This window comes from Carassius auratus, chromosome 34 (assembly GCF_003368295.1).
Source record: "Carassius auratus strain Wakin chromosome 34, ASM336829v1, whole genome shotgun sequence".
Lineage (NCBI taxonomy): Eukaryota > Metazoa > Chordata > Actinopteri > Cypriniformes > Cyprinidae > Carassius > Carassius auratus.
In genome coordinates, this window is record NC_039276.1 from 20722452 (window position 1) to 20794540 (window position 72089).

General features: G+C 39.4%; 1 protein-coding gene across 1 annotated transcript; it reads right to left on the reverse strand.

Annotated features, from left to right (window-relative positions):
* Window positions 1–627: 627 nt before the first annotated feature.
* LOC113053501 (G protein-activated inward rectifier potassium channel 1-like) lies at window positions 628–57282 on the reverse strand. Its single transcript, XM_026218592.1, has 4 exons — window positions 56575–57282; window positions 55130–55798; window positions 53850–54066; window positions 628–2015 (listed from the first exon to the last, which is right to left on the reverse strand). The coding sequence occupies exons 2-4, from the start codon at window positions 55790–55792 to the stop codon at window positions 1423–1425; spliced, it is 1473 nt and encodes a 490-aa protein (XP_026074377.1). The 5' UTR covers window positions 55793–55798; window positions 56575–57282; the 3' UTR covers window positions 628–1422.
* Window positions 57283–72089: the final 14807 nt, after the last annotated feature.

The window sequence follows — 72089 nt, forward strand, 5'->3', positions numbered from 1 at the left end:
AAGGCCTTCTTAGCAGGTGTATCCATGCTGGACATCTACAATGCTGCAGGATGGTCCACGCCCTCCACGTTTGTCAAATTCTATGGCCTAGACATGCCAGTCACTCCAGGCGCTTCAGTCCTCCTGACCTAAGCTGTGCTCTTCGGATACACACTAGGCAGGGGTTTGGTAGTCTGGCGACGTTGGTACTCGTTCCCCAAAGCGCATTGACGCAGCTCAAGTTCCTGAAGAGGAACGTCTCTAGGTTACGCATGTAACCCTAGTTCCTCGAGGGAACGAGACGCTGCGTCTCGGAGCCATAGCCCCGGCACCCCTGCCGGCGTTTGCTGGTACTCGAAGCTGACGCCAGCTGCGTGGCACGTGCTTTTTATAGCTTCCTGGTCGCTTACGTCACTCCGCCGGTGACGTCACGCTCTTCCATTGCTCTGATTTCACACGATATTCAGAGTCACGCACGCTGGGCGCGTTCCCCAAAGCGCATTGACGCAGCGTCTCGTTCCCTCGAGGAACTAGGGTTACATACGTAACCTAGAGACGTTTTTATTTATTTTGATAATTTATTTATTTCTGCATTCATTTGTTTAAAAAGTACAGCATCAACTTTTTTGCAAAGCATCTTCTTCATCAAAATAAAGCAAGACAGCATTCAAATCACTTGAGGGAGATAAAAAACCAAACAAAAAATGGGTGAATTATTATGAAGGAGATACCAGCTTTTCCAAACTACACCCCCCCCCTCTATTGTTCTCAGTAAATATAAAAATCTTACCACAGAAAAAGCTTACCACAGCCATGTATTCATTGATAATGTTGTTTGTTCTGTGTTTAATAGCTTTACTATTCTAAATAATTGATAAACTATGTTTTTATGCTGTAAGAAGATTATTGGCATTACTGTTCTAGCAGTTAACAACCATGTACGGGAGAAATCCAAATAAAGCATGCATAAAACAATGAATTAGTGTACGTATGTCTGAACATATTTTTAACCTTTGTTAAGTTAAACATGCATTGTAACATAAGCTAGGTAAACTATGGTAAACAATTTAACTGTGTGACTTGAATAGCTCTTAAGTAGCCACATACTGTATGAGGAACTGTCCGCTATATCGCCATATGACTTGAAGAAATTAATATTTGATTACAGTACATTTCCATGGTAAATAAATATGTACAGCTTATTATGATATCAGAGGGAGAAGGTTTTTTTTTTTTTTTTCATGCACTTGAGGGAGTCATCCATACCAGATTGTGCTAACAACAACCCGAATAAGTCTGTTCACTGTATATGAAGCCACCACAGGAACATACATTTTAAATTACGTTAACCTACTTCATTAGTACAGCATATATGGTTTATCTGTCTATACTGTATATACACGCTGAACCTCTCAGGTTAAATGAGGACCCTTTTGACAGCAGCTATGTGAAACGATCAGAGTTCATCTTTCGGAGTTTGGGGGGCAGGTGTCCGTCCATGCGGCCTCCTCCCCCAGCCATTCTTTGCAGTTTTGGTGGCAATTCTGCAACCGATTTGCTGATAGACTCTGTAGCAATCTTAGTTGTCACAGTAACCTGCTTTTCCTCGGAGACCCCAGGCACTGAACTGATGCGTTGGAGCTTCATGGGCAGTTCGCCCAGGCTGTATGCCATTTCTGATGTGGTGGAGCTCATTCTCAGGAGCTTCCTGGGAAGCCCGTCTCTACCTGTCATCTTTTGCAGCTTGGTTGGTAATTTGTTCGTGCTCTCCTGATCCTCCAGCAGTTCCAGGCAGTCAAGGGAGCTGTTCTTCTCTCCGCTGTTGCACAGAGACGGTGCCATGAGCGGCGACGACATAAGCAATGCCTCATCCTGCTCTTTGACACTGTAAGGAGGTGTGGGAACCTCAAATGTGGCGTGGAACTGAGAGTAATCCACTTTAAAGAAGCCCTCCTCCAGAGAGATGACCGGGAAGAATCTGTGGCCCCACAGCACCTCGTCCTCTGTGTACGACGTCCGTGCTTGACAAGTCATGCCTATCAGAGAAAATACATGAAGGGAACCGATGGAGTAATGAACAAAGTCGTCAAAGTTTAATCAGTCGATCTCAGTTTGGAAAAGCATTGCTGCACTCTGAAGTGTATCACATTCAATTCTTTGTTAGTACAGTACAGCACAGTAATGATGTTCCTCAAACATTCTGGATCAGACTTTTCTTTTAAACTTGTAGCCCTTCATATTAAACATTAATTCAGTCTAAACATTATTGTCCTTTAAACCAGAACAACAGCATTGTTTTAAGTAGTCTTAGACATAGTCTAGTGCAGAATTCAATATGCTGATTACCAGTGTTGGGAAAGTTCACTTTCTACATGAACTAGTTCAAAGTTCAATTAACAAATTTTAAAATGAACTAGTTCAGTTCATAGTTCAAAGTACAAAATTTTGAACTAAGTTCACTAAGTTCCAAAAATGAACTATCATAGTTCTTTTTTCCATATGTTGCTGCGAGCTATTATTTTTCAAAATTATTGCCACAGCCCATATAGAATCACAGACAGCAATTATTTTATCAGTTTTAACAACGTTAAGATGTGCAGTGCAGAGATCGTTTCCGCACCGTGTCTATTTCTGATGTGCTGCACGATCTGAATTAAAGTGACAGGCTGACATTGCATCGTTCGTGGTCAAAATGAACACAGATTGACATGAAAATATAATAATCTCACTATAAATGCGTTTAATTAAAAAAAATGTAGTAATCTCAACATAAATGCATTTAATTTAATTATACTCTTTTACACATTCATCTTTTTTTTACTTTAGGACCGGGGTAAAGCAAGGAAAAATAAAATTTACTTCAACAAGGCGACATAATGAACAACTTTCGTCTCAATTAAATGTCTTAATTTGAAATGTTTGCGATTTTAAAATAAGTACTACTACATGGTTAAATATTTTACCACTTGTTTGAGCAACTTAATATATAAATCTATATAAGTAGCGCTGAATAATACGTTGTTTAAATTGTGTTAGAACGTCTGTTAAAGAGTGTATATTTACAAAGAGAATCGCTATGTTGACAAACCTTTTTTTTTTTTTTTTTTTTTTTTAATTCCTGATGACTTCTGGATTTGAAATACAAATAGTGAGTATGTGTTTGTGGTAGCCTCCAGTCGTGGATCAGTCCCGCACTGCACACACGGAGTATGTGTGTTTCACAAGTCAGTGCGCGCACGGACAGCGTGTGGCCGGCCCGTGCAGAAAAAAAAAAATTCACAAGAGAACGAGCTGATTCAGTGTTTTAAAAAGAATCATGACAGAAGAAAACAGGTATGCTATGTGTTATATATTCACAATCTGATTTTGTGGGCCACCAGTCCCACACAATCAGACACTGGTGGTGTTGCCAGATTGGGTGTCTTTCAGCTATATATTAATACCCGTTTACGGTGTGTTTTAGCCGGGTTTTCGCCTGGAAGGCTCTATGGAAATCTGGCACCCGATTGAACGAAGTTAACCTGAGAAAGCGTGCCGTTTTCAGACACCAGAATGAACGAGTTGACAGTAACGTTCATCAGGCATTAATACAGCAGGTTCAGTTCACGTTCGCCCAAAATATGAACGAGTTCAATGAACGCGTTAAGGCACAACACTGCTGATTACCTGGAAAAAGACTAGAGCTACTTCAGGATTCATTTGAGCCTTTAATTAAACCTACCAGGAGTTCTGGTTTAACTTCAGATCAATGTTGCGGGAATTGGGATGGCCATGGCAGAACCTTTGTTTTGTGCTCAGTGACCCATTTTTCTGTTGATTTTTAATGGGCTTTTAAGATCATTGTTCTGTTGGAAGATCCAACCACGGCCCATTATAAGGCTTTCTGACTCCAAGACTCAACTACTTTCTGCAAAAAAAAAACAAAAACAAAAAAAACATATCCAGCTGTGATCCTTGGAGAGTCTTTGGCCACTCAAGACAAATACAGAATATGTACTGAAGGCAGATTTGTAACATTTTCTGTTGAATGGAACTCCTTAGTTATTGTCATAAAGGTAGAAATGGTTCTTAAAATTTTTTGATTTTCAATTTTGTTTTTGTTTTTTGCTTTAAATTTTGATTGTCAATTTTAGTTTTCTTGACTTCATATTTTGAAGTCATTGTGATGAATGATAAAGGAAATTTGACCGTTGTATTCTCTCAAATTTATATTCCTATGAAACAGGAAATCATGGCTGGGTAATTCTATGTTCGTAGTCACCCTGGTGTGCTAACAAATGTAAATATGAACCGGAATGCTTCAGAGATTTTACTCATAACAGTTTCTAGGATAACATATAATTGTGGCCAAGTGCATTAGAGAGAGAAAAAAATTATAATAACGTGAAGTTGGTGAAATTAGGTTTTTGTGTGATTTTTATTAATTAATTAATTAATTAATTACTTTGTTTATTTGTTTATTAATTTATTTATTGAAAGATCAAAATAATAAACAATACAGATTTCCTTTGATAAAATTATTTGATCATGTTTTCTTAGGATGACAACTAGGGGTGTACAATTAATCAAATCTTGTCAATAAAGCCGGTTCTGTAGTCAGTAGTAGGCTACAGTATATCTCCATCATGTGCTTTCAGATGGAGTAGCATTTACTACTGACCAGCTACGCAAAATCACGTTCATAATCACAGACAATTAAATTGTGTGATAATGAAATCAAATAAATCGTTCTGCCATTATAAAAGCTGTTTGTGTAGCTTATCAGTGAACTATGGCTCTGTGTATTAAATGCTGCTCCATCTGAAAGCACGTGAAAATACCACATTTAATAGCATGTTTTACTTGTACATGTTATGTTGAATCAATGAGATCAGTTAAAACTTCTGTTTATTCAGCAACCGCTATAGGAATTTCCTGAATTTCTTTTACGGGGTATATTTGGAGTTCCCGCATAAGAGCGCCTTCTGGCCCTTGGATGGAGATTTACTACTGATCACAGAATCATGATTTATAGCCTTTGCTATTTAATTTTAATTAATCTCTCTCTCTCTCTCTCTGAACAAAATAATAACAACAGCTGATCTTTCAAATTTATGCAAATATTTATAACAAATAGATTTCTAGGATACCTTTTATTTTATTTGACACATGATGAGTGCTCTATTTGTGTTTGCGTAAAAAAAATGAAATAATAATAATAATAATAATAATAATAATAATAATAATAATAATAATGTTCAGTAGGCTAAAGTTTTCTTTTCTTTTTTTTTTTTTTTTCTTGGATTTGCTTTTCATTTCCATACAATTTAAAGCTTTGTTTGGTTCATTCCATGTTTTATAGGCAATCTATGTTGTTTTTAATTCAGATTAGCACAGTTGGATTGAAATTAACATACAGTAGTTCAGGACCCCATAGTCCAGGAGTTAGGAATTTTTTACTTAATATATATATATATATATATATATATATATATATATATATATATATATATATATATATATATATATATATATATATATATATATATATATGTATGTATTTTCTTCGAAGTTGAATGTAAGGGAAATGTAATTTTGGATTTTCTGTTGTCTAATGTTATGTTGTTCACATTTTTGTTCATGATGAAATGTTCTTTTATTGTTGTAGGCTAATTAATTTAGCATTAACAAGATGACCTGCAGAATTCATGTTAGGAAGTGATTACTGCTGAATGTATTTTTAGTCCAGTGCCTGTATATAAAATTTGTATTGACCCAGTTCAGAGGCTGTCATATGTGGATCAACCTATTATGATGTGGATTTTTATCAGTTTCAATATGAAAAATAACTTTCATATTGATTCAATTGATTTATTGCATTTTGAGAAAGAAAGAAAAAAAATGTGTCATGGATTTATTGCATTTTTTTTTTTATGTTATTACAACCCAAAGATGCCATGTGGAAGTTTGAAACAGAAAATAGTGCTTTTCATCTTGCCACTTTTTTTCAGTAACTAGTTTATCCTTAACATTAATCTTTAACCTTCTGACTTAAAGTAAATGCTATAGAAAGTTCACAATATAAATCACTGTTTCTAATCTTTCTGTTTGTGCTGTTGAATATTTTTTTCACAGACTGAACTTCAGTGGTTCTGTATGGTCAGCTATTTCATTGGTCATAATAAATTCAGTAATAATTTGCTTATCATAAGAAGATTTTTTTTTTAAATCTGTTTGCATACTGAACTGTGATTTGTTGTGTCATCCAAATGATGTTGCTTTCATAATTAGAAAAGCATTAGTCAAACAATCACAAGTTAGAGAGCTTCCACATCCAGTTTAACAGCTATGAAACTGCCATACAAAGTTAAACAAAGGAACAAGAAAACTAAAAATCCATACACTGTTAAATTACTAGATAACATTTTCATGACATATATTATCTTCTACACCAGAGTTTGAGTTACAAACAGATAATGTGAGATCTGTGCTTAGACCCGAGTTCTGGTATTGCAATACTGCGATGAAAACTTTAGTCCAGCCACCATCTCGGGCCACAGGCTGGGGAAAGTCCATCACAGGGCTCACACCCAAACACACACACAGTTGCACTCTCAATTACACCTATAAAATTGTGTGTTTACAATTTATTGCTGCATGTATTGGGATTGTGCAGGGAACCGAAGCAAGAATATTTTGAATAATATTAAATTTCCAGTTAACTTTATATGATTTAGCATATGTTGCGGAGCAACAGTAATTCCTCTTTTGGGGGAAAAATAAGTTAAGAAACAGTTGCACCAAGCCATGAATGTAAATCTTGCCTCTTGCCAGCCTTATTTTCTATCGTCTCACAAATGTTTAAACATTCAGGCACCATCTTAACTTTGTCAAGCCAGATTACAAATATAACCAGATTACGAAAATCATATTAATTCAATTTTGTTCTGTCTCTCTGGAATTTATAAAAGTGGTGAAGAGCCTTTGCTTTTAGAGATTAATTGTCATATCTTGACACAATTTACATGCAAAGCTTGTAAAGAATAGCTTTAGTGCTTTATGCATGCATTCACATATTATAAAGCATGCAATACAAATCTGCTAACAAAACCATGAAAAATTATCCTACATGAAAAGTTTGAAAATACTTTCTTTGATTTGTTGTCTTATGTATTATCTATGTTCTTCTACACTATCTATGGCAGTGTAAAAAAATAAGTTAAAATGATGTAAGAGATATATTGAATGTATTACTGATATACCCTGATGTGACTAACACAATGAGGGTCATATGAAATTAGATCAATGTTTGTGTCCTTCCAGTCAACAGAATCTTTTTCAAGCTTGCTTATATCCAACCGCCAAAAAAAAAAAAAAAAATGTACAATGTCGGTGATGAAAGGCAAATTTCCTCAATACAAAAAGTAATAAAACTCTCACAAGAACAGAAGCAAAAAGCCCATGTTATCAGCACAGCCCAGGCTGCCTTTAACCAGCTGATTTATATGCTAAGTATTGTAGTCTTCTTTCAAGTATAAAATGACTTCCTGAGCAGACAAACCTGATCTCATCAAGACTACTTTCATAGCACCTTTTTTTGAACATTAGAAATATTTCAAATGAGGATTATAGAAAAATACTATGCACTTTATGCTCCGTTCATTTGCCTGTTCATGAGAGTAACTCAGACACTATATTGGTATAGTTTGTATGTGTGTGTATTGTACTGCATAAAGGGTACATTGTAATAATAATATATATATATATATATATATATATATATATATATATATATATATTAGAAATAGCTTTTAAATGTTGCTTTCTCAAGGTGCTTTACATTTATATATATATATATATATATATATATATATATATATATATATATATATATATATATATATATATATATATAATGGCTTACACATAACACACTAATATGCATTTAATATCCAAATCCGTTAAATTATTTTTAGGCTGCATTAATTAGGTAAACCGGAACCGGGAACACTTCCCATAACACCCTATGTACTTGCTACATCATTAGAAGAATGGCATCTACACTAATATTAGTCTGTTTCTCTCTTTTTCCGATGTCACCGTAGCCACCAGATCCAGTCTGTATCCAGATCAGAGGGTCACTGCAGTCAGAGGTGGAAAGTAACGAATTACATTTACTCGCGTTACTGTAATTGAGTAGCTTTTTTGTGTACTTCTACTTTTTAAAGTAATTTTTAAAATCTGTAATTGTACTTTTACTTAAGTATATTTTGTTTGAAGTATTACCGTTTAAATGATTCGGTTCAATCGCAGTGACTCACTTATTAACAGTGACTTGCTGACACATACTGCCCATTTTAATTTCACATTTAAAGTACATAGATTTTTTTTTTAAATAATTAATTTATTTTCATTTCAAATGAGTATTCAACATTTTATGCCTTGTATATCAAAACATTATTCATGCATTTGTAACTGCAGGTTAAATGCATTCTTGTCCTGCACTAAACAGTGTGTAAGTACATCTAAATGCCACTTCCGATGAAGCTTCTGCATTTCGTCTGCATTGAAAAGATGAGTTTGTTGATACTGATTTGCCTGGTAACAGCCCAAATGTCTTACTATTCTAAATAACTGATTTCTTTAATTAAAAACAACTAGTTTGAGATTAATAGGCCTGTGCCAGGGGTGTCAAACTCAGTTCCTGGAGGGCCGTAGCCCTGCAGAGTTTAGTTCTAACCCTGCTCCAGCACACATATCATGTAGTTTTCAAATAAGCCTAAATGATTAAATTAGCTGGATTAGGTTTGTTTAATTAGGGTTATATCTAAACTGTGCAGGACTGTGGCCCTCCAGGAACTAAGTCTAACACCCTTGGTCGCATTTTTGCCTCCCCACCACTCTTAAAATGTAACTAAGTAATTTTTACTCTGAGTAAATTTTAAACAAACTACTTTTTACTTTTACTTGAGTAGATTTTTAGACTGGTACTTTTACTTGTACTTAAGTAAAATTCCATTCATGTAATGGTACTTTTACTTGAGTAGAATATTTTTGTACTCTTTCCACCTCTGACTGCAGTCACCCGGAACCAGTACGTATCCAGACCAGATGGTGGATCAGCACCTAGAAAGGACCTCTACTGCCCAGAAAGACAGCGGAGACCAGGACAACTAGAGCCCCAGATACAGATCCCCTGTAAATACCTTGTCTCAGAGGACCACCAGGACAAGGCCACAGGAAACAGATGATTCTTCTGCACAATCTGACTTTGCTGCAGCCTGGAATTGAACTACTGGTTTCGTCTGGTCAGAGGAGAACTGGCCCCCCAACTGAGCCTGGTTTCTCCTAAGGTTTTTTCTCCATTCTGTCACCGATGGAGTTTCGGTTCCTTGCCGCTGTCGACTCTGGCTTGCCTAGTTGGGGTCACTTCATCTACAGTGATATCATTGACTTGATTGCAAATAAATGCACAGACACTATTTAAACTGAACAGAGATGACATCACTGAATTCAATGAAGAACTGCTTTTAACTATCATTTTGCATTATTGACATACTGTTTTCCTAATGAATGTTAAGTTGCTTTGATGCAATGTATTTTGTTTAAAGCGCTACATAAATAAAGGTGACTTGACTTGACATGAAAGATTACAGAAAGGAAAAGAAAAAATATAAGACATTATACTATAAATTCAACAAGAAATAAATCACAAAACAATACATTAAAAAATAATAAAAGAAAAGAAAAAAAAATTCAGATTCCAGAAAAAAATAATGTTTTGAGAAAAGTTTTAAAAACAGCTAAAGGACTAGCATCCCTAATGTCATTTGGGAGAGAGTTCCACAGTTTGGGAGTTTATACGTCGAAAAGGCCCTCTCACCCCTGTTTTGCAACCATGTTTTGGGAACAACTAAGAGACCATGCTGAGAAGATCGTAATTTGCGAATTGGTATACTGTATATAAAAGATCTGGCAGTTACTATAGAGTGAGACCATGCAGAGCCTTGAATGTAAGCATTAGGAATTTAAAATCAACATGGCATTTAACAGGGAGCCGTTGGGCATTGCCACCTCACCAGCACTATCCGGCCCCCTCAGATCAACATTAATGTTTAATTTAAATTTAATGATAAAATGTGTTATTTAAAAATCACATTTACCAAGTGTATTCCTAGAGTAAATAATAAGCTAAAATGGCAATATTTTAGTTAAGGACATTGTGTTAGGCAAGGTCGAATTTTGATTGGTCACTTGAAGTGTGCTCCCCCACCCTAATAACATTATGTAAAATTCCTTGCACGGAAAGCAAACATGAAGGCTACGAACATTCCATAATTTCACCGTGGACATTCGAAAATGGATTATAAAGAAAAAAACTAGCAACTGATACTGCCTCTGGGTCTGAGCTCCAAATAATCAGTGTGGACACTGACAGTAAAGGCCCACTTACACCACTGACAAACACTCAGCACGCCAAAAGCAAGGACTCAACATCAACGTCTAGTATTCCAAAGGACCTTAGTAAAGACAAGCCAGTCCTGGGTTGTCTCAAGCAGTTTCCAAAGAAACAACAACTGTAAGCAGTCACTTTTGCAAAATTGGTACAATGAGAGAGTAAGCAGATTCTGCGCTTTATTTCCCCTGTCAGAAATTTGGTGGGAGTGACTCTGTGTTTGCAAGTACTGGTTTTAGCAATATGGAAGCATGTGACAGACAAAGCAAAGGGATTTTAAAGACATGTTAACTGTAAAGAGCATCTGACATGCATGGCTATTTGGAAATAGCAGCAATTGTGATTTTCCACAGGAAAGGAGATTTCAACCCTAGTTAATTCTGATCAGCTTTCTTGAAACTGCCTTTATGTTTCTTAATTAATATACATAATTATAATTATAGACATTATTGAATTCCTGGTCTCGAATGAAATGCAACTGAGGGGTCACTCACTAATATGGTGCTTGAAGAGCTGTCAGATGTTGGTCTCAACACAAATAAAATACTAAGTCAGTGTTATGACAGTGCCAGCGTCAAGTCTGGAAAAGAAGGGAGCATGCAGAAACATATTTAAAACAAATTAAACAGAGAAGTGCCTTTTTATGTTTGCAATGCGCAATGTTTTTAGAAAGCCCACTGTAGCTGCACAGTATAGGGAAGAGAAGCTTAAAAGGCTGCTGGATCAACAATGGACTGGCCACTTTGATACAGTGTCCATTGTGCTAAAATCACACAACACGTTTGTGGATTTTCTGAATGAAATCGCAACCAAAGGAAAACTGCAACTGGCTGTTTTTTAACATTATTGACTACATTCTCCGTTAAATGTTTGTGCATTTCAGCAAATTTAATTGCAAGTATATGACAGCTTTGGATGCACTTGACCCTGGAAGTGAGAACTTTTTGGATGCAGGAAAAGTGAAACCACTACTGGATTTACTGAACACCGAAATGGTATGTCGTGTTGGAGTGTCAGTTTACCATTGCACGTCAGTTTTGGCAATGATTTTGCACAGCCCAGGACAAGAAAATAACTTAGGTCAAACTTCTTTCAGATTACTCCAGCATTTTCAGAGCCATACGTTGAAGAATGTATTTTCTGAGCACAGATGCAACATGTTGCATAGAAGAAAGGCACATCTGATCAAGCTGGAATGTGAAAATGACCTTGAAACACATTCAGAGTAGAATGGAAAGAGATATTGCTGAGGAAGTTTCACTCATCGAAGAGACGATTGCAGCTCTACTGAGGCTAGTTATGATTAAACATTTTGTACATGTTAAAAAAAGGTTTGATGATTAGTCACAGTTGTCAGTGTTGTCAGGTTGTTTTAATATTCCTTTAAATTAACATGTAGTGTTAATTGAGGCATAAATTGATTTTGGTGTTGCTTTTGTTGTGATAACATGCCTGCATTCGCAGTAAAACTTCTGAAATGGTGTATATACACATCTTTTGATCTAAGACATGTGTAAAAGCCTGTCTTTTAAGCCTGAGTTTTTTAATATGTAGGTCTGGGGATTTTTCTTTTTTTTTTTGCGTCCATTCATTTTTTTTTTTTTTTCGTTTTTAGTTTGTTTTGCTGCTTGATATTGACAATTGGTGTGTCCTATCATATTATTTTAATCTGTTATCTTAATTAAGAACACACTGGTTTGTACTGCAAATAGTTTTACCGTTTACTGCACATTGTTATTCTTCTCGTTATTTACCTATAGGGCCCTATCTTGCACCCAGCGCAATTGACTTTGTACACCGACGCATGTGTCATTCCTATTTTGCACCCGCGCAAAGCACTCTTTTCCCTCCACAGAAGCACGTCGCTAAACTAGTGAATGAACTTGCGCTTCCTGGGCGGTTCAGCTCAAAAAAGGAGGCGTATTCCGGCGCAAACAATCCCTGGTGCTATTTTGCTGTTCCATTAAACAATTGCGCCACTGACCAGAAAAAACCTAGTCTAAAGTCAGTGGCGCGTTGCGCGTTGTTCATTATGCTATTTTAAGGGCGCATGCTTGACCATAATGTATTGCGTGCACAACGGGCATACACTTTGCTCATGTAATCTACACAGATGCAACAGTTATTTTTGCAAATCATAAATTGTTACACTAAAAACAATATTAACACATGAGATGACGGAAATCATTGTGGTGTGCCACGAAGATGTGAAAAAAATAGGCAAATCTAGCTTACAAATTATTCAGGCTATTTGTAGTAATTAAGGAGCAGACCTCTTTGCCCAATAGTGGCAAGACATATATGTATATAAGGACATCTGACAAATTGTGGCTATTTCCTCCCACGCCTGTTTAACCGACGCTATTTTGGGTGGGTTTCTCCCATCCCCATACAACACAACTTCTCTGTCTTTCACTGCTCTTACAAGAACATCAGTCTCCTCGGCTGGGAATCGCTCCTGGCGTGCGCCTGGTAAATACGCCATAATAATAGCAATCCATAATGGAACTTGCGCACCTGCTTTTAAAGGGAATGTTGGATGACGCTCTGATTGGTTTATTTCATGTTACGCCCAAACCACACCTATGAATAATTAAGCTACTTCAGACCAACCCATTTTAGATTTGCGCCGGGCGCAAGAGCCATTTATCCCGCCGGGAAAATAGCAACAGCGTCGAGACCCGCCCACAAAGTTACTTGCGCTTCGCGCTTTGACACTTGCGTTTCAGATCGTTAAAATAGGGCCCATAGTGGCTAATGAAACAGAAGTCTCACCCATAGGCTTACTTCCGTGTTGAGGAAAAAGGTGGATATGTTGTTCAGAGCTCAGTACGTTACTCACTAGCTGCAGTTTTTTGTGGTTATAGCACCAAGATGTCTGTTTATAAGGTGTTACAACTTAAGGACCATACAGTTGCGATCAAAATTACTCAACCCCTTAGAGACTGCATGCAGTACTTTACAAATGCAAGCTTTTCTGAAGATCCAGGATAAAATAAAAATTGCATTTATAAAAGTTCACTGGCATATTAAAAGTGATATTGTCAATATATAATGTCATATTTTTGAGTTTTTTTATTTTTTTATAATATAACTATGTCATAATTATTCAACCCCTATTCAACATTGCTGTTTTTAAATCACTTATTTGCATGGTGGGGAATAAAACAGTCTCAAAACACAATTAAGTCTTTAGAAACTGTATTAAAAACAGAATTAGCTTGAAGTTGAGTAGCAAAAATGTCAACAGTGAACTCACAAAAGCTAAAGAGAATAAATATTGTATTAATTTAGAAAGGCTAAGGCTATATTAAGATTTCTAAGACATTTAAAATTCCTAGAGACACAGTTCTCAGCCTTATTTCTTAGCTTAAAGTGTGTTGTACCAGAAAAACTTTGAGGGTGGTGAAGAAAAAGCACAATATCATAAAACGTTTAATCAGAGCAAATGAAGAAAATCTGCAGTGTTAAGCCAAAGACTTGCAAGATGACCCTATGAAAGGAGGAAAACCATTTCAATGCAGCGTGTAAGAAGAACACTAGACAAGTATGGCCTATATATTGAGACATCTTGATGAATACCACTCTTGATCAAGAAGAACAAAAGACAGACTTTAACTTGATAAAATGCATTTGTGTAGACGTGTGAAGCTCTGGAGGAATGTTTTATGGAGTGATGTGACCATACTGGAACTTTTTGGACCCATGGATCAGCTGGATGTCTGCTGCAAAACAGGCAAGCTTATAAGCAGAAGAACACCATCCCCATCATCAAACTTGGATGTGGATCAGTCCTGTTATAGGGTTTCTTAACTGTAGCAGGAAGTGGAAATCATGACTGTATGAAGGACATCATGGATTCTTTGAAGTATTAGGCCATTTTGAAAATAATTGTGATGCCTTTGGTGCAAAGACTGAACCTGATGATCAATGGACTGTTGCCCAGTGGTCCAAAGTCCTCTTTTCAGATTAGAGCAAGTTTTTTATTTCATTTGGAAATCAAGGTCTTAGAGTCTGGAGGAAGGGTGGAGAAGCTCATAGCCCAAGTTGATTGAAGTCCAGTGTTAAGTTTCCACAGTCTGTGATTATTTGGGGTGCAATGTCATCTGCTGGTGTTGGACCACTGTGTTTTTTGGAAACCACTTCATGCTTCCTTCTGCTGACCAGATTTTTGAAGATGCTGCTTTCATTTTCCAGCAGGATTTGGCACCTGCCCACACTCCCAAAAGAACCAAAAGTTGGTTTAATGACCATGATGCTACCTCGACGACTGGCTGATTCTAGTTCACTATCGAGCACGTTTGTGCGAGCACAGGGATCTGGTGCTCGGACACCTTGCCCGGCTGGGCATTCAGGTCAACTGGCAAAAGAGCAAACTCTCCCTTGTGCAGAGGATCTCTTTTCTCAGTATGGAAATAGACTCGGTCGCCATGTTTGCATGGCTTACGAACGAGCACGTGCAGTCACTGCTGAATTGCCTGAGACAATTCGAGGGCAAGAGAGTGGTTCCACTGAAACTGTTTCAGAGGCTCCTGGGACATATGGCATCCGTGGCGGCAGTCATACCGCTGGGGTTACTACACATGAGACCGCTTCAGTACTAGCTTCACGACCGAGTCCCGAGATGGGTATAGCAACTGGGCACGCTCCTAGTGACCGTCACTCCATCCTGCCTCCGAACCCTCACCCCATGGTTGGACCCTTCATTTCTATGGGCTGGCATTCCCCTAGAACCTGTGTCCAGATATGTTGTAGTGTCAACAGATGCATCTGCCACGGGCTGGGGTGCCACGTGCAACGGGCAGCTGTGTCAGGCTCCTGGACGGGACCCCGACTTCATTGGCATGTCAATTGCCTCGAGTTGCTTGCAGTACGGCTTGCTCTGCACCGCTTCAAGGCCCTACTGAAGGACAAGCACGTTCTGGTCCGTACGGACAACACTGCAACCGTAGCATACATCAACTGTCAGGGTGGTCTACGCTCCCGCTGCATGTCACAACTTGCTCGCCATCTCCTCTTGTGGAGTCAGAAGCATCTGAGGTTGTGTCGTGCCATTCACATCCCCGGCAGGGTCAATAGTGCAGCCGACGAGCTTTCACTGCAGCAGTCTCGCCCCGGGAAATGGAGACTCCACCCCCAGTCAGTTTAGCTGATTTGGAAACACTTTGCATAAGTTCAGGTAGACCTTTTTGCCTCTCCAGAAAATTTCCACTGCCAGTTGTTTTACTCCCTGACCGAGGGCACCCTTGTCACGGACGCTCTGGCACACAGCTGGCTGCTGGGTCTGTGCAAGTATGCATTTCCCTCAGTGAGCCTTCTTGCACAGATGTTGTGCAAGATCAGTGAGGATGAGGATTAGGTCCTCATGGTTGCACCTTTTTGGACCAGCCAGTCCTGGTTCCCTGAACTTGTACTCCTCGTGACAGCCCCTCCATGGCCAATTCCTCTGAGGAAAGACCTTCTTTCTCAGAGACAGGGCACCCTCTGGCACCCACATCCTGATCTTTGGAACCTACATGTGTGGGTTCTGGATGGGTCACTGAAGGTTTAGGTACCTTGCCACCTCAGGTGGTAGCTACCATCACTTCAGCTAGAGCCGTGTCCACCAGACACACATATGCTTTGAAGTGGAACCTCTTCATCACTTGATGTTCTTCACGGCGTGAGGACTCTTGGAAATGCCCGATCGGGTCAGTGCTTTTTTTTCATCAGGAGGGGTTGGAACGAAGGCTTTCCTTTCACCCTCAAGGTCTATTTGGCAGCCATTTCGGCTCACCATGACCCTGTTGAAGGTAAGTCTCTTGAGAAGCACAATCTGATCATCAGGTTCCTGAGAGGAGCAAGGACCTGTCATGCCCCCTAAGGGTGAGAGCTCACTCAACTAGGAGTTTAGCTTTCTCCTGGATGCTGGCGCATAGTGCCTCGGTAACAGACATCTGTAGAGCTGTGAGCTGGGCGACACCTAACACTTTTGCAAGATTTTATAATCTCTGTGAGCTATTCCCCTCAGGTGAGTTCCTCAGTTCAGAACCCTGGGTCCTCCAGCACTGTTGCTGTCCAGCACTTGTGTACATGCCCTTTTGGTCAGCCCTGTGTGGGACTAGGTGCCTTCATGTGTTGTGATTCCCCTTTCTAGGCAATACTATGTGTGTATGTCGACAGTAAGTCTCTTCGTAGCATATGTCTTTCCCTTGGCAAGCCCCTTTCCAGCTCTGTCGTTGAAACTTCCACTCTGCGGGCTGGGTACCTCAGAGTTCATGTGTATCACCACCTTGGTTGATACCTGCCTTTGTAAGTCCTCCTAGAAGCAGGCAGCCTGCTAGCATAAGTCCAGCTGGAATATGCTACCTAGGGGTGCTCCGATCATGATCGGCCGATCGTTATGTGCATCTTGTCAGTAAAGCCGGTTCTCTAATCAGTGGTTAATTCCATCAGGTGCGTGATTTCACATAGAACAGCTGTTACTACACAGAGCCATTGTTAATAGAGAAGATGTGCAAATCCACTTCTTTTTCAGCGTTTTTTGGTGCATCTTCTCAGTTAACAACGGCTCTGTGTAGTAACAGCTGCTCTATGTGAAATCAGGCACCTGATGGAATTAAACGCTGATTAGAGAACCGGCTTTACTGATGAGATGCGCATTAACGATCGGCCGATCGTGATCGGAGCACCCCTAATGCTACCCAGTGTATTCTGTGTTAGCTTTAGGCTCTTACTCGTGCTGGCCTCACGACAGGGTGCTATCACTCACACGGGTCACTGGAAGACAGCCATGTGGCGTTTTGTAATGGACCCCATTCGTCAGTCTCTTTCTGACGCAAAACGTAGAATGTGACCGACTGAAAGGGAATATCTCGGTTACGTATGTAACCCTCGTTCCCTGAAGGAGGGAACGGAGATGTTACGTCCTCTTGCCACATCGCTGTTCCGCTGAACGGCCGGGTCACTGCCTCGGCTCCTCAGCGAAGACTTGAATGCGAGTTGCTCACGCTGAAAATTACGCAGACCAAGGTACTCTGCGTACCATTGGCTCGTTTTGTAACCCCTCGAAGGTGATTGGGCTCTCGGGCGAGATCCTCATTCGTCAGTCTCTTTCTGACGTAATGTCTCCGTTCCCTTCTTCAGGAAATGAGGGTTACATACGTAACTGAGATGATACATATGTAACCTAAGGACATTCCCCTAAATCTCCCCTACAAGCCAAATGATCTGAGGTATCATTTAGATTCATAATTTAAGTCAACAAGAATGTAGTGGCTTTGTTCAAATCACTAAACCTATGTGAAATGAATAGTAACAGCAATGCTTGCAACCACCACTAGTAAAGTCAAACATAAGCAATGGAGTTTATGTAATCAAAACTACAATTCTGCATTTCTATAGTCCCTTTCACACTGCGATTCTGGCAAATACACGGGTAAAGTGTCCCTGCAATTGTTCCCGGGTCGCTGGATTTTGGACTTTCACACTGCCAGTCATTACCCGGAATATTTGCGTGCTTTCACATACAACCCATAAAGGTCCCATAACGACACGTGACATCAGGGCGTGATGTGTAATGTACGAGTCGAAAACGCTAGGCACTTTATACTTTCACTGAAGCTGAGATCGTTCACTAGCTTCAGTGAAAGCAAGGAACTAACTGATCTCTGCTTCATTAAAGTTTGCACATATTTTTTGCCACGATCGTTGATCTTCTTTCAAAACAGCCGGTAAAAGAGTTGTGCATCACTACAACACGGCATTAGATCTGGCTTTGGTATACCACTCTCAGTCACCAGTATTTCCCCAAGTCACAAAGAGTGTTGGTTGTAAAAACGCACTCTGGATGCCAGTGGCATCCTATAAAACACATGTTTGATTGTGTTCAGCTTGATGCAGGGCTGCCTTGCAGTGATGTAGAGATATCATTTAAATGGCCCTGTTAGCTCTGTGGGTGACAGCAGAAAGAAAGGTAATCAAGCAATCTGAAGCCCTGTGCCTTGAGTTCTCCTCTGATCATTTAAATATGCATACATTTATTTCATTTTTAAACTGAGTGTGAATCTCAGTAAAAACACAGTATATACAGGTAGCACATAAATATCTATATATATTTCCTTGAAGAAGAAAGGTACTTTATAAATGTAACTATAATTGAGATGGCAGAGAAAGGAGAGTTCCCATGTGCTGATTTGATTAAACATCAAATGATGCTAAAAAGCAAAGCAGTGTCTTTATGTTTATAAGGTTCAAAGCAAATAACGTTAACACTTTAGAATAACTTTCATTATTAAAGCATTAACAAACATGTTATAAACAATTAATGAATGATTAACAAACATGTTATAATGCTTAATGGATCATTAGTTAATGTTTAAAAATGTCATCAAGCTTTTAATGTGTTTTAAAAATCTACAAAAGATTTTAACAGACATCATATAATGATTGTTTATTTGTTAATGTAGTTTTGAATGCTTACAAGTGCGATTAAACTTCAGTTCACATATTAGCTAATGCTCATATTTACATTTACAAATGTTGTGAAAATATAGCTTGATTAGTTATTTGGAGCACTTCATAAACTACTCATGTTAATATATTCATTAACTCATATACAGGATGTAAAAGTCATATATATGGCATTTGTTTGTTGTGTAGACTTCTATTATTTGCACATCTGAAATCATTTATTAATTATTTGTTAATGTTTATGCAGTATCCAATCTAAAATAGAATCTAAAGTAAAATATATTAATCAATTGTAAATGATTATAAACATTTGCTAATCATTAGTACCTTTATGAGCAGTCATTTTGATGTCAAAATTAAATGATTTGCTCCCGTTTTTGTACTACCCAATCAGGAGTGGAGAATATTCATCATTTCTAAATGTTCAAATGTATCAATGTTTATCAATTACAACACACACACACACACACACACACACACACACACACACACACACACACACACACACACACACACACACACATATATATATATATATATATTAATTTAAACAACATTTAAATTATTAAGTAATATTTAATACATTTCTTAGTAAACATTAATAAGCACATTCTTTCACATTTCTAGATGTGTATTTACTAATGATCTGTTAAGCATCACATAATGTTTGCTATTGATTTATTAATGAAAGTTATTACAAAGTGTTACCGATTTAGAAGTAAAATCAGTCAGCAGAGGGCACCCTTGCCTTCAATCATTGATAAACTATGGACTAAGGTAATTACTACCTATCTACAGATAGTGGCCCTCCATTATCATGTATCATATCCGAATAGTGTCTGGATATTATTAAACGGTATTACATTTAAATGTAACATTTTCATGATTCATGAGATGTTAGATATATTGCTTGCATTACAATGCTTTGGAGATATTGAATCATAGAGTATGTTTATTATTATTATTATTATTATTATTATTATTATTATTATTATTATTGGGATCAGAAGTAAATTAAAAAAGCCTTTGTTAATATCACAGAAAATCCTATATACCTACATTCAAATCATATGTAGAGTCATTTTTGAAAACCAGAATGGAATAGAAATGGGGTGGTGGGCTTTTTTTTTTTTTTTTTTTCTTGACTTCAGTCAGTAACCAACCTCCTATTAACCACACAGAAAACTATACTGTAACAACACCCTAGCATCAACCCAAAGCATGTCCAACACCAAGATAACTAACTTTCTCAGCTGTCTTGGTGGTCCATCTCATCAATGTCAAAATGACTGATATAGTCAGCCAAATCAAAGAGGGCAGTATGTACTGTTCACTAAAGTTAAGCATGAAGTCCAGTGTAGCGGTTCAGTGTTAACAGTCAAATTGTGTGAGACATTTTGTCATGCATTCTTATTGTCCCTCTTCTTCTTCTTTATGTGTCTCTTTCTTTAATCCATATTTATTTTTTATTTTTTTACAAGAAACCCCTAAACTCTGTGTGTACAGAATCACTTAAGTAGAAACAACCAGGGAGCAAGAACCTACATTCCTCAGGGTTCAAAGAGAGGCAGTAACTGGAAAGTGTTTGTAACATCCTTTAAATAAAAGCTGGAAATAAAGGTCAGTGGAGCTGACACACACAAATCCAGTCCTTCACACCTATAGACTAAAAGCAGAAGAGTTCCCCTGATAATTTGAGGTGAGAATTCAGTCTTTTGCGATTTGGGCAGTATAAGGGTGAGAGAGAAAAATCTCCAGCAGAGCTTCCCAGACAGTGACCTAACATGAATGCTAGCAAACACTGAGCATTTACTTGGTGGGGGAAGTCATGGCCTAACGGTTAGAGTGTTGGACTTGCAATCCAAGGGTTGTGAGTTAAGTTTAGGTTTGTAGAATTAGGAATGTAGAATATGTTCATGCAGAATAACTGCTTTATAAATACTAATAAAGAACCTACAGTATATGTTAATAATAGACATGCTAATAAGCAACTAGGTAATAGTGAGATTTGGCCACTAAAATAAAGTGTTACCATATATTTTTCCCCAAGCCAAAATGTAAAAGCTCCTCAGGATGAAATGTGAGAAAGAAAGAGATGAAGATGGATGAATGCATGAATGGTCTTTACATTTGCCGCATTTTCAAACTCACTGTAGCACATGTACACATTCGAATGAGGTCATGAGTCTGTCCTGATTCCCAGAGAAAAAGTTTTTTTTGTAAATAAGAAAAAGAGCAAATTCCTTTAAAGAATAGCACACTAAAACAACGACATTACACAACAATTCCGTGTCTTTCTTGATTTAATATATTTATTTGATTATTTATGGCCCTTTAGCCACTTTAATAAAGAGAGGAAAAGGAAAAAGAGGAAGGGGTAAAGTGGGCTCATAAAATGACAGAAGTCATTGTACTTTGTTGGAAAATATGCATGTGCATTTAAACTAAATAAGGTCATTCATTTTATTTTCATCTTGCAATCAGTTTACTTATGATCAGTTTACTTATGATCTTTAAAACTGCACATCATTCATTATTTTTTCTGGTCAGACACAAGCTATTTAATGGGAATCTCTCAGACATCATTCTGTTGTTATACAGATGTCCCTGTAGTTGGTTGGTAATGAAACTAACCACTTGTCCAGTGTCACTATAGTGTCCTTGGTGATATTGTTGTAGCCTCCCTCTGAAATGTTGGACACTGACATGTAAGTGGCTTATCACAGGGCTATTTCAGCATGAGTAAGGTCCTGCTCAAAGTACGGTAAAACCTAGTTTCCTTATTCATGATGCAGACATTTATATAATTCAGTTTATTTTTGTCTCTAGACCAAGGGGGGGAAAGTTTGTTATAACTTAGATGTTATAGGAACGTTAAAAGGATGTTTTAACCTTTGTTATGTTAAGACCACAAAGTCATGATTATGAATTTTTTTTAGATTCCCATGATCTTAAAATAATAATAATAATAATAATAATAATAATAATAATAAAAACAACAACTTTGATTTAAAGGCTTATGCTGAAATGCTTTGACGTTCATTTTTTCTATGTCTTCTACATTATGAATTAATGTCTTTATCATATTATTTAAATGTTGCTCACTGGAAATATATGAGTCTGGAAAAAAAAAAAGTAAAACTTCAATAATGCAGGTATACACAAATTCCACTGCAGTTGAAATTAAGACTAGAAGAGGGAACTTTTTATAGAAAGATGTGCACCATTAATGACGGTGATGGAGGACCATTAGAACTAACTGGTTATATTAGCCAGGGGAACTTTAATACAACCCATGTTTTGTTTTAAGCTGATGTTTGTTTTGTTCAAACATGTGTTTTGTTCTACTTAAAATGTTAATTATTTTCTTATTTCTTCTTTTCCTTGTATCTTTGGACATATTTTTCTGTGGAATTGATCATACATGTAAGGATGCGTGAATGTTATGATCCCTGGTAAAGAATATTGTATTTGTGTGCCAGTAATTGTTGTAAAATGAGATCTGAAGAACATTCAATATAAAATTAAAATAAGTAACAAAAAAGTAAAACACTAACTGTGACTCCTGTTTATTTTCATGTAAATTATACAGTGGCAGATAATAAAAAATATTAATTTTGGCAGTTTCTTACGCAATACAACCTCACAAAATTATATATATATATATATATATATATATATATATATATATATATATATATATATATATATATATAGTTTTACGTGCTCAGTAGCTCACCTGGCAGAACAATAAAATTAGCATGCTAGCTGACAGTGTGTGTGTGTGTGTGTGTGTGTGTTTATCTCTTGTAATGCCACTAATGCATGTGTCACCTGAAAAGTGCAGTTGGAGAGGCATATTTCAGGTTTTGTAGAAATACAGCAAGTGTCATGTATTTCAAATGAGCCTGGGTTGCCTTCAATACTGTTTTTATGGTTATAGGACACATGTATTTGTTGGTTTCTTCATAATCCCCACACATCCTCTTTGCATTAATAATATAATACTTATAATGATGAAAAATGAGTAGGCGTGAACACAAATGTTCTGGTCCTGTAGATGTTTCTTGGAAGGTGTTTTTTTTCTTTTTTGAGTAATTTGCTTCTGTGGCAACAACAGTAATAGATACTAGAGAGAAACTGAATTTCTTAGCAAAAGGTTCTCCTCATTTCTTTGGCAATAAAACAGTACTATCTCAAGGTTATAAAACCTCATTCTCATACAGCCAGAAGAGCAAAAGGACCCTCCGGAATCTCCCAGCATGCTCTGCCAGAAAATGAATAAAAAAATGAGAAGGAAGATTGCATGCAATGATGGGGTTAGGCTGAAAATAAAGGAAAGACAGAAAAAGAAAGAGTAAAAGGATGAAAATGGATTAATAAAGTAATAAATATTAAACGGTGACCAGACTCAGCAAAATATAATATTAGATACTTAAATTCCTGAATGACAATTATTATTATGTGATTGAATTGTGAGTATTAGTAGTATGTCTGCAAATGTTTTTTTGTTTGGTTGTTTTTTTTTTTTTTTTTTTTTTAGTTTTTCTCTATTAACAAACCATTTACAGATATAACCAAAGCAGGATCAACCATTGCACATGTCAAAGTAGCAAAAAAATAAAAACTTACTAAAGATTTATATTGTATTTGTGTTATTTCTTTCATTATTTATTTGGATTGTGCCTTTCATTTGCAAAAAAAAAAAAAAAAAAAAAAAAAAATTAGTAAGGTAATTGTTACAATTAGATAATGGGTAGGATGAAGGGATCTAAAATATGGTCAGGCAGAATGAAGCATAAACAGTCATCATGCTAGTGATATGCAGGATACTTTTAGTTAAACAGTTAATAGTGAGAATTAGTCCCAAAAATAAAGCGTTTTCGGGACAATCCATCAATTACTCACAAAATATAAAGGAATATCCATATTAATGAAGGGTTACACTATTTTGATTGTCCACTTTAGACATTCTACTAACTAATACAACCTGGGGGATCCAAGATGGCGCTTAGAGAATGGTCGTGTTATTCAGACGGTGCGGGCTATTACATTAATTTATCATTATTTTCGGCGGAGGAGCTCATTATTTTCTGTGTTGCTGGCTGCATAGTTTGCTATGAGTTTAGACACCTACTTTTTGAAGCAATCGACCAACATGCCTCAAAGGAACACAAAAAATTCGAGCAAATCAGAGACAGAGCATAACCGTCAGGGTGAAGATAATGCTACTGTTAGTTCAGATGCTAGCATCAGTGTTTCCGAACCGGGCCCACGACAGATTATTAAGGAAGTCACAGAAAACATTTCAAAATTGATTGATGAAAAGTTAAGTCCACTGTCACAGCTCTTGCAACAACAGAACGAGAAGCTAGATGATCATGAAAAATGCATCACCGAAACTGAGAATCAAATTTCCGTGGTGGAAGATGCTGCTGCCCCGGTCGAGGGTAAATTGGAAACACTAGTGAAATGAGTTCGGGAATTAACAGAACATGTGGATGATTTGGAAAACAGAGGGAGAAGGAAAAACATACGTATTGTTGGGCTCCCAGAGAATGCAGAAGGTGTTCGCCCTTTTAATTTTTTCGAATCCTGGCTGCCGAACTCCCTGAGCTTTCATACGAAATCTGGCCGCATGAAGATTGAACGAGCCAATTCCAGGCAGAGCTCTCAAGACGGCATCCCCGTATCCAAGGGCAGTTTTGGTGAGATTTCATAACTACGTAGACAAGGAACGGGTCATCACAGCAGCGAGAGAGTTGGGTAACGGTGAGAAGGCTTTGATGTTCGGAAACTCCAAGGTGAAAATTTTTCAGGATTTCTCAGCCGCGGTTTTGCGTAAATGCAAACAATTTGACGAGGTCAAGAAGCGTCTGAAGGCAGCCGGTGCCACTTATGCACAGCTTTATCCTGCACCTCTCAAAGTCACATATCGAGGAGCTACCAACGTGTTTCAGGATCCAATTGAGGTGGACAAATTCTTGTCGTCACAGGAGGGAATATCCCTGTGAATGTTTTCATTCGTCATGCTGGCAATGAAAAGGACTTGGGTATGTGTACGCCACAATATGTAGACAGATACACTTTTTCTTTTTCTTCTTTTTGGCTTTGGTTCAAATAGGCCCTCTGTCACATGGACATGATGTGTGCGTTTAAGGTCCGCAGGTCTGTCAGCGGTACGGGGTAACCAACTTTCTTTTGTCGTTCAGGGTCCCTTTTACACTGAATTGCGTTTTTTTAACCATTTCAGAGTAATGACTGGTTCTAATCTGAGTACAGTTTGTACTGTTTCTTGTATTATAGTTACGTGTTTATTGTTGTTGTTGTTTTTGTTTTGCACTTTTCAGCTCACCTTTGATGTTAACATGGGACTGTATTTCTGCTATAGGAAACATTTTTGTCGGGATTTGTTTTGTTTCTTCTTCTATTTCTCCCTTATCATAAAACATGTCAGTTAGTATGCTTAAAATTTGTTCCTGGAACGTTAATGGGATACATACACCCGTGAAGAGGAAGTCAATTCTCACATTGCTTAAAAAGGAGAACGTTGATATAGCCCTTTTACAAGAAACTCATCTTGATGATAAAGAACATCTTAAATTGCAACAGCTGGGCTTTAGTCATGTCTTTTTCTCCTCATTTACATCAAGGAGTAGAGGAGTGGCCATTTTGTTAAAAAAATATTTACCTTTCAGGCTGATAAATTGTATCAAAGATAAAAATGGGCGTTATGTGATTGTGAAGGGTTTGCTGCAAGACGAAGAAATCGCCATTATGAATGTATATTTTCCCCCTGGTTATCAATTTGATTTTTTAACAAATGCATTCGTCAAATTGTTGGAATTCAAGGTCACTCGTTATATTGTGGGAGGAGATTTTAACTGTCAACTGAACCCACTTATGGACAAATTACCTTCAGGTTTGACTCCCTCATTTCAGGCTAAATTTATTAATTCTTTATGTGAAGATTTGGATTTTGTTGATGTATGGCGTGCACAGCATCCAGCTGATAAAGAATTTACTTTCTATTCTAAACAACATTGTTGCCACACAAGAATAGACTTTTTCTTTGTTCCTAAGGGACTGTTACAATTTATAGATTACAGCGCTATTGGAAAAATTATAATTTCAGATCATGCTCCTGTTTTTTTTACATTTACAGTTGCAGAGTCCTTTTAATCAAACGAGGTATTGGAGATTTAACCCTTTTATTCTTAAGGATAGCAAATTCTGTTCTTATTTTATGTCAGAATTCCAATCATGTTTTTGCTATCAATTCTCCTTCTACAGAAGATAAGTCTCTGCTATGGGAAACGATTAAAGCTTTTTCAAGAGGTCTTGTAATTTCTTACACCTCTAGTAAGAGGCGGAGGCAAATAGAACAGAAGAACATTCTAGATACAAAACTTAAACGAGCAGAGAGTGATTGTTCAAAATCCGAAGTCAGCAAAATTAAAGGAAATTACTGCTTTACGTTCTGCATATAAGTCCTGCTAAGAGAAAAGTTAGGTTTGCTAAGCAAAGGCTCTATGAACATGGTGATAAGCCAGGGAAATACCTGGCTTATCTTACTAAGAAAAAAGCAGACTCAAAAATGATATCTTCAATCAAGGATGATCAGGGGCATTCTTCTTCTGATGTTACAATAATTAACAATACATTTGTTAACTTTTTTAAAACACTATATAAAGCAGAGTCCCCATGTAACTCACTAAGCCTTATGGATGTGTTTTTTTTTCTAAAATAGAGTTACCTTCTATATTGGAGGATCAGAAGCTTGCTCTTAATGGTCCTATTTTAAAGGAGGAGGTGTTATCAGCAATCGGGAGTTTGCACACTGGGAAAGCCCCTGGTCCAGATGGACTAAGTTCTGAATTTTATTCAGAGTTTCAAGATGTTATGGTAGATCCTCTTTTAGAAATGTTTAATTATTCATTACAGAATGGTATTCTACCTCCTTCCTTACGGGAAGCTAATATTTCTCTGTTACTTAAAAAGGGAAAACAACCAGAAGATTGTGCCTCTTATAGGCCAATATCCCTATTAAATTGTGATTTCAAAATTCTTTCTAAAATTCTTGCTAAAATGCTTGAAGACTTACTCCCTCAACTTATTAAAGAAGATCAAACTGGTTTTATTAAGGGACATAACTCTGGAAATAGTATTTGTAGACTATTAAATATTATTCAGTTTTCACATGAGCAGAAAATGGAAAGTCTTGTTGTCGCAATGGACGCAGAAAAGGCGTTTGATCGAGGTGAGTGGCCTTACTTGTTTTATACATTATCTAAATTTGGTCTGGGTGAAAAATTTGTTAGTTGGGTGAAGCTGTTGTATACAGGCCCTCTTGCTGCTGTTATAACTAATGGCTTACGTTCTTCCAGTTTTGGGATCAGTAGGGGCACTCAACAAGGCTGTCCATTATCACCCCTTCTTTTTTGCTTTAGTAATAGAACCTTGGGCTGAGGCAATTAGGTCAAATCCAGGTATACATGGTTTGGCTATAGCCAGTAGGCAACATAAGATTAATCTTTTTGCTGACGATATGCTCGTTTTCTTATCTAAACCGGAAACATCTATAATTAATCTTATAGGTGTCATTAAAGATTTTAGCGTCTTCTCAGGCTATAAGATTAACTTTAGTAAATCTGAAGCTATGCCACTTGGTAACCTACAAACTGTCCCTTCAGGTTCACTTTCTTTCCCATTTAAGTGGTCTACGATGGGCTTTGTATATCTGGGAATACATATAACCCCTAAATTTGACCAGATGTTTAAATCAAATTTTACTCCTCTTTTTAATCGTATTAAGCTTGATCTAGAAAGATGGAATACTCTACCTATTTCTTGGCTGGGGCGCATTGCTCTTTTGAAAATGAATGTTCTCCCAAGATTATTATACCCGATTCAGATGATTCCAGTTCTTTTCTTACAGAAAACATTAAAAGATATAGACAGATGGTTCAGTTCCTTTATATGGGCTAATAAAAGACCTCGCCTTAGGATTAATATATTGCGTTTACCAGAGGATATGGGTGGCTTGGGTCTTCCGGATATTAGAAGATATCAACTTGCTGCCCATTTACGTCATATAACTACCTGGATTTCATGAAGACCCAACTTCATTGTGGCTGGATATAGAGTCCTTTCAATCACAAGTCCCTCTTCAAAATTTGCTTTTTATTAAAAAAAATGAAGACAGTTAGAGTAGCTTGTACAAACCCAATTACTGTAAATTCTGTGAAAGCTTGTCAGTCTGTTAGGCGATTTGAGGGCAAATCATGTTTAACATCGCTTTATACTCCAATATGTAACAATCTAGATTTCCCCCCAGGTATCAGTGATTCACGTTTTCGACAGTGGGCTCTTAAGGGGCTTTCTAAACTAAAAGATATTTTTGATAATAATATGTCTTTTTAATAAAATGTCTTTTAGTCAGATTTCCCAGAAATACAACTTAGATGGGCTGGATTTTTTCCATTATTTACAAATAAGAAATTATATTCAAAAAGATACAACACTTCTTTCTAATGTATGTTCTTCAGAAATCGAGAAGCAGCTTTTCGAAATGCACTCGATTAAATCTATAAGATTGTTTTATGATGTGTTATCAGAGTATCTTGACACTTCCACTCATTTTCTTAAAATAATTTGGGAAAAGTAATTTAATATTCAAGTAACAGAGGAAGATTGGTGTACAGTTTGGGAAAATGCAAAGAGTCTGAGTATATGTAATAAAGTAAGAGCTATCCAGCTCAAGATTCTTCACAGAGCTCACATTTCTCCTTCCCAGCGTAGCAGATTTAGGGCTGATTGCTCTCCTTTCTGTCCCAAATGTAAGACAGAAATAGGTAGTCTTACTCATTGTTTGTGGTTTTGTAACAAGATACAGAGGTTCTGGTGGGGAGTTTCTAAAGAGCTGAACAAAATTTTGGGGGTTACTTTGGTTCCAGATCCAAGGACTTATTTGCTGGGAGTGTCTCCTCCTGTGGGTCTTGATAAGTGCAAAATTAGGCTTTTTAATATTCTGATTTTCAGTGCAAAGAAATGTATACTTTTAAAATGGATATCAGATAAGGCTCCCTCCATTAGGATGTGGCATCAAACTATTCTTGAATATCTGTCGTTAGATTACCTGACTTGTATTGTACATGATAAGACTGGAAAGTTTCATAAAATTTGGGAACCTTTTATGACATATGTTGAATTTGACATTGCTTCCATCCTGACAAGAGGATTTATCTGAGGGTATTATAATCTCTAATATTTTTTTTCCCGACTTGTGAATTCCCATGTATGTGTATAAAAGTATGTAACCCTTACTTTTAGGGTGTGAGCTGATTTTGTGGTGTTTTTTTTTTTGTTTTTTTGTTTTTTGTTTTTTGTTTTTTGTTTCTGCTTTTTGTTTTGTTTATATAAAAACAAAAAAAACACAACGACCTCACAACTACGTGTTAAGTAACTCTCATGAGATCTCATCTGATCTCATAGCTACTACACAAAACCTCTCCAGTAACTTGTTTGCATTGACTCTCTAAACCAACCTGCTACTAACCTCTTTGTCAACCCGATTCTCCTAGACCTCTGTGTTTCCCCAGTGATCCTCCAGCGTGCCTCCAGCAATCCCTCTTCCAAGTATTCCTCTCCAGTGTTAACCCTGAGCTGTGTGCAACAGATTCTCCATTCTGGTCACCCCACCTGCCATACAGCGTAAGCTAACATCCAACCGAGATATCCAAACCCTGCTCACTGGATCCTCCTTACTTTCTCACCTGCTACTCATCAGATTCATATACATGCGTGCTTTTAAAATAAACCTCTTGATATTTTACCTTCTGTCCCTGAGTCCGTTTGTTACAGAAGATCGGACCCATACAGAGGAGGAGCAAATTGGACCCTTTCCAAGAGCTGGTGAATTCGCTACAGCGAGTATTGCAACCGACCATCCAGCCACCAGTTTCTACAGCCCGGCCTCAACCAGCAAAACAATCCACTTCTGATTCTCCCCCTCGAGTGGTGTATTCAAGCCCAGTCATCAGACCAGCACCTTACGCTGGCATGGCAGAAGAATGGTGAGATCTTACGGTGGGGTGATCAGTGCTTCCCTTCATGTTTTCCCTATCATCCAGCTCCAGTGAAGTCACCCCAACAAAACTTACTCTTGAACACCACATCCATTGAAAGTCCTCCTGAGAATCAGAATGCCCTTTATTGCCAGGTATGTTTACACATATGAGGAATTTGTTTTCGTGACAGAAACTCAGCAGTGCAACAGAATGACAGTGACAGAACAAAACACATAATAAAATAATAAAAAATACAAATAAGTAGGTAAGGAATGACAATATAAAAATTGACAATGGTATGGCAGGTATATTACAAAAAACAGTCATGTACAGGTATATTATGTGCACAATTTTAGTGTACACTAAGTATGTGTGTTAGATAAATAAGTGTATGTGTATATAAATCTAAATAGTGTAGTGTGTTCCACAGTTATTATCAAGTGTTCATTAGATGGATTGCCTGAGGGAAGAAACTGGTCCTGTGTCTGGTCGTTCTGGTGCTCAGTGCTCTGTAGCGTCGACCAGATGGCAACATTTCAAAGAGGGAGTGTGCTGGATGTGAGGGGTCCAGAGTGATTTTGCCAGCTCCGTTGCTCTCTCTGGATAATAGCAGTTCTTGAAAAAGAAGGGAGGGTTCTACCGATAATTCGCTCAGCAGTCCGGACTACCCTCTATAGTCTTCTGAGGTCAGATTTAGAAGCTGAGCTGAACCAGACAGTTAGTAAAGTGCAGAGGATGGATTCAATGATGGTGGAGTAGAACTGTTTCAGCAGCTCCTGTGGCAGGTTAAACTTCCTCAGCTGGCGGAGGAAGTACAACCTCTGCTGGGCCTTTTTCACAATGGAGTCAATGTGAATGTCCCACTTCAGGTCCTGAGAGATAGTGGTGCCCAGGAACCTGAATGACTCCACTGCAGTCACAGTGCTGATCATGATGGTGAGTGGGGGGAGAGCAGGGGGGTTCCTGAAGTCCTCCACTGTTTTGAGCGTGTTAAGCTCCAGGTTGTTGAGAGTGCACCAGACAGCCAGCTCTTTAACACTTTCGAGTCGATTAATGCATATTCGCGTTATGAGTCATTTTCTCCTGATAACCACAGAAGAACTTACATTAAACTTTCAGTTTTGATCGTACAGATAAGAGCAATACCTCAATTGAATCTGTAAAGGGTCTCCTTTTTTTTGTATACAGACATAACAAAACTTTGTGCATTTATAAAATTAAGAGAACAAACAAGGTGTGCTGTCTGCAGCCTTTGTCTGCGCTGATCTTCATTTAGATCATTAAAATGAACTGTAACTCAGTGAATACTCAACAAAGAGAGATATCTATAGAAAACTTGATATGTTTACTTTTAAACTAAAGAAGTGCTGCCGAAAACGAATTCTGCGATTATGTAATACGCAATATCCGTTTTTCACGTCTCCCTTCATTATCTTCTAATGCGACCACGCCCCCACGCTGAACCCACTTTTTAGATGATAATGTTTCACTGAAGCGCGCTGCTTGAATACGCACATACTACAGAAAACAAAGCAGCAAGACCATTCAAGTTTTTTTTTTTTTTTTTTTTTTTTTTACTATTTGCTTCATGATGAGAGGAATAAGACATAATTTACCCCAAAAAGGTGCGATGTGAATTACCTCACGATTTGAGATTTGGATTTCCTCAGAAAAAAAAAGAATGAAGTGCTAAATTCAGAAGAGATCATAAACATGAGTAAGACTCTTTTTATTTATTTTTATACCTGTACTAGTTTTCACATAACGTGTAAACATTTTACTAGTTAGACTTTTTCCAAACTATAATTCGTGACTAAATGTATAATCAATTGAAATATTATGAAGTTTCAATAACAATATACACTTCTATACACCATTCAAAAGCTTGATGTAAATAATATAAATGTAACAAATAAATGTAAGTGTAACAAACAATGCTGTTATTTCAATTTATCCCCCGAAAAAACCTGACAAAATATTATCCACTCTCTTCAGTAATAATAATAATAATAATAATAATAATAATAATAATAATAATAATAATAATAATGATAATTGTTTTGTAGAAAATCAGATTGTTAAAAGGATTTCTTAAAGATTGTGTGACTGGAACAATGTTGAAAAAAAAAAGCTTTGAAAGTCAGCTTTGATTGTTCCTAATAAACTCTTTAACTGCACTCACAATTGAATATTAAGTTATGTTGTGGGATAATTAAATATATTCTAAATAATCTACAAACATAAAATTATATACATTTATTTTGTCCTCACATTCTTCCTTGAAACTCTTCCCTCTTAGACACAAACCTGACTGAAAGGCTCATTATACAGCTCAATATGCAGGCCTTTGTCTTCTCAGGTGTAAATCACTAACGCTATCTCACGGCCAATTCTTACGTATTTTACGAGGTGGCTTATTCGTACAAATTTGTACGACTTCACTTGCACGATTTTATACGATTTGTCTAAACCCCAGTGATGGTTAGGTTTAGGGGCAGGGTTAGGTGTAGGTCATTCGTACAAATTCATATGAATTGTGCAACTTGTAAAATACGTACGATTTGGCAACAATCGTATGAATTTGTACGAGTGTGGTCATACAAATTCGTACGAATAAGCCACCTTGTGAAAAATGTACGAATTGCCGTGAGATCGGGTTGAAATCACAATGATATTCATGATAGTTGACGCCTACTCGCATTTGACTTTTACAAACAAAAATTGTCTTAGAAAATTTAAAACAATATATTGTTTTCTGTAAGTGAGTGAACAAGATAATTTTCACATAATTTAGTAAAAGGAAAGATTCCAGGCTACAAGCTCCAGTTCTCAAAAATTCCGGGAACCAATGTTCTGTATCTGTTTCATGGCCTTATTCAAGTGATTTAACATTTTTAGTTGTTCACTGACCACGCATAACTTTTTTTTTTTTTTTTCAAAAACATAATCATGTACATACATGCTGAACACATATTATTATTATCATTATTATTATTATTATTATGGCCTAGTTTGTGCTGATTACAGTGATATTAGTCTTTAGCCATTAGATGTTTATAAGTAACTGAAAAACAAGCAAAAATGTCAGGGCATGACAAAACTTCTCTTGGCCCCAAAAATACCCTTAAACCTCAGAGGGTTAACCTCCTGTCTGTAAACCGACTCGTCACCTTCCTGAATTAGGCCGATGAGTGTGGTGTCATCTGCAAACTTCAGGAGCTCCACAGAGGGGTCCTTAGACGTGCCATCATTAGAGTACAGGGAGAAGTGCAGTGGGGAGCGAACGATTGTACGGGTGCTGGATGTGTATTTTCCCAGCCACACTAGCTGCTGATCCACTGACAAATGGAGGTGGGCATGGAAAGCTGAGTTAGTTTGGGCAGGGGGTGTGGAATGATAGTGTTAAAAGCCGAGGTGAAGTCCACAAACAGGATCCTCGCATAAGTCTGTCTAGGTGTTGCAGAACATAATGCAGTCCAATGTTTACTGCATCGTCCACAGACCTGTTTGCTCTTTAGGCAAACTGAAGAGGATCTAGCAAGGGTCCAGTGAGGTCCTGCAGGTGGGCCAGCAGCAGTTTTTCAAATGACTTCATGACCACAGACGTTAAAGACACAGGCCTGTAGTCATTTAGTCCTTTAATTTAGGGATTTCTTTGGGATGGGGATGATGGTGGAGCGTTTGAAGCATAAAGGGACTTCACACAGCTCCAGTGATCTGTTGAAGATCTGTGTGAAGATGGGGGCCAGCTGGTCAGCACAGGATTTCAGACAGGTTGGTGTAAAACAATCTGGGCCTTGGTGCTTTTTTCCTTTTCTGCTTCCGAAAGACCTTACGCACCACATCCTCGCTTACAGTATCTGTATTGCAGGTGTGGGGGAGAGGGGGATGCAGGAGGTGTTAATGGTGAGAGCAGTTTGGTGAGGTGTTCAGGATGGGTTGCAGGGGTTCTGAATGGTGTGAACGGTTGTTTGGAGAGGCATTGAGGGCAAGTGATGGGTGTTCGTTCAGAACATCTGCCAGTCATTGATTCTCCACAGAGCATGAGGGATGGTGTCTTGTAGTTGGTGATCTCTTTTTAGACTTTTCCACACTGATGCTGAGTCGTTGGAAGAGTCCTTATTTTTCCAGAATAATTCCTCTTTGATTAGATTAGATTAGATTAGATTCAACTTTATTGTCATTGCACATTTAGGTACAAGGCAACGAAATGCAGTTAACATCTAACCAGAAGTGCAATAAGCAGTAAGTACAGAATAAAGGTCTATAATATGTACAATAACTATACAGGTAAGTATTATGGACATAATTTACAGATATTAAATACTATAAGCACGATATACAGATAGGTGTACTATGAACATACTATACAGATGGGCTATGTAAAAGTGTATGTACACTATAGGCAGAACTATGAACATAATTTACAGTATTGCAATGGACAGTAAAGTGCATAGAAAATATTTCAATGTGCAAATGGATTATACAGTGTTCCTGGATGAACAGACAGTAGTGCAAGTAATAACAAGTTACTTTTTGCTTGTTGTGAATAAATAAATAAATCAGAGTGTTGAAGAGGGAGAGGAGTCTATGTGTGGTGTGGGGGTGTTGAGGGGTGTCAGAGGGAAGAGTTCAGCAAGGAGACAGCTTTAGGGAAAAAACTGTTCCTGAATCTTGTGGTCCTTGTTCGGAGGCTCCTGAAACGCCTCCCGGAAGGGAGGAGTTTAAACAGTCCGTGGTCAGGGTGAGAGGAGTCCTTGAGAATGCTGCGAGCTCGACGTAGACAGCGTTTCCTCTGGATGTCCTCAAGAGCAGGAAGTGGTGTCCCTGTGATGCGCTGGGCAGTTTTCACCACCCTCTGCAGTGCCTTGCGGTCAGCCACTGAGCAGTTCCCATACCAGACTGTGATGCAACTGGTCAGGATGCTCTCGATCGCACACCAGTAGAAGTTCACCAGGATGGATGAAGACAGCTGGTTCTTCTTCAGTGTCCTGAGGAAGAAAAGGCGCTGGTGAGCCTTCTTGACCAGGCTGGAGGTGTTTGTGGCCCAGGACAGTTCCTCCGAGATGGTGGTTCCCAGGAACTTGAAGCTGGAAACACGTTCTACAGCCAGCCCGTTAATGTGGATGGGGTCATGCGTGCTTCCATTCTTCTTCCTGAAGTCCACAATGAGCTCCTTGGTCTTATTGGTGTTAAGGAGCAGGTTATTGTCAGCGCACCATGTGGCCAGGTGCTGTACCTCTTCCCTGTAGGCAGTCTCATCGTTGTCACTGATGAGGCCAATCACCGTGGTGTCATCTGCAAACTTAATGATGGAGTTGGATCCATGCACAGGCTTGCAGTCGTGGGTGTAAAGGGAGTAGAGGAATGGGCTCAGCACACAGCCCTGTGGTACGCCAGTATTAAGTGTGATGGTGGTGGAGTGGGTGTGACCTGACCGAACATGCTGAGGCCTGTTGGTCAGAAAGTCCATAATCCAGTTGCAGAGGGAGGTGTTGATGTCCAGGTCTCCAAGTTTTGTGGTCAGCTTGGAGGGAATGATGCCGCCTGCCTGCCTTTCCCTGTTGATTCTGCGTCGCGGTCCTCTCTGAACAGCTGAAAGCCTGGCAGATGGAGCGTGCTGTCTGGTATGGCATCATTCAGCAAGGTTTACATTCAACACAGAGCAGCCGAGTGAGAGAAATGCTTATTTGTCCAGGAGAGCAGAAGGATGACAATGGCAGGGCTCTCCTCCTCGACTCCATCCATCTATGACATCGGAATCGGGAACTGCTTGCTATTAAGTTAGCATTAGAGGAGTGGTGACATTGGCTAGAGGGCACAGCTCATCTGTTAACTGTACTTACATATCAATACAATACCTACAATACCTTAGAGAAACAAAACGGCTAAATCACCACCAAGCTAGATGGGCTTTCTTCTTAACCAGGTTCAATTTCAACTATCTCCTATAGACCTGGCCCTCGTAACATCAAGGCTGATGCCTTGATTCATGGTAGCTTTCATAGGCTAAGGCCCACACACGAGGCCGTTTCACTGACATTTCAAATAGCCAATTACAGTTTGTTTTGTTCATTGTCACATTTCAGCGTGAGAAAATTTCACCACACTAAAAGTCGTATCGTGTGTAAAACTTTCTGGCATATTTGAAAGATTCTATGCCTCGAACTTTAATTATTTCTCATACTTTTGAAAAATCCAGCGTTGATCTGGATAAGCGTTCGTCATCACAGTTGTCAACACAATGGATTTCTTCTTTTTCGTGAGGGGTTTGGTGTCACAACATCTTTGTTTCCAGGCGGAACATTAAAAAAATGGGACAGGCACATCTACTGGAAATCCTGTATAATTCAACCAATCCGACGACGACGTTGCAACTCCTGAATGTGTGACTTTTGTGTGTTTAGCAAATGATCTGTGTGCATGACGACTGAGGCTGAGACTACTTAAACTACTACAAACCTAACACTTTGTTGATGAAGACAGAAAAAGAGATTTGTATGGGGGGAGTAGTGTTGCTTTTGTCAACGAAAATTATGACTAAATATCGTCGTCAACGAACCTTTATCACATGACGAAAACGAGCGGAGACGCAACGTAAATGCTGATCATGTGACGATAACTGTAATTACATGTATAATGCATTATCGTTGACGAATAAAAACGAGTCTTAATGTGGTTTACAAAATAAAAACTATGCTAAAATGTCTTTTCATTTTCGTTGACCAAAACGAGACGAGACGAAATGTTATAACCTTATTTCGTCTTGTTTAGTCGTAGTATTTTTGCAGTAATTTCTGTTTCCTGCTGTGTCTCCCTTTCGGGAGGCTGCATCAGGTTGCACTGCGCAGACGCAGGCGACGTCACTTCCTCAAGCCTCACTCGCGGCATTATTTAGATATTTAGACTGCGGTGAGTGGCATGGTTAGTGTATGTAAACGACAACAAAGTTAAGTCTATTAGCCTGACAGAGAGAAAGAGTCCGATGGCCGGCCAGCCGGGGTTCATCTTTGGAAGAAAAAGAAGAAACGACATTTGGAAAAACTTTCATTACATAGAAGGGGAAAAGAAAACTGAATGTGTTGTGAAAAAAGATGGGGAGAAATGCGGCCACAAAATCACAGGAAAAAGCACCACAAACCTTAAGAGACATCTCAAGGCATTCCATAATGAAATTGAGGTAAGTCAAAAGACATTAACATAACGTTACTTTCTATATTAGAAAGCTCATGCCAAGCCAACTCATGAGGCTGTGGTTAATGTGTCTCATTTTAACGTTAGCTTTAGACGTTAGCCACTGGAGCTGAAAACGACTGAGACAAACGTGTGTGACTAGCGTGTGTGTGTGTGTATATTTGTTTGTGAGTGTGTGTGTGTGTGTGTGTGTGTATGTGTTTATGTGAGAGAGTGTAAAGTGGGTTCTTAGTTCCTACCTGACTGACTGACATCCCTTGTTGGCCAAATACTTTAGCTAGTTTTCTTAAATTCACATATTCATAGTGACATTTTTTTTCCTACTATGAAAGTCAATGGGTCCAGTCAACTGTTTGTGTTTGGTTACTGAGATTCTTAAAAAAAAAATATTCCTTTGTGTTCAGCTGAAGAAAGAAATTCAGTATATGATGACATAATTTTCATTTTGAAGTGAACTAGTGTACTGATGAGAAAGTCGCAAATGAGGGTACAGGGGCTCCAGAGTCAACCCCTGCAAAACGGTGTAGATTTAAATTCTTCTGTGCTAATCGTCCATCGAGGCCCAAGACAGCCAAGACAACAAACATTAGGCTGGAGATTTTAAAATATAAAGAAAGGCTGTCAGAGTCGCACAAGACTGCTGCTACCAGTGCTGAGGTTGAGGAATCCGGCATTGAGTATTGGTTAACTCGGTATTGTTCCACTGCATTTCCAACACTGAAACCTCTGGTCTTGGACCTCCTGGCGATGCCAGCCTCTCAGGCATTTACAGAGAGGGTCTTCAGTGTAACTGGTTACATTTCTTGTGGTCACAGGAACAGGGCTAGGACCATTTTGGAAAGAAGCACTTTCCTCAAAGTAAACAAGCCTAAGTAGTAGTTAATGTCTGGCCTGAACAGACATGCAAGAAGCATGCATACTGTACACATGCAAACACACACACGCACACACACACACAGTTTCTGTTGAGACTGCTGGTTATTTGTTTCTTGTTTGTTCTTTTCTGTTCTGTTCTTTTCTATGCAGCCAGTGCTTCCTATCCATCTCTAAGGTCCAAACCATTTGTAGTGTTATAGTAGATTTTCGTAGTGCAAAATCTGACTTCAGTTTACAATACAAGTAACAGACACACACATTTTTTAGTTTTTTAAGTTTTTTTACACATTTGCACTTTCTGGTATGTTATTGTAGCTCGAGAATTCAAGCACCTTGTTTCTCTTTATGTTAAACTTGAATGTATTCTTTTTTTCTGACATTGTCATGTGATGCTATTTTATTTAAATTGTATGTGTGTGTACTTCTAACATGTTTGTTGGTAAAATAAATATGTTGTAAATTCAAATCAGAGCGTCTGGAATGGATGTATTCTTGAGTCTAAAAGGTAACAATAATATAATAAGAAAACTTTGTTTGAAATGGGTTTGGCTAAAAGAAAATTTTGGTTTATATTTTGGTCTATACTACTAGGCACTTACACTATATTGACTGGGTTAAATAGAATTGAATGACCAAAAAGAGGCTAAAATAAAATTTTCATTGACTAAAACTTGACTAAAAATGTCATCAGTTTTCGTCGACTAAAACTAGACGAAAATAGTCATGGATAATTCCGACTAAAATAAGACTAAAATGCTCAGACTTTTAGTCGACTAAAACTAGACTAGACTAAAAAGAGTATGAACGTGACTAAAACTAATAAAAACTAAAATGACAGCTTGACACAAAGACTAGACTAAAACTAAAATTAAAACAGGCCGCCAAAAACAGGACTAGTGGGGAGTCACTGGGATAGGTAGAGGGAGACAGAATAAATGAGGTTGGACATCATGTAAGGTCAGAAAAAATAAGTGAAGAGAGAATAAAAAGAGTGAAAGGAGAAATTAAGGCTTTTTCCAAGGCTCTGAAAGGCATAGCATAAGCTTAACAATGGGACAGAAATAGCAAGGGTCTTTCGCAGAGGATCACCTCACAAGGAGCCACTCCAGCCAACAAAATGTTCATGGGCCCATGTGTTTATCTGCAATCGATTAAAGTGCTCCGTAGAGGTGTTCAAACACAATCAATCAATAGTACTGATGACCCAAACACAAAAGCTACAGTTCTACTGTGACCAGGGGGCAATATAGACATTTATATGAAAGTCATCAAATAATCAAAACCTAATATGCTATGCAAATTAAAATCAATTTGTTATAAGCCTAATCTTAGACTTTTATATCTAACCCACACACATGCTGTAAGAATGTTTCTTCTTTTTTTTATTTTTTTATTTATTTATTTTTTTCTCAGAGACAATTTAAATATTCTGGGTTATATGTAATGACTATAACAAACCCAAGCTATCAGATGAGAAACCCAAAATCAAAACAATGTCTGGCAAAATAATAAAGGCGTTTTGTTGTTGTTGTTGTTGTTGTTGTTGTTTTTTCAAGAATAGGACAGACAATTAAAAGTAAGTGCTAGTATTATTTGGTCAAGTGCTGGCGAAAAAAGATGAGTCTTTAGATGTTTTTTGAAAATGAGAAAAAAAAAAGAGTTTCCATAAAAATGTGGAAACATTCAGGAGTTTCAAAGTTGTCATCAATTTGGTTGAATTATACAGGATTTCCGGTTTTATGAACAGACGAACATGAATCTGGTGACATTTTATTACATCGGTTGTATCATGGCAAATGTAAAAGATAAAACTGCCTTTGCTGATGCACCCATGGTGTTTAAGCTTGCTTCTGTAAGACTTTATCACAACTTGTATTGCATGGGACTTCTGCATTGCAAATGCAACACCAGGAGAGCATCAATCAAGTTTACATATGGAGTTGTGATTATGTAATTTAAATTTCAAACTGTATTAATTTTAGAATTCAAAATATACATTCATCCAAGCCATTTGCATGGGACCAACAGTGAGAATATGTATTTATGTGTTTCATGTAGAATAAATAGCTGTATACACTACCAACCAAATGCTTGCAGTTATTTATTACTTTTTTACATTGCTGTTGAGGAATTTAGAATTGTTTCAGCTCAGTGATATTTGTAGGTTTTCAAGCATGAACATTTCATGTCCTGCAACAGCATTTCAACAGGGTTTAAGTTCAGCTTTTCATTAGGACAGATGTCCTGCAGAATTCCCTGATGCTGAGCAGAATTCATAGCTCCTTCAGTAAAGGTTTCCAAGTTCTTTTAGAGCAAAACATCCCTAAAATATCACCGCCATGCATGTTCAATTATTATTAAATAAAATCCTCTTTTTTTTCTGTCCATAATATTTTGTTCTTAATTCTTGACAATAATCCCAGTACTACAAATGTGAGACGCTGATGAATGGTTCCCATCTTGCTACTGTATTGTTTGTATAAAATGTGTTTGTTTGTAAGTGTGTTCATTATTGTATTTTTGCCAGATATAGATCATAAAAGGTTGTTGTTTTTTGACAAATTACTGAATGTTCAGCTGTGTTCAATGCAGGTGGGCTAATTGTAACATATATGACTGTAAAACATCTCGGTTACGTACGTAACCCTCGTTCCCTGATGGAGGGAACGGAAAAGTTATGTCGAATGACATATGGGGTCTCACTTGGGAGGCCAATCATCTCTGAATTTAAGAGAAAACGCCAATGAAAATTTGCTAGTGGATTAACATACCTGAGCCACTCCCCGTGCCAACGGGTATAAAGAGGGCGACAGGTGCATCCACTCATTAGGTTTTACGCTGAGGAGCCGAGAACGTGTCCCGGCAACAGCGAATGGTTCAAGGTTGTGGCATGGGGACATAACGTCTCCGTTCCCTCCATCAGGGAACGAGGGTTACATGCGTAACCGAGACGTTCCCTATCTGTCAGTCATTACGAGTTATGTCGAACGACATATGGGGTCCTATGGAAAACGCCACAACCTGAACATTGTCACAACCCTGTGGCGCTGCAATTGTCAACAAGCCCTGGCGTGCCACAAAAGCTACGCTTAAGGTCGTAACCTTCCCAAAGCCCCACCGCCAATTCACTGACCTTGGTACCGAAGAGGCCAAAGGGTGAGTACATCGCTGCTGGAGAAGGCCACGCTGCTGTTCCGCCCACATAAAGTTAATGGAAGGGATTTCAACCTTCAGAGAAAGATTGCTTCAAATCTTTCCTATTTGTTCTTTCAGCTGGCAAGACAATGGGGAAGCGAGCCTTAGGAAAAGGTTGCTACGGAGACCACATCCTACCCGTAGGGAGGTGACATGTGGATATACTGATATGGACTGACCCAGGGGGCAGTACTACATATGGAAGGGGTCTCTGAGGCAGGTCCTACCTTGGAGTAGGGATGGAACGGCTGCCAGAAGAGACTGACAGAACGGGTCTGTCAAGGGAAGACATGGGTTTGCCAAGAGGGAAACCTTACCCTGGAAGAATACACATATGGGATTACCTGTAGGGAACCAAGCCATATGAACACCTAGCCCAGTACAGGGGCTGACCTGAACTCCGGGCATGCTAATGCCAGTACTGGGCCTGGCGACAGACTGCTCCTCCAAGTCTGACTGCCGAGGGTGCTGGAGGATGCTCGACCAGGGTACGCCAACCGGGGAACTCTACTGGGAGAAGAAAGGCACTCACATCCCTGTGTTAGGGGGAATGGCGCAACAAGCTTGACACCGAGCCAGCCCTTCCCGCCAATTACCTGTTACCCAACACACAGGAAGAAACTGGCTCTACACGGAGGATGTAAAACCTCGCAAAGGTGTTAGGTGTCGCCTAGCCCGCAGCTCGACAGATGTCTGCTAGAGAGGCACCGTGCGCCAGCGCATACGAGGAGGCCACACTCCGTGTGGAGTGGGCCCTCACCCCCAGGGGGCACGGCTCGCCTTGGGAATGGTAAGCCAAGGCGATGGCATCCACTATCCAGTGGGCCAACCTGGGTGACAGCCCACGCTCCAACCTTTCTTGCAGGAAAGAAAGCACGACTCTGACCGGGCATCTCCGGGGGTCTTCTCTGTGAGACGAACACCAATTCGTGAGCAGACTCCACTTCAGAGCATAGGCCTGCCTCGTAGAAGGGGCTCTAGCCTGAGTGATAGTGTCTACCACCGCTGGGGGCAGACCACATGGTGCAAAGCCCCTGAGAGAGAAGGTCTCTCCTCAGGGGGATGCACCAGGGAGGGGCTGTCACGAGGAGCATGAGTTCCGAAAACCAGGTCCGGGTGGGCCAGTAAGGCGCAACCAACAGGATCTGTTCCTCATCCTCCCTGACCTTGCACAGTGTCTGTACGAGCAGGCTCACTGGGGGAAACGCATACTTGCATAAAGCCCGAGGCCAGCTGTGTGCCAGTGCATCTTTGCCCAGGAGAGCCTGGGACAGGGAATAGTACAGCTGGCAGTGGGAGGACTCGTGGGAAGCAAACAGGTCTACCTGGGCTTCCCCAAATCGACTCCAGATCAGCTGGACCGTCTGGGGATGGAGTCGCCATTCCCCGGGGAAAGTGAGCTGTCGTGAGAGTGCGTCGGCTGCACGATTGAGCTCCCCCAGGATGTGGATAGCACGCAGCGACTTGAGCCGCGTCTGACTCCAGAGGAGGAGATGGCGGGCGAGTTGAGACATGCAACGTGATCGTAGACCGCCCTGTCGGTTGATGTATGAACTAGCCGCAGTGTTAACACATGCTTGTACAGCAACAGCGGACCAAACCGTCGTAAAGCTAGATGCACTGCCAGCAACTCCAGACAGTTGATGTGCCAAAGCAGTCGAGGTCCGGTCCAGAACCCCGAAGCTGCCTGCCCGTTGCATGTCGCGCCCCAGCCCGAGTTGGAGGCATCTTTTGTGACAACAACATGCCGCGACACTTGTTCTAAGGGCACGCCGGCCCGTAGAAAGGCAAGGTCTGACCAGGGGCTGAATAGGCGGTGACATAGCCGAGCCGGTGAATAGCCGAGATGGGCATGGCACCACGGCACACATCGTGTCTCTCATACAGACCAGGCTGAACCTGAAACGGCACTACTGGACCACCGGAGTGGACATCACCTTCCCGAGGGACTGCGTTGTGACTTCCGTCACCCGGAAAGGGGAGGTCAGTCACCATGCGCAGCTCCTGCATCAACTTTGGGTTGGTCCTACCCTCGTGCATTTGTTAAAGCCTTGGCTTGCTGGGTTTGCAGGATAGCCATGGCATGCAAAGCAGAGACAGCTTGGCCCACAGCACTGTAAGCCTTGGAAGCGAGCGCGGCCGACAGCTTACAGGCCTTGGGTGAGAGGCGCGGGCTATCCCTCCCAGTGGCAGCGTTTTGTGGACACAAGTGCACCGCAATCGCACTCTCCTGCTGGGGAATGTCAACGCACCCCTAGCTGCCCCTCCATCGAGGTTAGTGAGGATGGAGGAACGAAATGAGCTGCTTCCGGTCGTAAAAAAGGGGCCATCCACGACTACATCACTTCCCCATGCACATCCGGGAAGAAAGGAACCAGAGTAAACGCGGTTGTGAGTCGTGCTCCACAACGAGAACCAAACAAACAGCCATGAGCACTCAGGGCTGGGCGGTGCATTCACCTCCATCCTGATGCTCACAGCTGCCAGGGCAAGCACGGCTGTCAACTGTGGGTCCAATTCGGCAGAGGCGACAACACCCGAGAGGGGCAGCCCCGCCGAATCTTCATCCACAGAGGTCAACAGCCCATCCCCGATGCTGCAATCGACATCTGATCCCCGGCGGCAAACTGAATTTCCCGTTGGGACTGCCATAAGACAGCCCAGCAAAATCACCCAGCAGCCGCAAAGGACAAACACTGTGGAAGGGGTAAGAGGTCCGTGGGGCGTGGCCCGGTGGAGAAGCTCTCATTGTCACCTTAAAATCTCCCAGAGCACTAGCCGGCGGTCCTCTGCTCATGGCAGAGAAGCCGGAACGGGTAGTGACAGAGGGGTCTGCTCCCTTCCCTATAAGAAAGGGGAGACGCGATCACAGCGTAGCCATAGTCACACATGCAGTGCGTGCATGAACCATCCACGAACGCGCCTTCAGCGTGCTGAATGCCGAGACATGGAAGACAACAAACGTGGCCGTTGTCAGAGAACAGGAAACGACCGCATCCAGAAGGACACGGACGAAACGGCGTCTTTAAAAAAACGCGAATCGTCCGCGATTTGCTCTTTTAGGAAATCTGCTCTCTTAGTTGAAGCGCCCAGGGGAATCGCTGAAAGGGACACCGCTGTTTGCACCATACCGCCATCCAGAACAGCTTCCCGACACAGCAGATGAATGGCTTTGTGGAGTATAACAGCTTTCATACAACCACTCGGCTCCGAAGCAAAAATCTAATGAGTGGATGAACCTGTCGCCCTATTTATAACCGTTGGCACGGGGAGTGTCTCAGGTATGTTAATCCACTAGCCAATTTTCATTGGTGTTTTCTCTTAAATTCAGAGATGATTGGCCTCCCAAGTGAGACCCCATTTGTCGTTCGACATAACTTGTAGTGACCGACAGATAGGGAACCCCATGAGCCTGTCGCTGAACTCTGTACATAACAAATCATTTATACAACAGAACAACATCCGCTGCACTGCTAAGCCAATTATTTATCTTTCTCTTTTTCTGTGTGTATGACAGAACCTTGAAAGATATTTTTTTTTCTCACCAAACAGGGTTCACATGGGGTTATGTACCACTCCACACATAATACATCACCATTCAGCCCAGCCATGGCAAATCCCTAAAGAAATAATTACATAGCCCTTTTCACTTAAGAAATGACACAAACATAGACACAGACACAGACACAAATACACAACACAACACATTCTGCTCAGTTGTCTCTATTGTTATGTCAGTTAAGGCCTGTTCATTCTTCGGCTTGACCAGCTGTTTTATGGTCTGGAAAACCACAGACTGTCCAAAACTTAAATTGTGGTTGAAGCTAAATGTTAGAAGAAGAAGAAAAAAAAAATAGTATGCAGTCAGTTTGTAGTATATAATACTGTACAACCAATATCCAGTGACAGTAAGCCATGCCAAACGAAACCACTTATATATTAGGTCATTCAAATTAAGTGTACATTAATTTATTAATTTGTTCTTTCTTTCTTTCTTTCTTTCTTTCTTTCTTTCTTTCTTTCTTTCTTTCTTTCTTTCTATGGGGACATATGTCAGTGTTTATTGTTCTGTTATGTTGGGACTTAAAATATTTTATTGTGAGTTTTTGGGGTAATCACTGTGCTAAAGAGTAGAGCCTGTGATTAGAATATGGATGTTAAAATGTCTATATTCATGCTGCTTATTTCATGCATTAATAATCTCTTTGCTAGTTAGCACATGCATGGGAGTTATTGTTAGCTAGCAGTGTTAACTGCAAAAAGTTTAAGTTCTAATTTGAATGGTTTTATTCACTGCAGTGAAGTTTTAGATATACAAGTAGAGTGTTTAGTTTTGTTTTTCAAAAATACCCCCTTGATCTTGGCAAGTGTGAAATTGTACTGTCATGTGGGGAATTGTCAACACCACACCAAGGTGGAGCCGGAGGGACGAGGGAGACCGGTGGAGCCAGTGAACTGATGGGCCACAGTGCATAGGAGGGAACTAGGAGCCATGGTAGAACCGACAGGTCCACGGGCCTAGACGGAGTCCAGGGCTTAGAGGCTGGAGGTGGATTTTAGGGATACTCCACCATTGGCGACGCTGGAGGTTGGCAGTCCCCACGGAGCTGGTGGGCTGAGGGCGAGCAGAGGGCGAGCAGAGGGCCTGTCAGATGACAGAAGTGGAGAAGGCAGGAGTGGGTGGGCGAGCATTTGTAAGCCTGATCCAGTAATAACTCACCCTCAGCCTTGCTGCAGTAGTCAGAGCTCCTTCTCACAATCTCACTGGCCATGGCTTTCTCCCTCATAGTGGGCGTGGTAGCCGGCTCTCGCACCTTGACTGACATCATGGGCTCTGGCTCCGAGGTGATCATCAGCTTTGTCTCCCTCTCTGGCGATGGCTTGTCTGGCTCTCCGTCAGCAGTGGGCTTGGGCTGATGCTCTATGCATTGGGGAGATGGTGGGCTGGGCTCTGGGTCCAGCAGCGAAATCTGCTCTAGGACCATCTTTGGATGACGGCGCTCTGCACGCAGCATTCAAACAAAGCATCATAAACTGAGCTCGTTGTCTGGGTAGCTGGTGATATTAGCGAGGGTTAGGAAGAGTCTGGTATGGTCCTTGAGCGATCTCGCCCACTGCTCCAGCAGAAGGAGAAGGTATTTTGGGTGGGCAAGGGGATCCATGAGGGAACAAGGCGAAAAACAGAAAGAAAAAAAAAAAAATAATAACATTGTAGAAACATGTAAAACAAAAATGGCGGGAAACACGCAAATAACACTGTTTTGGTCGGGTCTTCTGTCACACTTCTGCTGTGGTAGAGTGATGAACGAGGAGCAAAGAATGCTGAGATGCAGGAGAATTCACATGTAGCACATGGATTTAAGTATACCCAACAAACACAGACTAAACGGACTGAGGATAAACTCACAGGATATCGAGGGGTAATTGCTAGACACAACTGGAATCAAATGAACACAAGGGGGAAACTGGGTCACGGGAAGCACATGGGGAGGGAAAACACAACAAAACAGTCCAGAAATCTGACAATAGGAACAGTGTACAAGTGCACCAAATCATTCTCTGATAATATACATCTTTCCACCTGTAATCCTATTTGGTCTGTTCCACATAGCAGAAAAGCTACCATGTCAAGAATAAAAGTTAAAATAAATGCAAACAACCAAAGATTGAAACTTAAACTTAATTTGGTTGATTTAATATTGTTATTGAGCCACAGCAATGCATTTTGTTATAATAAGCCATGTTTTTTTTAGAATCATTTGATAGTTGATAGTTTACTAATAAATAACAAGCATTCTGAAATTACTTTAGATACTTTGTACTTCTTTCTCATTTTCCCTTATACTGAGGACTACATGCACATGGCTAACCTTACCCCACTCTCTCCTACTCCTTGCTATTGGTTTCCAAACTTAAATGGACTGAGGCAATCAGTTTCCTCAAATGAAATGAGTTATCCTAGCTGATTAGGTTTTACAGTGTATGCTGTCAAGGGCCACAAGCTCAATTCAGCATATCCACAGACTATAGTTTTGCAACTATAGCAAAGGTCAAAGCATACAGTTTGTATTTATGAAGGTCTTTATCAGACTGATCTCAGGGCAGGACTAAATTTACACTCTGCATTTAGAGGATTTTTCCACAAAAGCATCAATAGCATTCACAGAGAAAATAAGTAGGAAATCCTCCTCATTAAATGATAATGTGGACAGGGATACAAAATGCTGGCATATGTTTAATTGAAAATACAATTAAGCAGCATGGATGCAGACACATTTTTGTGCATGATTGTGCTATAGGGATGGGTGAATCGATCCTGAAGTATCGATATATTGATACTGATGCGAGTATCGAAAGTATTGATGCTCAAATAAAAAATATAGATAATTAGTTTTTACCAGTGATTTTGTTTATTAATAAAAAAAAAAAAATGCCTACAATATGCCTTAAATTGGACAAATAACCTATGTTAGCAAATAATTGTGTGGGAGGGATTTTCCTGCTCATCTGAACACAGGCAAATGTTGCAAGGAAGAATCTATCAATGATAGAGAGCGTTCACTCACTTCTGACAGTGCATTTAAATAGAGCTGCGTTTCCCAAGAGTAGCCTATAATAGGAGAGCATTTATGTTTTTGGAAAAGGCAGCGCAAAACAATGCAGAAATAAAGAGGCTATATGTTATTTCACAATAAACCTATGGAAATTTTACCCTAGTTTGTGCAGTACATTTATTTAAATTTGAATGTTAAAAGTTCATATTGCTCATGTTCTATTCTGTATTGTTAATTTAAATCACACACTCTCCGAATAAAAAGGTTGCATTTTATGCACGAAACAGCCTATTACTTGCAGTCCCTTATGACATAGATCCATGGTAAAGTGAACATAGTTTAACTCTAGTGTTTGAGGATTTCCTTGGTTACCACTACAGTAAACATATTTTAACCATGTGTAAAAAAAATCAACAACAAAAAAATGTATAAGTTGCAATTAAGGCGTATTGCATGTTAAAATACATTTCAAATATAAAGTAGGTATTATTACCCACTGTACTCATAATAATTAAATAAATTTAATAATCTTTCTTTGAAGTATAGTCTCAGTAAACTACTAGTTTAGTAGTTTTATACTGCAAGTATACTCATGAGTTCTCTTTAAGTGAACTTTACATCATACTTTAAGTATGTCCCTATTTAGGTTTTAATTTGTATACATTTTGAACAGGGTATCTGCTTGTAAACAAAAATATTTTATTCTAGCTTCAAGCATTTTTTTTTTAAACACTTTAATGTGGGTAAGTTTCATAAAAAAAAAAAAAAAAGAAGAAATAACATTTTGAACAAAAAGTTGAAAAAAGACTATGAATTGGATTCAGAATGATTATCAAAATGTAGACAGAGTTGGTCGACACCCCAAAGATTGACTTAAATATTAACTCTTCATCGTTCCACATTTTATTCAATAACGTTATAGTTTTGATGCTGTTTCATGTCAGATGATTGTTAGATTACAATTGTTAGTATCTGTTGTTTCTTTTTTTCTTCTTCACTTGCTTTTTTTGGGGGGAAATTCTGTACAGAAAATGAGTACTAGCGCCCTCTACCCTATAATAATGAAAACACAGATTCTAGGAGTATAGCTCAAATACATTTATAATTTTTGTAAGTATAAGTCAAGTATACTTCAATGTAATTTTAAGTATATTTCTGATGAGTTCATAAAGCCAATTTCTGAGAAGTACACAAAAAGTAAAATAAAAGCATACTTTCCTATTTTTAATTTAAAAGAAGTATACTAATAGCACACTTGAATAAACCTTTTTTTATTGAATGGGCAAGCCTTCAAGATCTGGACAGAACAATTTTTCATGACATTTAAAATGGTTTTATTTTAAAGCTTCAGACTACTGCAGAGATTCTGCATTCACTGATAAAATGTCTCAAATCACCATGACGGGCACAACAATCTACCGCTGAAGATTTTGTTGTTGTGTCAGAAATATTCAGGAATATTTGCTCAGTGAACTAAGCTTCAAAATAGACCTCTCCTTGAAATACACTGAACAAAATTAAAAACAGAACACTTTAGATTTTACCCCCATTTTTCATGAGTGGATCTCAAATATCTAAGACTTTTTCTATGTAAACAAAAAAACAGTCAGTATCTGGTGTAAGCACCATTTGCCTCACGCATTGCAACACATCTCCTTTGAATAAAATTGATCGGGTTGTTGATTATGACCTGTGAAATGTTGGTCCACTCCTCTTCAATGGCTGTGTGAAGTTGATGGATATCGGCAGGAACTGGAACACGCTGTTGTATATGCCAATCCAGAGCATCCCAAACATGCTCAATGGGTAACATTTCCGCTGAGTATGCTGGCCATGCAAGAACTGGGATGTTTTCAGCTTCCAGCAATTGTGTTCAGATCCTTGCAACATGGGGCCGTGCATTATCATGCTGCAAAATGAGGTGAAGGTCGTGGATGAATGGTACAACAATGAGCCTCAGGATCCCACGAACAAAAACATTATCAGGCTATATTCTTTTATGATAGGCAACGTGAGATAAACTCTCGAGACGAGGTTTGTGACAGATAATATAAGTTACTTAATAAATACACGATGTCTGATTTCTTCAAGCGGCCATATTTTACCATGTTTAGGCTACTATGGTAACATGTTTAGCGTGCATATCTTTTTCATCGCTTATAAATATTTCTGCCTTGTATGGTGATTATAATACACATTTTGGATCAAGTTATTTCAAACACTCGCTGCTGACTGAAAGTGAGTTTTGAGCTCGACTTATTTAAAAAAATGTTTAATGCTGGTGTTACAGCTCTTATCTTTCTGAAATGATCCGAGGTGCAGACTCTCTATTTTTATAAAAGCTCCCAAACAAAAATCATTATTATATTTTGATGATATGCAACGTGGAGCTAAACTCACGAAACGAGACGACAGATAAAATGTTACTTAATAAATACACAATTGTGATAGAGAATAAGAAGCTGACGTCTGATTTATCCAAGCGGTCATATTTACCATGTTTACTATGGTAACATTAATGTTTAGCGTGCATAGTCTTTTACATCGCTTATCAATATTTCTGCCTTGTTTAGTGATTATAATCCACATAGGATCAAGTTATTTCAAACACTTGCTGATAACTAAGAGTGAGTTTTGAGCTCAACTTATTTCAAAACGTCTTTAATACTGGTGTTAAAGCTGTTATCTTTCTGAAATGATCCGCGCTGACGCTCTCCAGACACGGAGAAACTCCGCCTTTGTTCATAACTCCTCCTCTAGCCCCAGCTGGCCCGCTTTGGCCCAAGGTTTTCGTCGGGCCAAAAAACCCTGGCCGTTGGCCCCGAGGAAGCCCCGGCGAGCCACGATCAAGCCCGGAAGTGACAGTGGAAACGCAACTGGCCCTGGCACGCACTAGCACGCCCGGTCTTAGCTCGATAGTGGAAACACGGCTATGGAAACACAAAAAAGAGGGGAGGGGGGTTTAAAGTGGGTTTCCATAGAAACAGTTTTACAGCCACTGGAGAGTCTTGGGATTCGGAATTTCCACTGTTCATCAGTTATTAATGTTGTATTGTGCTCATGCCACTTAAAGATCCCCTTCTTCGTGATTCCATGTTTTAAACTTTAGTTAGTGTGTAATGTTGTTGTTAGAGTATAAATAATATCTGTAAAATTCTAAAGCTCAAAGTTCAATGCCAAGCGAGATATTTGATTTAACAGAATTCGCCTACAAAAAATGACAAGTTTGGACTACCGCCCTCTAGTACTTGTAGTAATGACATCACTAAAACAGTTTTTTTTGACTAACCACCGCCCACATGAATTCACAAACAGGGGGGCGTGGCCTTGTTGCGCTCAGACGGAGAAGAAGGAAGAGCTGTTTGTTTTTGTCGCCATGTCCTTGAAACGCTGTTTTTTTTTTTTTTTTTTTTTTTATCTTGGAGTCAAATCATCTTTGTTTGGGCTTCCCAGGAACGCTGCACTTTGAGATTAATGGTTACAATTTATGTTTAACTCGGTTCCCGAACATTATAATGCACGTGTAAAAAACTATGTGCAGCTCATTTTGCTGAGGACAGTTTGCTGAGGACAACTTTCTCAGTCTCAATCAGTTTAATGCCGGATTCGCACAAAGATTATTCTTGAAAGATGGAGCAGTTCCCTCTTTGTCTGGAGAAGGCATTGTTTATGGACCACAACCGGTAAGTGTATTTTATTATTTAAGTTGGTGCGTTTAACAGTTTCTATAACTTATTACACAAAGGGCAATGCTGTTTAGCTTTGTTAACTAGATGTTAGGGCTGTGCAAAAAAAAACGAATGCGGTTTTCATGCGCATCTCGTCAGTAAAAACGCTCCTGTGACTATAAATACATCTCCAGCATGTGCGTTCTAGTCCAATCACGTAACCAGGAGGGCAGCCTGCTCTCAGCTGCTGTCGAATCACAACACCGGTACCACTGGCCCAATCAGAACTCGTTACGTATTTCTGAAGGAGAGGCTTCATAGACCAAGGAAGTCATCAGCCCGTTTTTGTGACAGTGAAAACAGCGGTATACAGATAGGTGAATTGTGTGAAAAATACTGTGTTTTTTTTACACGCGAAACATGAACACATGTTATATTGCACACTGTAAACACAATCAAAGCTTCAAAAAGGCGCGTTAAACGGGACCTTTAAGTCTCCAGCAGAAATGCTGGAAAGAAAGTGATTTCTGATGTTGTGGATTAGACTTCTATGACTTCTTATTTCATAGTAGGTTGAACAATATTTACAAGTCCAGACTTGCTTTTGAGCTGTAAGGTTCAATTATGGAATTTCCTCTTCACATATAGCCGAATTACCAAGTCTGAGGGAAGATAATTCTGTTGGTTGTTGACCAAATAGCAATGAATAGCATTAATATAATATGCTAACATGTACAATCACTGGCATGTTTTTAGTCACCAACTAAGTTTTTTTTTTTTTTTTTTTTTTTTTTTTGGATAACATTGTTAAATCAAAACCTCATATTGCTGGCAAGCCATAGTGATATGTCAATTTCTTAACATCCAACAGGACTGTTTTATGCTTCATCATATTCCAAAATAAAACGTATCCTTTGCAAATAGAATTTGATTTTAAAAACCAATAACCACTTGTGTTAAAAATAGCTTTAAAAAGATTTTCAAAGTGCTTTTTATCCTATAAGATACACACTGACTGATTTCATCAGCCTTCCCAAACATCATGTTTACAATTATACTTCATTGCTGATCAATATGACACAATCAATGATGTGCACTTCAATGCCATTGAGATATCACATGCCTTGTATTAAAGTAACTCACCTTAACAGGATGTGATGTCTTTCTAAATGAACAAATAGTGCAAATTCCCATTTTGCAGTGCATACACTGTTTTTAACCCTTGTGCACTCCTCATTTGGGAGTCAAACTCATGGTCTTCATGGTCAAAAGTGACCGGACACCTGAAATTTATTTTTTATTTATTTATTTATTTATTTAATTTTTTTTTTTTTCAGTAAATTAAGTCTAATATATTTTTGTTCAATATTTTTTTTTCTTTCGTATTTTGAGAGAATTTCAAAATAATTAAATAATAATTTATGCAAATACCATTCTGGTGAAGCTACAATTTTTTAAAATGTAAAATTTTAAATATTTTGATCAGAATTGACTGAAGACTGCACAAGGGTTAAAGGAATAATTCACCCAAAAATCAAAACTTGCTTAAAATTTACTCACCATCACTCCGATCAAGATGTAGATGAGTTTGTTTCCTCATCAAATATTTGGAAAAATGTAGCACTTGCTCACCCGTGGATCCTCTGGCTGCCGTCAGAATGAAAGTCCAAACAGCTGATACAATCTAGAATACTTGCTGTTTATTAGTACTTATCAAGCACATATTAATGCTTTTTTTCTGCATGATCATGAATTAGACTCTGTACCAATTTGAGTTTACTGAGGCAAACTTCATAGTTGATAGTGAGAATCCCCAGAATGTGTCTCCTGATTCAGGCGAGATGACTTTCAATTTAAGTTTGAAGTTAAAAACTGTTGAAGTTAAATACATATTTGGTTATTACAAACATGCAGCTGTACGCTTCACAAAACGTTAATTGATGGACTTGGAGTGGTGTGAATTACTTGTGGATTATTTTGATGTTTTTATCAGCCGTTTGAATGCTCAATCTGACGGCACCCATTCACTGCAGAGGATCCACTGATGAGCAAGTGATGGAATGCTTCATTTCTCCAAATATGTTCTGATGAAGAAACAAACTCATCTATATCTTGGATGGCTTGAGGGTGAGTACATTTTCAGCAAGTTTTGATTTTTGGGTGAATTATTCCTTTAACCCTTGTGCAGTCTTCAGTCATTTCTGATCAAAATATTTCTAATTTTACATTTTTAAAAATTTTAGCTTCACCAGAAAGCTATTTGCATAAATTATTATTTAATTATTTTGAAATTCTCTCAAAATACAATTCTAAAACTAGAACTATTCTTTAGCTTTTAGAGGACAGTCTTAACATCAAAATACACTTTCAACTGCAACCCAGGCTTAAGACAATGTATAATTAAAAATAGTGGATGAGATAAACTTACCGGTCGTTTCAACAATACCCTCCAAAATCACGACTATTTCGAACTGTTCAGTCTGCATGGATCGCTGTGAGAGCTCATAGAAGGGGCTCTTCATGTCAATCACATGACAGATTGTGAGTGGTGACACAAGAAAGAGTTGGTCTGCTCCGGTGCTAAAGCCCACATCCAGCTCCAGCTGATCCAGGGGGAGGAACTCACCCTCGGGCGTCTGTCGAGACTGCAGGAGCGAAAAGATGGGGAGTAAAAATTGCTTTAGACACTCTATGGTGAATTGAGCTGTGAGGATAGACAGTCAGGCATCAAAGGACATACATAAAGGACATCAAATAAAAGCTTTAATGTATAAAATAATATAATAGGTAACAATTTAGAATAGGTAACAACTATTAGTTGCTTATTAGCATGCATATAACTAGAATATTAGCCATGCATTAGTGCTAATTAATAACATTTTAATGCCTTATTGTACTTGACCTTATTCTACATACCTAATTCTACCCTATTAATCCTATTAATAAGCAGCAAGTTAAGAATTTATTGAGAGAAATGTCGTAGTTAATAGTTAACAAGTGTTACCTATTCTAAAGTGTTACCAAATAATATATATACAATTATTATTATTATTTTTTTTTATGAATCACAAGTTACCAAGACACTATGCATCAAGACTTCATGTTATTGTACAAGATTTTGGCAGCATTTCTGGCCAGCATACTTAAATATAGGCCTACATAGAATCGAGGCAGCCGTATGGTTTGAGAACCTACTTTCTAATGAACTATGCTGTTATAATTGATATCTTTGTTATATCTTTGATATTCAGTGCCTGATGAAGACCTGAAGGTCGAAACGTTGCTTGATTAAATTCCTCTGGAGCATTAGTTTTCAGTGTGCAGACTTCACTTCTTTATTTGTTTATAATTGATATCTTTATCATTTCAATTAAATAAGGTTCTTTCTCGCTCTCTTTTATTTTAATTAAATTAGACATTGTGATGATTCACAGCCAAGGATTGGCTGAGTTTGTCAAGGTGTGTGTGTTTGTTTTTACCAGTACTAATGTTAATAAGTATAGAGAGAGAAAAAAAAAAAAGATTTGTTAAATTGTCCATTTTAGACTTATTAGTACATGTGTAAACCAAACTCTCATCCTAACCTAAGGTACATGCAGTTAATCAATATTACTTAGTACTTAAATGTATAATTACACTGTTACAAGGTCACAGTAAAATAAAGTGTAACCCATAAACTCTATAGGTGGACAAAAGACAGCCCCTTACCTTGAGCAATTTACACCTGATCTGGGCTGAAACCATGTGGCTGTTGCGTAGATTTCCCACCCTGAACATCAGCGTGAGTTTGCCGTCACGCATGGAAATGGCTGCATTTTCACTAAACATCAGAGTCTCTGCCCTCTTCTTGGGTTGAGACATTTTAATGAACATACAGCCTATTAAAAAAGCATCCACTATGGAGCCCAAGATGGACTGAAACAGGAAGAGAATGATTCCTTCTGGACATTTATCAGTTATGTATCTGTGGCCATATCCTATAGTGGCCTCTGTCTCAATGAAGAAAAGGAAAGCAGAGGGGAAGTTATAGACGTTGGCCACGCATGGTGTGTACTTCTCATCATGGGTACGGTACAGGTCCCCTCTAATATATGCGATAACCCACCACATAAAAGCCATGAATAGCCAGGCTACTGTGTATGTGAGGATGAAGATGAAGAGGTTCCATCGCCATTTGAGGTCTACTAAGGTTGTGAATAAGTCTGAGAGATATCTGCTGGTCTCCCCACCCAGGTTTCCATGCTGGACGTTGCATCGTCCGTTCTTGTCGACAAATCGCTGTCGTTTCCTCCTCTTGTCTTTCTGAAGGCTGGAAGATGTGGTGGTCACTACCTGATAGTCGCTTCCAAATTTCTTACGAAGAGCAGACATGTTATCCTGCAGAGACAGAAGTGAAGCTAACTTGACTGTCTGATATTTTAGCAGTGTATTAGACCTTTTTTTTTTTTTTTTTTTTATAATCCCTAAATTGTTATGTTTGTGTAATTGCTGGTGGTTAAACAAGTGAACAGAAAAAAAAAAAAAAAACACTGGCTACATTTCTACAACGGTCAACATTACAATGCATTATAGACATTAACTGAAAGGCAGATATGTCAATTTTCTCATCTATTATAGTAGTATTATTTTGTTGAATAATTTGAATTTCTCCAACACAGAAGCTTTATAGGTTACATGTCATCTGTACTTACTAAAGGTTTAGGGTCAGGTTTGAGATTTGTTGCTTCTAATTATGCATAATTTACAGTTGTTACTATAGTAAGCTTGAGCAAGAAGGACACTGTAAAATAAAGTGTTACAACATTAAATTGTGTTGGTGTTTTCCTCATTCCCTTTGCTCAGTAATTACTTCATTGTGTACATTATGACAGTGAAAGTTAAAGTGTTAATGGACAGCGGATTGTGTGGTGATAGCTGTAATTAACGTACTGTATCTTGGCCAGTAACCGCGAAAACGTTCAATAGCTTTTTATTTTTTATTTATTTATTTATTTATTTATTTATTTATTTATTTATTTATTTTTGTATTCGACACATATTGACTTTCAAAACTAAACATACAGTACCCCGAGTCAGCATAAACTGTGACGAAAGCCCCGGTTTTACGAAAATATGAAGAATAAGAGGAGGAGAGGAGAAGACAATAGTCTTACCTAAATTTCACCATAAAGGGATGTTTTCCTCTGGTCTCTTTACCTGCGTTCTGTCATGTCAGACTAAAACGTAGTTTAAAGGAAAACAATCGTTTATTTATTTTCTGAAACGGTGTAACAACACGTTTCCTCTTTGGGGCTGAAAGCAGAGATGCAGGAAACTCTCCACAGGCGCTGTCCAGCAGCTCGGGTTCTGAAACACACGGTCTGTCTTCACTCATCTGTTCATTTGCGTTTCAAAAACCTGAGCTCAAAGTTGTGGATGATTTTCGTCAGTCTCATCACAGATAAACACAGTGGGAACACAGACGAGCGAATCCTTCCGTTTGCGCAACAACTAATTGGTTCAACAACTAGTATAGATGCTCTCTCGACACCTGGAAGGTTTTTCTCCACCTCTGTCTGCTCGGTTGCAGAACACACGCAACTTAACTAGATTACGTTGTTCGGAGCTTGTGTGTTAAAGCCAAACTGATGGTTATCAATTCCTCTGGACCCGCCTCAGACAGTCAGATTTACACTACGTTTCCTTCCCAAACCTAATGCTCACCCATTCCAGCGTTATCGTGCTTGTTTCAAAATAATCAAATTAAAATTCCATTTATTTTATCCAGCTCGTGTGCCTCGGACTCTCAGAGTGAGTGTGAGATTCAGCTCTTTGTCTCTTCAGTTCTCCTGAGCGCTGAGCGTTTCTCTCGCCGCGTCTGAAGCTCCTCGCAGGATACTGAGGTGTGTATCATTCAACATGGGAGGGCGGAACTTCACAATCACAATTCACGTTTGTAGGCAGTCATACTCACCATGAATTTAACTTCACTGTTATATCACAAACAATCAATGCACCGCACACATTAGTACAGTATTTATTATAGAAAATACAATACAGTACACAACACCGCATACAGTACAATAATATATATTCCGCAATATAGTGTTGTAAATAATGTAATAAACATAATTACTAACTTAGTCAAGATGAATTCAAAATAGACCCTTTCTAATACACGTTCTTGATCTTTGTGTATAATTCATCAGTGCATGTTATAGACATTGTTTTAGCTAAGTATGGCTTCCTCTTTTTGCGCAAAGCACAGATAATTGTGGTTTCTTGTTACACAACAAAGAAAACACATTAAGGCCCAACCTTTGAGTGAGATAGAAAACATATGACTGTCTGTTGTCAAATTGCTATAATCTTTCTTTTGTCAAGATCAAACACCTTGTTGTATGATGTGTATCTATTTATAGCTTGTTTGGATGTCAAATGTAATTTACCCATCGAAAAAGAGTGATGACCAGCCACCTGCCCGGCATATCGCTGTAGTCTACCTGCCTAATTTGATTTGTGTTGACAGTCTGATTTACTGAGGCCTTGGGAGGATGCAGATGCACATTGAAAACACTCTTTCTCTAAACAGTAAAGCTCTTTGAATCATACCTAAGTGAGACAGTCAGCTTCAAGGTAATTCATTTTAGAAGTGAGTGATTTGCAAGTTTGTCTTGTGATGGCATAAATAATAGTGTGCATACATCATCCTGATTTATCAAGGCAATAACAGCAGTTTTACACTCTAAAGCCTTTAAAAGTGTTTTTTTTTTTTTTTTTTTTTTTTTTTTCTGTTCAACGTGTGTGTGTGTGTGTGTGTGTGTGTGTATGGCTTGTGTCACAAATCAAAATAAATTTTCCATTCCACTACACCTAGAAAAAATGAGCAGCTCTTCCCATCATTCAAGGTTAAATAGATTATTGATCTGTGCTTGTTAAAGCAAGACAATTTCCTTTAAAACCACTGAAACTTACTCAGAGATTTAAAGGAGAAGCTACAGGAAATAGTTATAACAGTAAATAATATCAGTGTTTTCTTCAAAGACTGATGTCTCTCTCTCTCTCTCTCTCTCTCTCTCTCTCTCTCTCTCTCTCTCTCTCTCTCTCTCTGTCAGATTCAGAATGAAGTCGCCTCACTGACATGTCAAGTGTTTTGCCACAGATATCACAAGGGTTATTTTTCAGTAATTAGAAGGTTTCGAGTCAAAAGATCAATTACAGTACTCAAATGCCAGTTTTGTCTACAAATGTTTCAGTATTAAACTATTAAAATGGCAAACCGGTCTTTCCCTTTGGCACAACCTGACCTGCATTTCCCTCAGTATGCCCCTTTTTGAGCAACACAATATGACACAACTTTTCAACCTGCTGTTACAAAACTGAATTTGCCCACCTTAGCAACAATATATGGCTCCATACATATATTTTACCTGAGTAATTAAACATGATTTATGGGTGCAGATTACATTGATGTATTTCCAATAAAAATAAATACATTTAAAAAATAATAATAATAATTTGTTGAAATTAGAGATTTGAGAACTAAAGAAACATTTATGACCAGTTGTTTTTAATAACAATGCTTTATTCTAAATGCAGTAATATTATATTTCCTATAGCACAATAATGGATCATATTCATAGCAGTGAAGGAAAACCAGCCTGCTGAAATTTTTTTTTTAATCAGTTTTTTTATTGTTTGTTGACATATTACACTTTTCCAAGAGTCAAGTCGCCTTTATTTATATAGCATAAACAAAACAAAGATTGTGTCAAAGCAACTGAACAACATTAATTAGAAAAATACTGTTTCAATAATGCAAAATGACAGTCAGTTCATCAATGAAAGGCAGTTCATCATTGAATTCAGTGATGTCATCATTCAGTTCATTTCAGTTTAAATAGTATCTGTGCAATCATTTGCAATCATTATTTAATGAAGTGTCCCCAACTAAGCAAGCCAGAAGCGACAGCGGCAAGGAACCGAAACTCCATCGGTGACAGAATGGAGAAAAAACCTTGGGAGAAACCAGGCTCAGTTGGGGGGCCAGTTCTCCTCTGACCAGACGAAACCAGTAGTTCAATTCCAAGCTGCAGCAAAGTCAGATTGTGCAGAAGAATCATCTGTTTCCTGTGGTCTTGTCCTGATGGTCCTCTGAGACAAGGTCTTTACAGGGGATCTGTATCTGGGGCTCTAGTTGTCCTGGTCTCCGCTGTCTTTCAGGGATGTAGAGGTCCTTTTCTAGGTGCTGATCCACCATCTGGTCTGGATACGTACTGGATCCGGGTGACTGCAGTGACCCTCTGATCTGGATACAGACTGGATCTGGTGGCTACGGTGACCTCGGAGTAAGAGAGAATCAGACTAATATTAGCGTAGATGCTATTCTTCTAATGATGTAGCAAGTACATTGGGTCTTATGGGATGTGTTCCCGGTTGCAGTTTACCTAATTAATACAGCCTAAAATTAGGATATTAGAAGCACATTAGTATGTTACATGTAAGCCAGGTTAAAGAGATGGGTCTTTAATCTAGATTTAAACTGCAAGAGTGTGTCTGCCTCCCGAACAATGTTAGGTAGGTTATTCCAGTGTTTAGGCGCCAAATAGGAAAAGGATCTGCCGCCTGCAGTTGATTTTGATATTCTAGGTATTATCAAATTGCCAGAGTTTTGAGAACGCAGCGGACGTGGAGGATTATAATGTACAGTAGCAAGAGCTCATTCAAATACTAAGGTGCTAAACCATTCAGGGCTTTATAAGTAATAAGCAAGATTTTAAAATCTATACAGTTTACACTATACATCTATACTGTTTGATAGAGAGCCAGTGCAGTGTTGACAGGACCGGGCTGATATGGTCATACTTTCTGGTTCTAGTAAGAACTTCATCTGCTGCATTTTGGACTAGCTGGAGTTTGTTTATTAAGTGTGCAGAACAACCTATAATTAACACCCCCAGTTCTATTTTTTTTTTTTTTTTTTTTTTTTTTTTCTGAATTTAGCATTAAGAAATTAGTCGTAATCCAGTTTTTTATATCGACTATGCATTCTGTTAGTTTTTCAAATTGGCATGTTCTGCCGTGCCGTGAAGAAACATTCCCATTTAAAAAACGTATAGAATGCATATGTATAATGTATGTATAGGTGCATATGTTTATAATGTCAGAGTGTTTATATATAGACATTTTCCAAGTCAGTTTAGTACATTTTCCCAGTCTGCCTTGAACTGATCAATATCAGTACTGAAGACAGCTGAAATAATTCTTCAACACATTCTTATTAAACGATAAATAATAATAAATGTCTGCAGTTATTTTTATTTTTTCATATTTTTGAATGTGATGAAAAACTCCACATGCGTGACTATTAACATTTAATGGCCGTTCTGTTATTTAATGGGACAATTTAAAAGAATGTTTTGGTTTCAGTTATATACAGAAATATCCAATTAGTATTCAGATTCTCCTGGCTTTTACCTTTCCTTCAGAGATAACAAACTTTCCCATGGCCAGTCTTCTAAGTCTTAAATATGGCAAGTTGTCAGATAAGAAGAGCAGCAGCTTCGGGCTACAGAAGCGTCATTGGTTACTAATGAGTTCCGGGTGAGAGCGGGTCAGTGTAACGGTTGTTCTTCCATTCCTTAATGAGCACAAGAGGTTCTGTTTGTCTTGAGTCTTTGCTAATAGTAGACTCTAAACAAAAAAAATTCATACCAGTGCTGGAACAATTTAAAATCAGAGTAGAGTCTGATGCCAGCAAGGAATTTGTGAGCTCCAGAGGAAAAAATATATATATACAAGAGCTTTATCTATTGTTTTGTAATCAAGCTTTATTCTAGACCCTTGTGACAGTCAAAAATCTGGGTGTTATATTAGACAGCAACTAGTCTTTTGAAAACCATATTTCCCATGTTACAAAAAAAGCTTTCTCCCATCTTAGAAACATTGCTAAGCTGCAAAACATGTTATCTTTTTCTGATGCAGAAAAGCTAGTTCATGCATTCATGACCTCTAGACTGGACTATTGTAACGCACTTCTAGGTGGTTGTCCTGCATCTTCAATAAACAAGCTTCAGGTAGTCCAAAATGCAGTGGCTAGAGTCCTTACCTGATCAAGAAAATATGATCATATTACCCCAATTTTACAGTCTCTGCACTGGCTACCTATTAAGTTCTGTATCAGTAACAAATTATTATTACTTACCTATAAAGCCCTAAATGGTTTAGCTCCTGAGTACCTAACTAGTTCCTAGGATAGCAAAGTCCACTAAAGGAAGTAGAGCTTTTTCGCATTTGGCTCCCAAACTCTGGAATAGCCTTCCTGATAATGTTCGAGGTTCAGACACACTCTCTCTGTCTAAATCTAGATTAAAAACACATCTCTTTCGCCAAGCATAATGCATCTCATAATTTGTGAAAAAGTTCAGTATCAGATCAAATGTGCATTCTTATTCTTTAGCTTGGGTTAAACTAATGAATTTTACTTTGTTGGAACAGCATATACACTAATTATGTCTCTATTTGTTTCTCTGTTTTGCCACAGGATTTACATCCCATGGTAACTAGGATTTACACAAGCTCCAGTCTGGATCCAGAACACCTGAGAAGAGATGATGCCAACCCCTCAGAGGACCTCAGATGATGCTAACCCTGAAACAACATACAAAACTAACAAATATTGCTACTCACTATGCAATCACATTATAATTATAAAAGTGTTCATCGTCTGGTTGACTATGTCTTCTGTGTGTGTGTGTGTGTGTGTGTGTATATATATATATATATATATATATATATATATATATATATATATATATATATATATATATTTTTTTTTTTTTTTTTTTTTTTTTTTTGAAAATTCCTGTCATTTACACATAAACTGATCATCACTTATAAGCTACTACTAAATATTGTAGAAGCTTAATTTTCTGTAAATTTGCTTTGCAATGATTTGTATTGTAAAAAGCGCTATACAAATAAACTTTTGTATTAATTTTGAGGATTCATTCTTGTCATTGGCACAGGTTCAAAGATAAGTCTAATTATAGATACATTTTTATTAAAGCAGCATGCTAACATCAAACTCCAAGTAATACATGTAAAAATGCATCAAATTAATGCATTTGACCAATTTATAAGAGTTTCATAATTTTAACACTAAAACCCTGTTAATTGGTTTACGGTAAGTTCCCTTGTTCTTTACAATGAGCAACTGTATTATATCTACTAAAACATTTAATTTAATTTTACAATAAAATACTGTTAAATGTTTTTGGAAGTGAAAAAGAACAATACATTTTTTTCAATTTACAGTGAACTACTGACAACAAATTGACATTCCCCAAATTATCTGTACAACAGCTGACATTTGATGATTGAAATTAAATAACCTTTCCCTTCTTCTCTTATTATTATTATTATTATTATTATTATTTTAGCAGTTTTGTACATTAAGTTTTTATGTTACAATTTATGCTGTCAAATTAATGTTTATTGCATTCATTTAGTTTCATGTGTACCACAGTGTTTTGTATTTGTGTGTATGACTGTTACGATCGGGAACCCAGGGAAACACAGGTGACGAAAGATCTCAGGTCCATAGAGGGAAACAGAGAGATGAAAAAAAAACAAAAAAAACAACAACAATAATAAAACACAAGTCTCGGAGGGGACAGAAAGTTCAGTGGCCCAGGGCCGAACCGACAGGGCAGGAATCTAGAGTGGAGCAAGGTGGAATTGGAGCCATCCGGTCGAGACAGAAGCCCACCAGGGCGGCGCAGAAGACTACCACATCCGTGTGGTCGAGACAGAAGCCCACCAGGGCGGTGCAGAAGATCACCACATCCATGCGGTCGAGACAGAAGCTCACCAAGGCGGCGCAGAAGACCACCACATCCGTGCGGTCGAGACAGAAGCCCACCAGGGCAGCGCAGAACGACGTGACGAGGCTCTGGAAGTTCCGCAGAGATGAGGAGAGGCTCTAATAGTTCAGCCAAGACATGGAGAGGCTCTAGTAGTTCATCAGAGACGTGGGGAGGCTCTGGTAGTTCAGCAGAGACGTGGGAAGGCTCTGGTAGTTCAGCAGAGACGTGGAGAGACTCTGGTAGTTCAGCAGAGGCGTCGAGAGACTCTGGTAGTTCAGCAGAGACGTGGAGAGACTCTGGTAGTTCAGCAGAGGCGTGGAAAGACTCTGGCAGTTCATCAGAGACGTGGGGAGACTCTGGCAGTTCATCAGAGACGTGGGGAGGCTCTGGCAGTTCAGCAGAGACGTGGGGAGGCTCTGGTAGTTCAGCAGAGACGTGGAGAGACTCTGGCAGTTCAACAGAGACGTGGGGAGGCTCTGGTAGTTCAGCAGAGACGTGGAGAGACTCTGGTAGTTCAGCAGAGACGTGGAGAGACTCTGGTAGTTCAGCAGAGGCGTGGAGAGACTCTGGTAGTTCAGCAGAGGCGTGGAGAGACTCTGATAGTTCAGCAGAGACGTGGAGAGACTCTGGTAGTTCAGCAGAGGCGTGGAGAGACTCTGATAGTTCAGCAGAGGCGTGGAGAGACTCTGGTAGTTCAGCAGAGATGTGGAGAGACTCTGGTAGTTCAGCAGAGGCGTGGAGAGACTCTGGTAGTTCAGCAGAGACGTGGAAAGACTCTGGCAGTTCAGCAGAGACGTGGAGAGACTCTGGTAGTTCAGCAGAGACGTGGAGAGGCTCTGGTAGTTCCACTGAGACGTGGAGAGACTCTGGTAGTTCTGTGGTGTTTAGACTGGATTTCAGAAGATCAATGGTGACTTGACTCTGCTCATGAAGATCATTGGTGACTTGACTCTGCTCATTAAGATCATTGGTGGCCTGACTCTGCTCATGAAGAACATTGGTGACCTGACTCTGCTCATGAAGATCAATGGTGACTTGATTCTGCTCATGAAGATCAATGGTGACTTGCCTTTGCCCATGAAGAACACTGGTGACTTGACTTTGTTCTTAAAGATCACTAGTGACTTGACTTTACTCCTGAGGTCTAACTGTGGTACTGCTTAACTCATGAGTGTCAACGGTAAATAGACCTGACTCTGTATTGTCAACGTTGACTTGACCTGACTCTGGAGGGTCAACGGTGACCTGGCGTGACTCTGGAGGGTCAAATGTGGCTGTCATCTTGTGCAGAGGTGCTGGACAGGCGGCCATCTTGTGCCACGACTCTGGACCGGTGGCCATCTTGTGCCATGACTCTGGACCGGTGGCCATCTTGTGCTGTGGCGCTGGGCTTGCGGCCACCTTGTGCTGTGGCGCTGGGCTGGCGGCCATCTTGTGCTGGTGGTCCTCCTGTTTGTAGACCCGGTCTAGAATCGGCCATCCCACCGGGAGAGACAGGAATGGATGGGGTATCCTACGGAAGCTGATGTTGTAGGTAGAACACGGATTCCCAGAAATCAAAAGCATCCAACTGATCCATTTCCTTTCTAGGCACCGGGTCAGTGAAGACACCTGAGTGCAATTAACAGGAGTGCAATTACTGTGATGAAGGGACAAGGCTTTGTGGGAATTGTAGTCCCTGCGGTGAGGTGCCTATGGGGAAGTGAGATCACTAGTGGAGACTCAGGGAAACAGAGACCAGACAGCGTGACAATGTCCATTAGTATCAAACCTCAGCCTCATCTTTTGGATAAGCAATTTGTAATTAACATTGATTTGTCAAATCAAGTCAAGTCACCTTTATTTATATAGCGCTTTAAACAAAATACATTGCGTCCAAGCAACTGAACAACACTCATTAGGAAAACAGTGTGTCAATACTGCAAAATGACAGTTAAAAGTAGTTCATCATTGAATTCGCTGTGTCGACTGATGCTTTGGGGAACGCCTCCAGCGTGACATCTCTGAATAACGTGTGTAATCAGTCCAATGGATGGGCAAGACGTCATAGTCAGGTGACGACAGAGACCAGGAAGCATAAAAGCATGTGTGGCGAAGCTGGCGGTCAGCCTTAAAGTGTGAAAATGCCGGAAGTGTGGCACTGCGATGCAGCGTCTCATTACTTCAAGGAACCAGGGTTACATATGTGAACTTAGACGTTGACTGACGCTTTGGGGAACAAGAATGCCCATGCCGCCAGACTTTCAAATCTCTGCCTAGTGTGGAAGAGAACAGCTAAAGCAAGAGAAGGAGACAGGAGCCTGACAGTATTTGGGGACAACCCGTCCAATGGCCAAACTTCAGAAGGGGTGAGTCTTGACCTCCAGGAGAGGGGAGATCAGAGGACTCGAGGCTTAGGATAGCATCCTGATCACCGCTTAGCATAAGCTTCTTCTGGCAGGAGGCCTCAGTGCACCATGGAGGAAACATGTAAACAGAGGGTTTCTGCCCACTGACTGGCCACCGAGAAGGGTGCGGTAGGCCACCATGGCCGCCACTTTAAACCTTTAGGGTGGAGTGGGTCAACCCTGCAGAGGAACTCCAGCACTGTACCAATCGGGCAGTTAAGTGAGTCCAGCTGGCAGTCTCTGCAACAAGAAGTGAAAAGCTTCCACTTCAAGGCATACAGCTTCCTCACTGAGGGAGCTCTGGATTGGAGAACGGTCTCAACAACCTCAGTTGAGAGACCGTAGGCTAAGCATTGTGCCTCCTCAGAGACCAAACCTTCTAAGCTCTGATGTAAGATACCACTGCTGTGTTGTCGGTGCGCAACAACACATGGTGACCTCTTAGGTCTGGGAGAAAGTAACGTAGTGCTCAAAGCATGGCCAGCCTCCTCGGGCAGATGATGTGCCATGTCGCAGGCAAGGTGGCCACTCATGACCACACCCCAGCCAGTGAGGGATGTGTCTGTCGCTAGCATTATGCAGTGACAAGGAGCTCCCAGCATCGGGCCCTGAGACAAGAACCAATGTTTTCTCCACATGTCTAAGGCACATAGGCACCGCCGCATCACCTTTAGCATGCAATGTGGGTTTCCCCTCAGGAAGAACCCCTTAGTCTTGAGCCACCACTGTAGGGGTCTCATGTACAGCAGGCCAATAGTATTCACATTGGATGCAGCTGCCATCACACCCAGCAATCTCTGAGACTGCTTGACAGTGAGTGACCAGCCTTCTCTCACTCTCGCGACTGCAGTGAGGATCGACTCGATCCAAGCAAGTGACATATGTGCCTGCATCATGGTCGAATCCCACACCACTCCCAGATAAGTGGTCCTCTGTACTGGAGAAAATACACTTTTCTTGACGTTAAGTCTTAACCCCAGTTATTTCATGTGAGCGAGAATGACACCTCAATGCCGAACCATCATCTGCTCTGATTGAGCTAATATCAACCAATCATCAATGTGGTTGAGTCGTGAAAGTGTGGGGTGAGAGTGCAAGGCCAGTGGAAGACTCGTATTGGTAGGCTTTTGCCCCCAAAAGCAAACCTCAGGAACTTCCGATGAAGAAGAATGGATACAAGTGCATCTTTTTGATAGATCGTGATACACTAGTCCTTGGATTTGGCCTGTGCAAGCATGCTAAACTTCAGTCCCGTGACTGAGCGGTTCAAAAAGCACATATCTAAAAAAGGACACAACACCTCACCCTTCCTCGGAACAGTGAAGTAATGGCTGTAGGACCCGGACTCTGCAACCCAAGGAGGGACCACCTCGATAGCCTCCATCCTCAGAGAGTCTACTTTTGTTCCATTACAAGAGCCTGCTTGGGGCCCACCAGAACTGGATTCTGCAGGACCCATTGAGACACATTTGGCAGTAGTTTTCACGTTCCTGAGGGCCCTGAGTAGAGACGGGCACCGCATAATGCGGTGTACACCATTCTTCCCTAGAGGGGCCTGCCCTCCGAGGTCTTGAGCCCGACAGGCCCCGACTTATTTATGCCCCTAGGGCCGGGCTTCGGGCCAATTTTCACGTTATTGCTCACATGAGGGCCGGGCCTCTGGCCTTTTTTGGGTTAATCCTTCTATTTATATTTTTTGACATTAATAAAAATTAAAAAAAATAGAAATTGAGGTCAACGATAGAAAAACAAACATATAAAGACATTTCATAACCTCATAACTTTCATAATCTGATAATTCAACCCGTTATAATTAAACTGACATACTGACATGACAGTCTTACGCACGCACGCACTCAGGCTATTCCGTCAGCGCGACCCACAATTATACTTCACTTATATCCACTTATTGTAGTAGTAGCTATTATAGGCCTCTAAAGTAATGTAAATTAATGTAAACAGCACGAGACCCTGCTACTGCAACTGTCAAGACTGGCTCGCTCTGTGTTTAGTGTCTCTTCAGCGCAGCGGGAAGAGTGATAGAAGGGTTAAAACCTTCCACTCTGGATGCTATTCTTTTTCTCCACGATACTCTGTAAGAGACTGTTATCACTTTTCATTTGACAGAACCTTATTTTTGTTTAACTGTTGGAAACTAATGGAAAAAAGAATGGACGTTCTGTGGTGCATTTTTGAGATAAGATAACCTGCAAGTTTGTTTTTAATTAATTTAATTTGTTTAGATTGTAGGCTATTTCTCATTTCATTTGCGAAAGCTGTTGCGAGCCTGCCTCACTATTTCAAATATTTTATTTTATTTTACTCCCTGTGGTTTAATAAATAAACATTTATTAAACTAACTGTGTGATATGCTTGAAGTGTTTTATATCTATGGATTTTATTGTAGCAAAGTAAAGTATTAGCATTAATTTGAGAGGCTTAATTGATTAAATATGTTGTAGGCTACTCGCTGTCGGCTCGGCTGATTAATGTTAATCGTCATAAAAAAAAAAAAATGCTCCAAACATTTTTCTACATTAACTTGATAAAGAAATGAAAAGAAACATAACACAAAACTGACCCCTTTTTTAATTGTTGCAAATAGGGCAGGCTTCCGCTGTGTAATACAATAAATAAATAAATAAATAAAAACACTGGCTCGTGTCGGACTCAGGTTGATAATTCTGATGAGATGTCGGACACGGGTCGGGCTAGGGCCTGAGAGTCTCGGGCCAGGGCCGGGCTCGGGCCTAGATTTGAGGCCCGTGCAGGGCTCTAGCAGCAACAGCACTCTTGTAGCTGAAGCCTCTTAAAAACGACGGTCCTCAGGCCCACTTCGTCTGCTAGGAAGACTAGACCAGAGCCTGCTCGGGACAGGACCCCGTGAAGCACCCTTGGCAGGGGCTCCCACGCCGCAATGTGACCTCCTAAGGGAACCAGTCTCACGAGACTGGCCTCTGGTGCGACTAGAGCCACTAGCTCAGTGCTCTGAAGCGGTGGACCGGCAGGGGACGACGGCGCACTAGCTGCTCTAGAGATCTCCGTAGAGGTAGCGAGCCTCTTAGCACAGCTACGTTTCTGGCCGGTAACTGAGAGAAGTGCTTGCCGGAGCCCTTGATCACCGGCAGGGTTAGCAGAATGATCTCCAGAGGGCACTGAGGAGGCACCGTGTACACCGCTCTTCCCCAGAGGGAGCTGTCCCTCAAAAAGTCCTACTGTAGGCTTTAGGCGTTGGACATTATGATGAAGGCTATCCAGCAAAAATGGCTTTGGTTCAGCCTGGGAGCGCAACTCTGACTATAGCATCTGCGGAGTACAAAAGTGACACCCCCGGCACGAGGGGCTGAAACGCGGTTGGGACTGCCCTGCCCAGCAGCCCCTGACCGCCTCAACCTCCTCAGAGGAAGAGAGGTGAATACGTGTTCTCACACAAGAAATTACATCACTAGAGCCCCTGTACATCTAACTTAACATATAGACGAAACTAAACACATAGACGAGTCAACAAGGTCTGGTGTAGAAAAACTACACCAAAACAAAAACAATGTAATACACACATTGCCTCGGCAGTGAGCATATCTTGTTATTTATTTATTTGCTTATTTGCCACTCAGTCACACAAACAACATCAATCTCCTCAGAGAAAGATGAATGCTGCAGCGAGCTCTGCCTCAGAGGGTGAAGAAACCCCAGCGTGGCCTTCCAAGCCTCGAGAACGAGTTCTAGATCTAGTGAACACAATTGGAGATAGGACGAGCAGTCTCCAGCCCGTCCGCAAGATCATGTGCGATTCCCGCGGTCGCCACCGTGCCTCAGTAGCAGCGCGACCTCAACAGCAAGATCACATGCACGGACACACTCCTCGGAGCGTACCCGGTGAGAGAGCATGCAGCAGCAGCGAGCTCTGCCTCAGAGAAAGAAGAAACCACAGCATGGGCTTCCAAAAAAGCTGACTGCCCGAGCTCCACTCTTCATTAATGCTGCTTATTATAATATAATATGCTTGTGTAACTTGTGCTTGTGCAACTGATGCTTGTGCAACTGGCGAGCTCATCAATGCCTTCCACATCAATCTTCACAGAGAAAGACTGGCATCGTGTCGCGCCCTCTCACTGGGGAGAAAGTTCCGCGGGCTTCCAAACCCTCGAGAGCGGGTGTCGGATCTGGTGGTTAAGGAAGAAGATACGGACTTTCACGTCTTATATTCCTTCCAGCAGCCTCTGCGAAAGTGTGAGAAACTCCAGTGAAGGCTCCCTCCTCAAAGAGAGCCTTCTGAGAGTGAAGCAAAACGCTTAATGCAACCTTCTCTCGCCCAAAACTTATCTTGATCGGAGCTTTGACAATGGAGTTTATCAGTGGACAAAGGACACTAAATAAGACTTATAAACAGATAGCAACTGACACACACAGAGCGCTTGCTGAAAACAGAAGGCTTACTGCCGGTTTCGCCGCTCATGCTTTTATGCTTGCTGGTCTCTGACGTCACCTGCCTATGACGTCTCACCCATCCATTGGACTGATTACACACGTTATTCAGATACATCACTCTGTAGGATCTCCCCAAAGCGACAGTCGACGCAGCTCGAGTTCCTGAAGAGTAACCAGGCTCAGTTGGGGGGTCAGTTCTCCTCTGGCCAGACGAAACCAGCAGTTCAGTTCCAGGCTGCAGCATAGTTAGATTGTGCAGAAGAATCATCTGTTTCCTGTGGTCTTGTCCTGGTGGTCTTCTGAGACAATATTAGCGTAGATGCCATTCTTTTAATGATGTAGCAAGTAAATCGGGTGTTATGGGAAGTGTTCCCGCTTCCGGATTACCTAATTAATGCAGCCTAAAAATCCTTAAATGGATTTGGACATTAGAAGCATATTAGTATGTTATGTGTAAGCCAGGTTAAAGAGATGGGTCTTTAATCAAGATTTAAACTGCAAGAGTGTGTCTGCCTCCCGAACAATGTTAGGTCAATATTCCAGAGTTTAGGCGGCAAATAGCAAAAGGATCTGCCGCCCGCAGTTGATTTTGATATTCTAGGTATTATCGAATTGCCGGAGTTTTGAGAACGAAGCGAACATGGACGATTATAATGTAACAGTAGCTCATTTAAATACTGAGGTGCTAAACCATTTAGGGCTTTATAAGTAACTAGATAAAAAAGTTAGTCAAGACAAACTTTAAGTTGGCTTGAGAAAGCCTGACCAGAAAGTTTGAAAAACTCAGAAAAGTTTAAAAAAGTTAGTCGATTTCAGTCTGAAATAGTAAAAATATACTATACTATGCGGTTGCTAGTGTACCCCGGGTGGTTGCTAAGTTTTTGGTATGAGGTTGCCAGGATACCCTGGGTGGTTTCTATGTTGGTTTGGATAGTTGGATAGTTTGGATAGATAGATAGATAGATAGATAGATAGATAGATAGATAGATAGATAGATAGATAGATAGATAGATAGATAGATAGAGTTTGATTATAGATAGATAGATGAGTTTGAGTTTGATTATAGATAGATAGATAGATAGATAGATAGATAGATAGATAGATAGATAGATAGATAGATAGATAGATAGATAGATAGATAGATAGATAGATAGAACCAGTCAGAAGATAGATAGATAGATAGATAGATAGATAGATAGATAGATAGATAGATAGATAGATATAGATAGATAGATAGATAGATAGATAGATAGATAGAAACAATCAGATTATAGATAGATAGATAATAGATAGATAGATAGATAGATAGATAGATAGATAGATAGATAGATAGATAGATAGATAGAAACAGTCAGATTATAGATAGATAGATAGATAGATAGATAGATAGACAGACAGACAGACAGACAGACAGACAGACAGACAGACAGATAGATAGATAGATAGATAGATAGATAGATATTTTACAAATGCTAGAAACGTGGCTTTCTAAGGAAAGACTGCTATCAAATAGCACACATACATGTAGGTTCCTAACTGATGACGAAGAATTGACAGAGCAGCCATCAAGACTTAGACAGTGTTCTAGGTTATTACATGCAGAGTTTTTAGGTCCTATAATTAACAACTATAGAGTTATAATGTAACTCTTCTTTTTTTTTTTTTTTTTTTTTTTTTTTTCACCTGTGTTTTTAATGTGATCGATTTTATATTATAAACGGTAAATATATATATATATATATATATATATATATATATATATATATATATATATATATATATATATATATATATATATAAATATATTATTTATGTTTTATTTTATTTTTATTTATTTTTTTGTAAAATGTCTAGCTACTTTGTGGCAATGCATCATACATAGCACAGCACACACACACATACTTAATACACTTAATTTCTATCGATTTCATAGACTTGTGCACAGATACTATATAAACTGAACTGAGCTGGAGGATGACGTCACTGAATTTAATGATGAACTGCATT

Excerpts from the sequence above, each read along its gene's own strand:
- LOC113053501 (XM_026218592.1), bottom strand. The coding sequence starts at position 55,792 with ATGTCTGCTCTTCGTAAGAAATTTGGAAGCGACTATCAGGTAGTGACC. Across the intron at positions 54,067-55,129 it reads TCAGGTGTAAATTGCTCAAG|TCTCGACAGACGCCCGAGGG; the intron begins GTAAGGGGCTGT and ends TCGCTCCTGCAG. Across the intron at positions 2,016-53,849 it reads GGGTATTGTTGAAACGACCG|GCATGACTTGTCAAGCACGG; the intron begins GTAAGTTTATCT and ends TTTCTCTGATAG.